At 56.0% G+C, this 67,076-nt stretch overlaps 8 protein-coding genes and 2 non-coding genes across 10 annotated transcripts; 5 read left to right on the top strand and 5 right to left on the bottom strand.

Moving 5' to 3' along the window:
- Positions 1 to 8,878: 8,878 nt before the first annotated feature.
- Positions 8,879 to 12,804, top strand: BESB_065010 (DNA polymerase epsilon subunit B protein; the record flags this gene model as incomplete). Its single annotated transcript, XM_029364896.1, has 6 exons — positions 8,879 to 9,215; positions 9,474 to 9,544; positions 9,803 to 10,024; positions 10,587 to 10,904; positions 11,264 to 11,493; positions 11,868 to 12,804. 6 exons carry the CDS (start codon positions 8,879 to 8,881, stop codon positions 12,802 to 12,804), a joined length of 2,115 nt encoding a protein of 704 aa, XP_029218479.1.
- A 1,383-nt stretch (positions 12,805 to 14,187) lies between these two features.
- BESB_065000 (rhomboid protease ROM4) lies at positions 14,188 to 18,460 on the bottom strand (the record flags this gene model as incomplete). Its single annotated transcript, XM_029364895.1, has 9 exons — positions 14,188 to 14,394; positions 14,676 to 14,848; positions 15,322 to 15,538; positions 15,773 to 15,831; positions 16,220 to 16,370; positions 16,551 to 16,965; positions 17,183 to 17,448; positions 17,697 to 18,250; positions 18,364 to 18,460. 9 exons carry the CDS (start codon positions 18,458 to 18,460, stop codon positions 14,188 to 14,190), a joined length of 2,139 nt encoding a protein of 712 aa, XP_029218478.1.
- Positions 18,461 to 22,483: 4,023 nt separating this feature from the next.
- Positions 22,484 to 26,820, bottom strand: BESB_064990 (uncharacterized protein; the record flags this gene model as incomplete). Its single annotated transcript, XM_029364894.1, has 7 exons — positions 22,484 to 22,651; positions 23,072 to 23,188; positions 23,642 to 23,764; positions 24,347 to 24,676; positions 25,302 to 25,531; positions 25,725 to 25,983; positions 26,602 to 26,820. The coding sequence occupies 7 exons, from the start codon at positions 26,818 to 26,820 to the stop codon at positions 22,484 to 22,486; spliced, it is 1,446 nt and encodes a 481-aa protein (XP_029218477.1).
- A 5,121-nt stretch (positions 26,821 to 31,941) lies between these two features.
- BESB_064980 (zinc finger (CCCH type) motif-containing protein) lies at positions 31,942 to 35,729 on the bottom strand (the record flags this gene model as incomplete). The annotated part of the gene is made up of 9 exons (XM_029364893.1): positions 31,942 to 32,001; positions 32,393 to 32,468; positions 32,685 to 32,751; positions 33,040 to 33,115; positions 33,477 to 33,916; positions 34,196 to 34,276; positions 34,400 to 34,547; positions 34,951 to 35,046; positions 35,562 to 35,729. The coding sequence occupies 9 exons, from the start codon at positions 35,727 to 35,729 to the stop codon at positions 31,942 to 31,944; spliced, it is 1,212 nt and encodes a 403-aa protein (XP_029218476.1).
- A 3,998-nt stretch (positions 35,730 to 39,727) lies between these two features.
- BESB_064970 (XPG N-terminal domain-containing protein) lies at positions 39,728 to 50,272 on the top strand (the record flags this gene model as incomplete). The annotated part of the gene is made up of 11 exons (XM_029364892.1): positions 39,728 to 39,838; positions 40,209 to 40,288; positions 40,698 to 40,778; positions 41,411 to 42,040; positions 42,718 to 42,893; positions 43,369 to 43,466; positions 44,030 to 44,948; positions 45,245 to 47,511; positions 47,881 to 47,983; positions 48,239 to 48,397; positions 48,858 to 50,272. The coding sequence occupies 11 exons, from the start codon at positions 39,728 to 39,730 to the stop codon at positions 50,270 to 50,272; spliced, it is 6,039 nt and encodes a 2,012-aa protein (XP_029218475.1).
- A 516-nt stretch (positions 50,273 to 50,788) lies between these two features.
- On the bottom strand, positions 50,789 to 50,861 carry BESB_069790. Its single transcript has one exon. It is a non-coding gene; the product is annotated as a tRNA-Glu (tRNA).
- A 2,146-nt stretch (positions 50,862 to 53,007) lies between these two features.
- Positions 53,008 to 56,543, top strand: BESB_064960 (uncharacterized protein; the record flags this gene model as incomplete). Its single annotated transcript, XM_029364891.1, has 2 exons — positions 53,008 to 55,448; positions 55,901 to 56,543. The coding sequence occupies 2 exons, from the start codon at positions 53,008 to 53,010 to the stop codon at positions 56,541 to 56,543; spliced, it is 3,084 nt and encodes a 1,027-aa protein (XP_029218474.1).
- A 1,048-nt stretch (positions 56,544 to 57,591) lies between these two features.
- BESB_069940 lies at positions 57,592 to 57,664 on the top strand. Its single transcript has one exon. It is a non-coding gene; the product is annotated as a tRNA-Val (tRNA).
- A 747-nt stretch (positions 57,665 to 58,411) lies between these two features.
- BESB_064950 (uncharacterized protein) lies at positions 58,412 to 63,901 on the bottom strand (the record flags this gene model as incomplete). The annotated part of the gene is made up of 10 exons (XM_029364890.1): positions 58,412 to 58,444; positions 58,935 to 59,069; positions 59,224 to 59,379; positions 59,773 to 59,913; positions 60,082 to 60,138; positions 60,505 to 60,577; positions 61,038 to 61,124; positions 61,640 to 61,786; positions 62,535 to 62,832; positions 63,094 to 63,901. 10 exons carry the CDS (start codon positions 63,899 to 63,901, stop codon positions 58,412 to 58,414), a joined length of 1,935 nt encoding a protein of 644 aa, XP_029218473.1.
- A 1,425-nt stretch (positions 63,902 to 65,326) lies between these two features.
- On the top strand, positions 65,327 to 66,428 carry BESB_064940 (uncharacterized protein; the record flags this gene model as incomplete). Its single annotated transcript, XM_029364889.1, has 2 exons — positions 65,327 to 65,663; positions 65,836 to 66,428. 2 exons carry the CDS (start codon positions 65,327 to 65,329, stop codon positions 66,426 to 66,428), a joined length of 930 nt encoding a protein of 309 aa, XP_029218472.1.
- Positions 66,429 to 67,076: the final 648 nt, after the last annotated feature.

Raw genomic sequence — 67,076 nt, 5'->3', positions numbered from 1 at the left:
GGCAACGTTCCGTGCGGGCGAGCCGGCGATGAGCACGCAGCACGACTCGTTCCACGGAGCAAACGGTGGCAATTTGCGCGTTTTTCTGCCTGAAGCACATACGAGATCCGTGCCATCAACTGTGCGAAAATATTCCTGTCTTGTTCAACTATGTGGCCGTGGCCGCAAAATGTCGACGCGGTACACGGAGCAAATGCCTTAATGCCAAGGCCCCCCCAATGCTTGTTGGTTTTGGCGGGTTATTGTTACACCCCTCGGGTGAAGATGTCTGCGCATAAAACTGCTCCGAAGACCTTTAACCCTGGAAGCTTCAGGAGCAAGCGTTGCCGCTCAGCCTCGCAGGTGCCGCCTCTTGTCCCCGTCGAGTCATCATCTCCGAAGTCTCCGCCACAGCCAACTCTCAGCTAACATTTTGGCTGTGTATGACCAAACAGCTGACACTGGTTGACAAGACAAGAGGGAAGGCCATCGTCGACGGCACGCCCACAGGTTTGGCAACGCGCGTGGCGTTCTTACCAAGCGCGACTGAGGAAAAGCGCATCCAAGCAAAGTAGCGTTGGTGTCAGCGCCTTCTCGTTGGCGCGTAAGCGCGCGTAAGCTATTTCCACGACTTGTCTGCAGTATTATTCGCATATAGAGGCCACTTTTTCGGGCGGGGCCCCACGTGGAGCAGCAGACTCACCGCGTGCCGCCGCCGGGGAGAATCAACGGGAGCGCGCCCAGTTCGGAGCCCCTGGCGGGTCGCGCTAGCCTGTGATGCGGTTTGCGGAAGAGCTGCTCTAGGTAAGAATTACTTCGTACCACGCAGAGCTTTCATACAACTTGTCTGTTCATTACGACTTCAAAAAGTCGTCTTTGCATGTGTTAGATAATGGCGAGGAGACATCGTACAGAGCGACGGAGAAGAGGTCTCGAGTCAAAGACTCGCAAGTTGCTCGCAGCTTGCGTTAGCAGAATTTTGCTGCTTGCGAGTTGCGATGCCTGAAGAAACAAAGCCGGAAGTTCAGCCGTCAGAGTTCCCCTCTACTGCTGCCAACTGTAAACTGACGACATCGGTTGATGCGCCGGAGCCTGGGGTTTGACAATATCTGAGGACCAACTCACCGCTACATTGTTGTGCACGGGCCAGAACAACGTCGCCGTCCCGACAAATTCCACAAAGTCTGTAAAGGGCGAAACAGAACCCGCGGGCAAATGCAAGGTTGGGAGTACAAACCTGGGTAAATCCGTATTCCTTGAAACCATATTCAGGATCGACAGGGAAATCACATGGCAAGAGATTTCCACCGCAGGCGGTACCGACTTAGAGACATGGACGTTGGACGTACAAGAATCAGACCTCGCACTGACCGATACGACCTTTAAAGGTTCGATGTAAAAAAAAAACACAAAGACGCTGACTCGAAGTGTAAACTCCCCATCCACATGCAAGCGAGGAACTCCTCTGCTGAAAACAGCGTCGTACTTGGACATACGGAGCAGTGAGCAACCAAAACAATCTCAAGGTCGGGTTGACACAAGAACACAACACACTGATTCTATCGTGCGAGACGGAAGGATCCATCAAGCCCAAGGCATACGCCACTCAATAATGCAACAACGCCAACCTGACTGGCTGTACCAAGCCACTCACTGACATCTTCCCGAACTTCGTGCAGAACTGGTGGTCGACAGCAGAGGGCACGAGGGATCCAGTGAAGCTGACGATTCCGACAACCGCGTTCCCAACTGAGGATCACTCGTTTTACCTTTAGTTTTTTCTCCTTAAAAAACCTCATGCCTTGACGTACCTAGGACCACACGAGGACAAGAACTCCATGGTTGTGGCTGGCAGTATTCCTGGCAGCCCTGCGGCCTATGTGAGCTCAGGCGTGTGACCAGCGGTGAAGGGCCACATGCGATGCCTACTGACATGGATACTTCCTCGAATGCTTCAAAAAGCACGATGGCAGCTGCACGGCAGACAGCACCTCTCGCAGGCGCTTCTGTTTGTAGTGCAGTCTCGCGGCATGCTACTCCGTCCTTATGACGTATCACTTGACCGGAAGTCTGACAGCCCAACACCGACGGAAGGGGAATTGACTGTCCTTAATGGAGGCCCGCAAAACTTATGTGGCTTTGCTAGCGTTTCTGCTGGATCCAGCGGAAGCCGAGTAGATACGTGTATCACTCGCGTGAGCGTCGTTTGGAATTTACATTGGCATCACCTCGTCGCAACAGCGGTTCTTTCTACGGTGGAGGGCGGTCCCAATGGCCGGGGTCTCCTATGTACAAAGCAGGCATTAAGAACATAAAGATCATAGCTAGGCCGTGTATCGTTATTACCACATTATAAGTAGCTATCGTCTCTGTAAAAATGATCCGTGATCCAGAACTGTATATCTCAAATTGAATAAACAAAGACATTATAGTTCCTACAATACAGAAGTTGACTGCGGTTATGAGATACACACAGTCAAGTTCTATATGATTGCAGTACATCACCACTCCCCTGGGCTGCTTAAGACAGCAAAAAATGTTGGATATCAATATCCTACTACGTTAAGATTATCCAACATCGGTTATGTTCTAGGCGTAATATATGGTTTCCTGTTCTCTTTCATCTTAACAGCGAGAGAAACTACTACAGAGATGCTAGTCTGATCAGTAGCATCTTACTTGGAGTGATCATCTCTGAGACAGGATTATTTATCAGCTTTTCTGGGGAGTATATACTGCGAGTTGAACTACTGGTTTAGATCTTGAAGATCTTTGTTTACCATATCCAAGTTCTCTCGTGCTTTTCATGACCATCATGTTGAGTGCATTAAGTATAGTGGTATCCAGGGTATATTTGAGAAACCAACATGTGTATACAAGCTTTACGAATATCATGACATTCACTTTGGTACTCGCCTTCTTGATGTTAGTCTGTACGGAGTACACATATCGGATTCTTGTTGGCCTGGCATCTGTTTAGTAACTGTCTGAACGCTTTTCACTTCCGGTGTGCATGGATAACAGTCGACTCTTCTATAGTTTAACCGCTACTGCTGGGACTGTATAATATGTACCTACGGTAGTACTATCAAGCCTCTTCCAAATAGATTTCATGGGAAACCTAAAGCTCGCATGGTTGATTGACATTTAGCCGCTAATATACAATCTTCCAAGATATATTTATCTATCGCAGGTTCGGTCTAATGTCCTGTTATACCATATAGATCACATGGCTTCTGGTACTTCGAGATCATGCTAAAGAAGATAAGGGAAGTGTGTTTCAAAGAAAAGAGATGTTTAGCCGGGAAGTTAGCGTCTAAACTATATGACTGATAGTCTCAACTTGGATGCACAAGCGGACATAATTAATCCTTCTACGGTTTGTACCTACTTGACTCCTCAGTTTAAGCAGAACTGTAGTTTTTCGGGACTAAGGTCAGCATAATCAATAAAAAGGTTTGTTCAGCCGCTGATTCACCATCAACTACCGTGTTTCGACCGACTGTGTTACTGTAGCACATATCAGTCCAGATTGGGATGTTATTCCCAAACAACCGGATCGTGTTGGCTAGGTGAACTACTCACGTTTCATAAATACAATGAGTGAAAGCTCTGTTGATTTCTCTGAACGGAGTTACACATTAGATTATCTTTTCTCCCATGGCATTTAGTAAGTAAACATTGAAACGTGTCCAGTGTAAAGTTTTAACGTAATCTAGCTTTACCTTCTGTGTTGTCATGTTAACCAAATAAATTTCATCGTTAGTGATATTTCATTGACATGCTGATAGCATAAGTACTAAGAACCACCAGTTTTGGATGGGATTACTTTTAAAACCGCATAATATGAAAGTACCATTCAGGTACGATATGAAGCGGACTTACAAACCGGTTCAGTGGTATGGAGTTATCTGGGTGCGATAATTCGACATAGCTCTGATGTTACCCGCCTTAATTGGTACTGCACTGATACAATTATCGTACAAGCACTCAGCTAGCTATTGAGAGACACTCACGAACCCAAAACCATAACTTCGTAATCTCAATGGTTCGCGATATAACCATAACACGATGATGCTAAATCTAAAGTATATCTCCTAAGACACTGCATAACGTATGAATGCTCCTTCCGCCATTCGTTGAATGTGTTTACCACCATCAACTACCTTGTTTCGACTTCGTACCGACTGTGTTATTGTAGCACATATGAGTATGCTTCTGCTTTGGAAGCGAGTTAGGGGTAGCCAGACGGCCATGGTACAGGTGGTGTGACCACTGCTGTTTAGTGAGGTTCATACGCCAATTGTTCCAAAGCGGAGAAAGTTACAAGAGACACGAGCGGAGGAACTCAGTGTAAGATAACAGCTCATCCTTCAAACACATGAGTCTTTGCAAACTCATAGCGTCATTAGGTCACACCCTCGAAACGAGGTCATCGGCCGTCTATTCTGTCCAGTGGTTCAGCATGTGTCCTGAACCGTTATCTGTTTGCCTTGGGACACAAGTTTCTTCCTCGGAAGGCGAACTACAGCCGCCGACTTCAGGTGGCATGTGAGCTTGCTGCATGGATCCCACTGAAGCGTGCAATAGATGGCAAAAATCCCTACAGCCAAGAAAAGCGCCGCACGCTTGTGGAAAGTACCAAACGAGTTCAGAAACAAATCCCGGAATGGGATGATGAGACTGCAGAGCGTGCATTAAAGCTGCACTCATGGAAGCTGTGGGGCAGCTCTGGGAGAACAGAAGCCAAACGAAGGGCTCTTAAGTCCACGTATTAGCATACAGAAGATCCACCACCACAAGCCGAGATGACACGAGTAAACTATGTCGATTTTCGCAAAGTCGTCTTGCAGCACACTAGCATTTTGACGGGCCTCCGTCCTGGAGGGGAATCTTGTTATTGTCGGCCACACAATGAAGCGGTCGGGACGATAGATACACTAAACCGTACCACTGCCGACCAGCAGTAACAAAAATAGGTTCCGGCAACTCCAAACTTCAGTGTTGGTGAGACCACTCCAGGTTACCTCATGAATACAACGGGCTCAAGCAGTCTGTGAGCCTCGATCGTAGTGGAAACCTGCAGCCTGCCTCGTCGGGCGACACACTCACGGAACAACAGTGAGCTTCCTCCTCAGCCTTCAGTGTTTACTTGCCGCTTGCGGCACATCCTGGAACCGCGCTGGGATGTCATCGTTAAAGGCAAGACATCGCCTCCAACCGCGACAGCAGTCGTGTCGCCGTGTGTGTGTGTGTGTGTGTGTGTGTGTGTGCGTGGACTTCCGTTCGTGTTATGCGCACGACCAACTTGATAGACAGAGATACGTATAGGATGCAGAAGACGCGAAATAGAAACCGTCTCTTCGCCCCGCAACCCCGCAGATGTTCCAGGAAACCACCACCGCACCACGGGGAACAAATTCTAGGTAATTGAATGCAGGAGCTCAAGTGTGAGCCCTGGGTGGCGCCTTGCATGGTGATAGTGATGTGGGCTTCTGTGGATCTACAGCTGATCCTCGGAGGAAAAAAGGGGACAGTTAAGCGCCTCACGTGGCGGTTGGACTCAAGCATGTGGTCTGGGAGATTGACAGTAATTAGTCAAAGCCATGTATCAGAAGACCTATCGCTTTTGCGAAAAGTCTCAGATAAATCAGAGTTCTACATCGCTTCGGGGATGCTCAACGAAAAAAGAGAATTGAAGAGACGCAGCATCTGCTTCGATCAAGGGGCACATTCTTCGTCTTCACCACAGTACACCCATGCGATGCCCGTGGGCCGTAACTGCAAAAACGATCAAGTTTCATTTCGATCTCATACGCAGACGATCTAAGACATTAGCGTGAGCGGAACACCAACACCGACTGCTGAGTCCCCAGTACGTCTATGAAAGCTATCCAGTCGGCATTCTGAGTGACGGAGCAAGCAAATTTGGATCCTACAACACACTGCCACGCGCCCTCTTTGGAGGAGTTCAGAACGGCGTCTCGATCGCAGTAGTCCTTGACCCCTGAAGCAATATCCTTTTCCAAGGTATGCTCCTGAAAAGCAAGGGTGATGAACTTTTGCACCCGCAGCAGAAGGTTATGCGGCATATCCGTGTGCCTGACCTTCACGGGGAGGACAGATGTCTCTTCTTCGTCGGCACTCCTGGTTGCCATTATGCGGTCGTGTGTTGCTGTCACAAACATGAAAAACAATTCTTCATCAGGCCCCTTCGCTTGAGGCGCCCGACTGTTGGCATCGGCGAGGTGCTATGGGTTCCCTGGTGAGAGGATTACCAGTCCACAGGAAGTTACAGGGCGGTAGGAGCAGCTGAAAGCAGATATGACGACGCGGTGAGGCCTTCTGGCTGCCGAGTAAGCTTCAGCTAATGCGCATATCTTGAACGCTTGCAACCTCCTCTGTGCGGCAGTGCTCAAACCGCTCGGGAGCCGAGATTAGTGCTCGGATCATGGTAGACGCCTTTGTCCGCTCTGTATACACGGTCAGATGCACAAACGCGTGCCTGAATTCGAAACCACTCCCGGAAGCTTAGCGTGGCTGCAACGTGGGACAGATGTTGGACCGTGTAGTGCATGATTTGGTAAATAACGGCAACAAAGGGTGCATGTTGGTATGCTGTGGACGCAGCTGCGGGGACCCACATTCTGGTTTTCAAGTTCCATAATGTATTCGCATGCTGCGGCACAACCTCTTGTTCAGCGCGATTCAAAGCAAGATGAAGCTGCGGAAACAACCAGAATACTGAAGTCTGCACCGATATGGACCGCAAATAGGGCTCATTCACAAAGCGGTGTTGTATGCGGAGAGGAAAAGCGAACAGCTGCCATCCCTTTCGAAAGAGATAAAGGCATGTCTCGTTCATCGCCTACGCACAGGGGTGTTGGGCACTTCTGGGAGAACAGTCCCCTCTCCAGTTGAGCGACCGCCGCCCGCGATGTTGTCGCCGGATTTCTTCCCTTTGCGGAAAAGGCGGCGGACCAAATAGCTGGCCCTGTGTATCTGCTGTATTCTGTTGCTCCGGCTGCATCATCGGGACGCAAGGGTCAGCACCCTTGTTCGGGTCAAGAAGTACGATAGAGATTCAGACAGTGATCGTGGTCTATATCACTTTCTTTCAGAGTGTGCCTCGCTGCACGTTCCACCATGGGAGGCATCGCAGATGCTCTGCGATTATGGCACAAAAAATGAGATGTCACCAGAGACGCCTCATTCCAGTCCCTGTTTAGTGCGTGTCTCATCGCGACCGGACCCTGAGGAATTGACATGGGACTTTCAGGAGCGTCACACGTCTGAGCTAGGATGCATGCACAGTCCATTTGCCTTGAAGGTTTGACGCCCACTCCAAGGGAGATGACATCCCCTTTTGCCTCGCCCTAGCGCATTAATTGCTCTCGCCGATGCCCCCGGACAGTTACCGTAGCACAGAGAAAAGTGCGATACTACACTAAAAGCAGGTAAGATTAGAATGTATACCTCTGGATGTCCGAAGAACCAGAATAGATGTTGATAAAGTACACTATCACCAGAATACATAGAATCGTAAAATTCAGTGTTTACGTGTAGATACCCGCTCGCTCGAAGTCTGGGGTGAGAGACATACTGAGCTGCTGCATGGCGTCATTTCAACTACTTCGTTCCAAGGGGCCTGCAGTCTTGGTGTGCATGGATCCCCTGCCCATGGTGAGGGAGATCAAAGCTAAAGACGAGAGCTAAAAACCACCACCTTGTACCATTCGCTTCTGACTTTAACTATCCAGGTACCACCACATTCTATAATACGATCCACGCAGCAGTACCCTCATGCTTCACCACTGCGTGTTCTGTCGGTTATCCTTGGCCTTCCAGTTCGGCTGGCAGTGTAGAGGCGCTTACGCCGGATAGCCACACATAAGCTACAGATGCGATTATGATACCGTCCTATCCATGGAACACGTAGGGTTTTCAAACTACCCTTGAACTGGAATGTGCTCGCACGTAAGAAAATGATGCGTAGAGCTTGCGAAGAAACTGCGTCGTGCAGTTGGTGACCGCGAGCCACGAGCAATTTGAACACCCGTCAGTGTATTTCTGCTGCTTCCCGCCATCCTGTTTTCATGTATTTCCAGAAGTCGCGGATTCCTGGATGCAACGGAGGATGCTGTTTGGCACTGACACACCCACATAAGTGTAAAGTACTAGCAACGCTTTCAAATACCATGAGAAAATCACTGAACCAAAAAATGTGCCCGGCTGGGTGGCATGCAAGTACCATAATCTCGAGATTTGACAGTGCTTGACGTTGTCGCTCATTATTGTTTGCGCGGGCACTTGAAATAAGAGGAGGTAGCTCACGTTGTTTTTGGGTCTCGACAACCCCCTATTTCATCCGCGCCAGCTGAAATTCAAATCGATACTAGGCCTGAGGCGAGGCGTGGAGCATGAGGCTACAAGGTGAAATCAGACCACAGATGTGCCTTTAAGAAGAAACACCGCACATTGTCGTGAACGTGCATAGGAGTTAACAACACGTTTTAGCGTTGTTTTTTCCGTAGTTGCGTTGAGTCTGCCCGATGGCGATTCCTTCCAATCATGCGTTAGGCATGTTCCATGAAGACAATGCCGTCCATGCCACCTGAAGAAAAACCGCATGCCCTCTGGAATTCTGCGAAGGGGGGTGGTCACGACTGCTAATGACGAGGCGTTTTCTGCCCTCACCACAACCTGACTATGCATACCACGCAGTGAAAGAAAATAAAATTCGAGGGACATTTCGGAGCCCGACTCGGCTTTAACTCTCCAGTGTACAGCACTTTTTGTTCTCGGCCAACTGTCTTTGCGCACACTTCGGATTTGTCCATTGGAGTCCTGTCTCCGAGCTACGTTGTTTCCACAAACCTTTTCTTACTACTTTCTCGCCATGGAGGCTGCCTCCAGGCGCGAAGGCGTCGATACAAAAGCACTTCCCGTGCTACTGCGCTCTCTGCTGGCGGCACCGGCGGCCTCCTCCCCCCTATCCCTTGGGTACAACACAGATTCCTGGACAGAGCTGCTGGCGGCGTGCGGGGGTTCACAGCTGAAAGACGAAGACTCCGCGGCAACGGTTGTTTTCGCTCAGAAGGTGGAAGAGATCCTGAAGTCGTCGGACCTCGACTCTCCGACAACTCCACCGCAATCTGCGGTTGCAGGCAAGACGAATCTAAGGAGTATCGCCAAGGCTACGCAGCCGTGGCAGCGGACGCGCGGCGAGTACAAAGGTAATCGACGCGCTTGCGGAAGATAAGCGTCTGCCATACAATATCTGGGAGACCATTGTATTGCTCACAGCTCATGAGCGGTGCAACTCCAATCTCAGGTCCATTCGCGATTAGCCAGTTGCTGAGGATCCACACGGATACCCCAGTCTTACCGTCACTCTCTTTGTGCCTCGTATGTAGCCTCCGATCCGGCTTTCTCCTACGCAGCGAATCGTGTTCCGTATTGCTTGTCTGTGTATTGCTTGTCTGTACCCGCAGAAGAAGAGACGGTCTTGTTCAACGAGGAAGTGGATAAGAAACCGGGCTATCGATGCGACAATAAAGCTGTGGTAAGCGTCTCCTAGCGACGACAAGCGAACTTGCCGTAGCTTTACGTCGCACGAGTTATTTTTCTGGGATACACTTCAGGAACAGGGGTTCACGTCTAGTGTACTGTGTTATGTGCGCTAGACGCAGAAGACGAGTTTTCGTACTTCCTGTGTGGCACAGCAGGAGCTCTGATGGAGCTTTGTCGGCACAAACGAATTTATTTGTACGGTAAACGTCCCATGCGTTTCTGATTTCGCATGCCTTGTTCTGCTCCGTAGGTCCAGATATCCTCCACTTTCGATTTCGGCGATGGCGGCCCTGGCACTTCTTTCACCCAAACACAGGGGGCAGAGTGGATGGATGCTGCTGCAGATGACCATTCGGCGTGGCAGCGGCGGAGGCTCCAGATCCTCAAACGGCGCATGATAGCAAATGTCACTCCTACAGCCCAAGGACTTCAGAGTGACGCGCCGATGTCATCCCCCATCAAGGGGCAGCAGGTACGTTCTGTGGATCTCTGCTGTCGGCGACGGCCATCATCGCGTGCCATACTGTGGAACTTATCTCATCGCAGCCGTATATGTGGTCTTGCGTAACTCGGGGATTCGAGTCTTCTTTGTTCGCCTTCCTGTGTCGTATGTGATGTCTGCTGTTTTGCCTCTTCTCAAGCCGCGAAGCTTGTTCCGTTTCATCTGTTTGGGTGTCAGTGTTGTACCTTCGGATCGGATACGAAGGGAGGGCGACCTGTCACGCTATCTGCAATCATGTATCACCACTTACTGCAACAGCTCTGGCGAGTCAGCTTGTTAGAACCCCCCTCAACAGCTGACTCGCTCAGACCTTCGGTTTCCAACAAACACCATATCCAGCATCGTTGTCGGGGGCGCATTCTCTCTGCTCCGTCTCGTCAACTGGAGGTCTACTATGTGATCCACTTTTTATGTACTATGAGGACTGTCTCTTTTCAGAACCGTGTCGCCAACTTTTCTCTGCTCCCCATTCCCTCGACGCCGAAGTCGGTCACGAATCGAGCGGCTGCACTGCACTGTCTCTGTGCTACAGATCGTCCAGATCGGCGAGCTCGCGGGTGGCGAGGGTCGACCGTTTTCATTCGTTTCTATGGTGCTCGACGATGTCACTCGCAATAAGGAGCCCATCCAGCTTCTTTATACGGAGGAAACGCTGGCGCGCCAACACCGGCAGTTGAAGGGAGACGGTCAGCGAAGATGCAGTGATCCTGCAACGAGTGGAGACGAAGAGGCGAGCCCGTGTGTCTCAGTTGGAGGAGAGAAGCAAAAACGAGGCGGGCAGGAGGGGAGGACGGAGGAGCTGTGCGCTTACCCAGGCATGCTGGTCGCCGCGTGTGGAGTCCTTAGCCAGGTGAGATGCATTTCACATGTTTCGCTGGCACAAGGCGGCAATTGAGGAGAAATTGGTTGGCAGGAGCCGTGCGCTTTTCCGCTCGCCTTCATCGGTGTCAGTAACTGCATCGTCGGAAGGGCTAAGAGGCTGGTGGTGCCAATAAGTTTTCCGTGAGCACAGAATAAGACACATGATTTCTCAAGAAGGCGTGCATATGTTTCAATAAACGGCCACTTCTAGCTGAAAGTAAGGCCGTTACAGGATGCTTGTCGTTTCGATGGAGAGGGGAATTGCTGCAAGGAACGTTTTTCGACACGTTTCGATTTTCCGGTCCACCTGCAGTGCTGGCCTGCAGCTGTGCTGTCTGCCTCCACCAGACTGAGTTTGGCGCCAAGTTGTCGGTCTCCTCTCTCCACGGCGGCCCAGCACTGCCAGCACCGACATATCGCCAGGTGCTGACCGTGCCCGCGGCTCCCGCGGGGCGTGACTCCAACAGAGGAGATGGAGAGGCTCGCACCGTCGCCAGTTGCTACCGTAGACAACCCGTACACATTATGCTCGCCTGTGCCCAGGCGCTTGTGTCTATGAAGGCAGATACGGTGTCACGGTAGGTGTCAGAGGGGAAAGAAACGATACGGGGGCCAAAGGTTGCGGCAGTAAAAATGTTTGCGCTGCCTAACAGAAAATTCATGCAGTCGCGTTGATCTGTCAAACGATCGGCGTGCTGGATCGCTTTCAGAAACGACGGTGGCGCATGTGATGGTGGCAGGACGTAGCGCAGTGTCAGCGGCACGTCTGAGTGCTCGTGTGTAGGCTGAATCCACGTGCCTTTCGTTGCGTGTTTGTCCACGCGCAGGGGCGGTGAAACTACACCCTCTTTCGTGACCAGACCCGCATTCTCTTTTGGTACAGCTTTTTTCTTGTAGCATAACGAACGTCTTTTGAATCTGTTTACTCTTTTCGCTCTTCCGCGCTGTTCAGGAATCTGGAGCTCGATCTACTCCTAGACCGGGTTCGTGAAGAGGCGCCTCACGCGCTGATTCTTTTTGGCCCCATCGTCCCCTCTTCTGCGTTGGTTAGTATGAGTGTATCCGCGCCGGCGGCCCTCGCTACCCTTCCTGACGTTGACTGGATTTACACATCTTTCTTCAGGCAAGTTGCCTCGCGGCTGGCTGGAACGCGAACCCGGGTCTTTGTCGTTCCGAGCCCCGCGGACGTTGTTCATCCTCATCCTCTCCCCCAGCCGCCATACGCACCAGACCTTATTTCTTCGGACCCGTTCACTGGCCTTTCTGCTGCAGCTCGGCAGCAGATTTCTTTTTTGCCGAATCCGTGCTTCCTGTACGTCAATGAGCTGCGCCTTCTGATCACGTCGGTAGATCCGCTGATGGAGGTCGGAGGCCAGCTTGCGTACCCACGCTGCATCAGTTCCCGTCAGGATCTTATTACCACGTGCTGCGCATCTCTCTTGAGGCAACGTACATTGTTTCCCAGTGGAGCATCGTTCACGCTTCCCATGGACCCGAAGCGGTTTCCGCCTCGCATGTTCGATGCGGGAGAAAATGGGGAGGACACCATTCCTCACATCGTTATCTTTCCATCAGATGCAAACGCCTCAGGCGACGCGGGCTCCTCCAGCAACGGGACCTACGCGTGCATGGCGGAAGGCCGCTTGTTTGTCCTCCCGTTCAGTCCGAGACTGGTTAGGGAGAATTCAGGGCGTGTCGAGTGGACTAGCATATACGTACAACCTCCGACGGAGGAGGAGCACACAGATGAAAGCAGGGGCGCGGAAATCCAAGATAATGCGTACGACGCACTCGCAGGGGAGCGTAAAGTCGAAGGCCGTGCGGAACCTCAGTTGCTCTGTTTAGAGAAGCGTGTCACCGTCCGTCATTCATCTTATGGACTCGCCTGAACGAATCATGGTGCATGCGAACGCGTCAGCGGCCGGTGAGAGAGTTCCCTTCCAGGGGGTACCGCCGCAGGAGAATTTGGGGACACATTTCGTTTTTCAGCGGTTCGCGCCGACGTCGTGACAGGGTTACATCGCTTGAAAAGCACTACCGCAATTCCTGTTCAATCCCTATCGAAGGCTGGCTGTTTCTACGCCAACTGCGTGCATTCTTGTTCAGCCACCTGTGGTGGCGTGATTGCTTGTCGCAGTCTGCGCAAAACAGTATTAAGCGAAGTTCTGTGGTCATTGCCGGACGACTCGCTCGGGCAGAGATGTGAACGTGGTCGCGCGTCCATATTCAGTGTCCCTGCTTCGACTAATGCCGCACACAACCTGGCGGATCGTAGCCCTAGCACGCATCCGGGACTCCCGCCATGAAAAACTGTAGAAAAAGATTCGGCCAGTGTTTCCGGTGACCACAGTGTCCCGCTAGGACGTCGCATGACTCTGATCTGCCTTCCAATGTCGCGCTGCAATGCCTGCTGAAACATCTGAGTGGCTCCTGTGAACTGCCTGCTTAGGTTTCTGTGGCTGTGCGCGATGTCTCGATTGCATTGCGAGGAGAGCAATGGAACGGCCGGTCGTAAAGAACAGCGAGGGAAACCTCCCTCGCGTACGGAAATAAAAGATTATCCTACGAAGTGGGCTATGGCTTAGACCTTACATAGCTTGTTTTACTTTGTATAACGGGTTCCCTCGGACAACCGTCGAGTGCCCAATGCGTTTGATGTCAGGCGTTTGCAACACTGTATAATATGGAATCAACTGGCGTTAAAGAAAAGGATTGTTTAGTTGCCCAGGAAAGACGTGACGAGACGCTTCCTAATTTGTATGTATACCCCGACAAATACATATTCAAGTGCACCTACAAGGCGGTCAGTGATTCTTACCACAGATGAACTGGCGACTGCCGCAGACATACTTTCGCGATGGCTGGCACACCACTATCAGTGAACAATTCACACATACGATCACCAAAGGCACCACACTCACCGCGACCGCGATTGCTATTAAATTCCTGCTGTACTCTGGGCATTCAGAAGAGCGTTGTTACTTCCCTCGCCAAACGTTGTCCGGTATAAACGAAAACAAGGTACACGCGTATCATATATCAAGGCGTGACAGACAAACCGGCATGACAAAAATAGATTGAGCAGAGAAGCGGAGCTCTCTACGTAAAAAGCTCTCAGCACAGACTATCACCTTTGATTGCTACTCCTAGCGGCGTCTTATCAAAAATCCTAAACTCTCCAAACCAAAGACCTTTCGAGCTGGAGACCCCCCGTGCGCGACTGAGGTTGGTTACGACAAAAACATTCAGGGCGCGTGATTGTTGACTCAGACCTATGCCTCGAGATAGAACTTCGCATCCTTCTCATTTCCAAAACACCAATAGCGGCCAAAATTGCCGAACGTCTGCGGCGCCTGATAGACGATGGTACCGCACTTACAATAGAGCCAGCCACTGAACTTCAGCTGGCCTGGAGGAGCGTACGTCTTGTATAATGTCGGGTCCAGCAAGTAAACAAACAAAATGACCCAGAAGGCGATCTGAACACGACAGTCCATGCACAGAACGCACAGCAAACCCGATGTGGGTACTAGAATCACACAGTGATGAAATGGCAGCAGACCGGACACCCGTTCTTTGTGAACTTTGACGTCTAAAAAAAGCGGCATGCCGTTCCATTGCGCCCCGCCCTCGAGCGCATGGACATTTTGTACATCCCATAAGACAGACGGCGGTTTTGTTCACGTTCCTACAAGCAGTTGGCAAGTAATGATGCTCTGGAGCCCATGTAACCGGGAAACTGCTGACAGCAATGACTTACAAGGCCAGCCGCGCACAAGCCTCGAATGACCCATTCTCGGAAGCTCATTTTGCAAGGAGGCCTGCCTTCTTCCTGCAGACGCATTTTCACAGCGTACATCGCCTTCCCGCGGGCACCTCCTGCCCTTTTCTTTTGCATCGCCTGAAGCTTTCGTCTCCGGATGGCTTCCTTCTCTGTTAACAAAAAAAACTCGCGGCACAGAATCATAACACTGCCGATCCACTGCGCCTCTTGAGCTCACATGAAGCATATGCGGTATGCCTCTGAAAAATGGAACGACGCACTCGTTGCCTCCCGTGCCGCGAAGGAGTGTTTTCATGCCCTGGCGCTTTCGCGGACTGGTCCCGCCCTCATCGGTGCCAGCGGAATCCTGCGAAGTCTCTGTCAGACGCCAACCGCGACCATTTCTTTACGCTCAACCGACGACGCAAGTACACGACGCACACTGAATAGTCTCTTTGTTGTGCCCGTAACATCTGCGTCAACGGCAAAAGCTCGAAAGCATGCCATGTCTGCATTTTATACGCCTGCTTCCAAAGCCCGCCCAGCGTCACAAAAAAACGAACCGACTTATATCTGTGTCCTGTCAGTCGTGGACTTCAGCCGCAACAATTTGTGACCTAGTGCCTGCGGCCCTGTGCCTTACTTCTCGCCTTTGCTCTCTCCAGAAGTCTCTCTTGCGTCTTTTTGGGCACACACCAACTGAAGGGGGGCGTTGTCGCCATGCGCTCTCCGAGAGTGCATTTGTCACAAGCAGAGACAGTCGTAATAGAGGCAAAACCCCACAAAATTCCACCGACAGCGCCACCCATGTGAGCGTAGTTGTCCGTGAAACCAGTCATGCCCGTCAAGATGCCGACAATCTGCCACAAGGACACACACGCTCCAAACGCAACGAGTCACGCCTGAACTCTTATCTGGGCTACCACAAGAAACTCTGATCAACCTACCGCACTGAAGTTCAAACAGAACGATGCTTGGGCAGTGGTTCCACCAAAGAAGTGCATCTCGGGAGCCCCCGCGTAGCCTAATCGGTATCCTGAGACATCTGCCTATACAGCACTCCCTATATGCTTTCGCTCTGTTGAGCGCCTTACCACAACAGCTATCATGAAAAGGAGAATACAGCCTGGTCTTGGGATAGACTTCCAGTACTCTGCAACAACGCACGCGGAATCCATACAGCGCAAGCGCGGCTCTCCATGACACAGTACATTCTTGGAGCGTACCGTCAGTGTCCAGTAGCAGGCGATGCGAGGGAGGAGTGGGGGGGACTGTGCAAGAGTGACAAAAAAGGCGGCCAGTGGCTAGAAATCTTCTGAGAGATACAGCCACTGCATGTCCAAGGTATGCCCGACGCAAGAGATGCGACACGCCAGTGCTGCACTAATTCACTTGCTTGCTTGCTTCGAAAGTATGGCTACTGACGATCTTCTTCCTCCTAGAAAGAAAACAAAAGCGAGACCTCGAATGTGGTACCCAGTGCGTGTATCTGACGAGTAAAAACGGGCAGGCGAAAACCTACTCCAAATAAAAAAACTCACCGACACAGTACGGGATAAGCGCGCCGAGCAACGCGTACATGGAACCAGAGGATCCAACTGTGATGCTGCACGGATCCGCAACAGCTGATAACAGGTTCCCTGATACGCCTCCTATGAAGAAGAGCAGCGCTGTTCTCCAAAATCCCCAATCCTGCAGGAAACATCACAAGAAGATAAATTTGCGGTTCACGGAACGGAACGGAACGGCTCATTCGCACTGCCACCTCAGCGCGAATGTATTTTCTCAAGAAATGCAACGAAGGCAAGAAGACACAACCGGTTGGCGAGTTTCACCCTTCCACACGGCGTAACGCCGCGCCGTTGCACTTACCGGCTCGATAATCCAGAGAATCTGGATTTGGCATGAGAGATTGATGAAAATATGGAGCCATCCGCCGTGCATGTACATTGCCGTGAACAGCCTGAACACCTCATCGTACTCGCGGATATAGTTCGTCTCCAAGCCACCCAAGTGACGCAGGATACGGGAGTTCGGGGAATCCCACGAGGCTGACGACGCTCCTGCACTCCCGTTCGGAACCAGGTCTTTCGGCCACCCTTTGTCACCTGCGCGTGTTCCAACCGCAGCGCGGGGATACATCAGCGAACCTAGGTTGTGTTCGCAGCCTCCGTATCCGTAGCGGATGACATATGGCTGTCGCTGCTTCTCGTTTGCCAGCTTGAAATCCGGGTAGAGAACTGGGCTCACACATCGCCCGTTATAGCTGGTGTAGTTGTACAGCATTCTGCGAAGTGTCAAGGGAAACAAGCAGCACCACACGAGAAAATACCAGAGACAGCGCGAGAGGGTGAAGGCATCAACAACACGGTCCTGTGCAGACTGCGATCCCTTGATTGGTCCATGACGATAGACAACATGCCTTCGCTTGCAGCCGCAGCATTCCCAAGCAAAGTCTCCTCCGCGCAGGGGGAGACGAACAGCACACAGAGGTGTCGACTTACTCCCACATGAATATCCAGAAGAGAAGTGCTGTAGTGCTGATGCAGACAACAACGCGACCTCGAAGAGGGTTGTTTTTCAGCTTCGGATCTCGGACTTTCGGCCTCGCCTTCTTCTTGCCTCCTCGGATCCATGCGAGCATCGGCGAGTTGAGAGGGTTCGCCGGCGCACGACGGCCAACCACACCATCTGGTAGGTTGTGGATCAAAGGGTCGTCATCACCAATTTCCTGCGGTCCAAAGTATAAGGCGCTTCTCTCGTAGATGTGCTGGAAGAATCCATGGGTCGACTGCCTGGGGAAAGGGGGCACTGTCGGGACGCGGCTGCCACGGCGGCAACTTTGATGTGCTCACAGGCGCCCAATCGAGTGTGGGTGAAAGGATGTCGAGGCAACAGCCGCCTCCAAACTCTACCGGGTGGGTGAAAGCAGCCAGAAAGACGCACCCTCTTGTTGGCAAGCAGTGTCTACGGGACGGAAAAAGCAAAATGCAGATGGAATGTTCACGTCGTCGTTACCTGGTTCAGTCCGTCTGCCGACGCGCCGTTTGCTTCTTGGGTCACGGCGCCCCCCTCAGCCTGCCCAGGTGGGGTGGGTGACTCAGCGTCAGCCATCAGCGCAGCGGTGGCAGACGCTTGGGGAACTTCTGTGCCCGGGGTTTGCAGCGTACTCGTCTCTGTCACGACGGGCGTAGCACTGCCTAAAAGTGGATTGCAAGATCCCGGGGTTATGGGCACAGGGCGAGAACCCTCTGGATGCAGAGGGGTTCCCGCCCCGCTACCGTTCTTGTCGCCACTGCCGCTGCGGTTGCCCGCATGCGCAGGCGGAGGCCGCTGGGCCTCAACTGGGCGGATGCTCGGCCTCTCCGGTCGCTTGATGCTTGGGCGACTCGCCGTAGTCGTCTCCAGAGCGTCTCCTGCACGGATATCCGGAAAGAGGCCGTACACTCGCGCGGTTTCTGGCCAGTCCCCTGAACCCCGCGACGAATTCCACTTCAGCAAGTTGCCAGGGTAGCCAGGCCCCGCAAGTGCGATGCTCTCTTGAATAAAGAATTTCGACACTGCAGCGTGCACTGCACCCCCCACACGTTCGCAGCAGGTAACGCAAAAAACAAAACTGTACTCGTGTCTGAGCCGCCGCTAAGAAACCCTGAAGTTGTTTGGATTCGCCAAGCACTGCACTCACGCATGAGGGTTTTGCTTTGGCCTAGTTCACGGTACAGAGACTCGGCATGGGCGCCGTCGGCTGCCGAGCTGGCCGGTGACGAGCTAGGCAGCGCCATTCCGACTAAAGGTTCATGCCTAGTGCGGTCGCACCTGCAGACGCGTACGCCTGACAAGCGACTGGAAATGGTTCGACTAAGAATTCGCGTCTGGACGCCGCCCTGATGGCCTGGTGGGCTGGTGCCATCCATTTGTACAGGAATATGGAACCACACGTGACACAATTATCTGCAAGGAAAGCGCGTTCCAGGTGTACACCTCTGTAGTGCCGAGCCTCAAAAGACACGCGTCCACTTCCCGCACAAGACGCCTGCCGCTGTCGCCCGCACTGCACCGCTTGATGCAGTTCTGGATACACAACACTCGACAAAACGCCCCACTCTAGTCTCTAGCAGACCGCAAGCCAAAGCCGCTCCGAGTATGCAGCAGACCGAATGTTCCTAACTCGACTCAGAAGATGGGCGCGTCAATCCTTGACATACTGCCATGTCCTCACCACGCAGCCTGCCTACATCGCAAGACGCATTAGTCATGTCGCCGGTGTTCAGGCCTCTGGTCACTTGCGCACATTCTTCTGCGGCCGCAAGTCTCCCAGGCGGCCGCGGACGCCGTGACTGCCATGAGTCCGACATCTATTGGTTGCTACGACGACGTGGATTGAGAGTAACCCATCATGACATGAACTAGACCCTGGCCGTTGACCTGCGTGTTGAGCAGCTGATCTCGCCCGGCTCGACTCGCTCCCACCCACTCTGCGGTTCTCCGCTCCGCGACCCATGCACAGTACCGGAAATCAGAAGGTCGTGGAGTCCGCACATGGAATCAGAAATTGCCTGTACCAACGAAAGTGATGTCTTACACCAGCGACGCGCCGCCGAGCCCCCGCAGACGTGACGGAGCCTGCCATTCAAGACCTACGGTTTCTTGTTCCGACTGGGAGTCGAGAACTGGACGGAATATACGCAGTCGCTCCAGCCGGTCCTATACACGCTGGGGGAAGGCACGTCACTCTCGCTCAACTCTTGGACGACCAGACCCTGCAGGAGTAAGAACAAACTCCGTAACAGATGACGCTGGATTGGATACCCAGGGAACTGTGCTCCCCCATTAATACGAATCATAGTATAAGTCACCAGGCGTGCAATACCAATCAGATCGCCGCTGACTGCACATTCTTCATTCTAACGCAAGAGCGTGACGCGCGCCACGGCATCTAATCTGTGCCGCAAAGCACGAAGGCCGTGTGTAAGTACAAAAGAACGTTCGCAGGACTCTACGCGGACGCGAAAAAACCGCAATGCAGGACCCCCGGGAGCGAGACTTCTTACACGCGAAACGATCACGACGACGAATGAGCTTGTTTATCCGGCATGAGAAGGGAAAAGTATGCGTCGAGAAAATGGGGGTTTGCACACTCAATCGCGCTGGCTGACCTCCTCTAAATTAGTAATAAAGGAGGTCGAAGGAGACGAAACTGAGCTGAGCAAGACGTGTTCGGGGAGTCACGCAACTTCTACCCCGCCTGAATCCGTGAGTTCGATGTTGCGAACTTAGCTATTGGCTCCCAAAGCTGACTTTACATACGATTAAGTCGATTGCCTTGCTTCTCGAGCTGACATCGAAACGCATGCGTCAAACCAAAGTAATTCAGTGGTGAACGAGGCTCTGAATTTTCACCCACAGGCGTGTAGAGACGGGTATCTGCGGCTCGCAGGAGGGCGCCGGTGCTATCGCGGCCAGCAGTACGGCCAGCGTCGACGTAGAATCCTGAATAACTCGCGAGATTCGGAGAAAGCTTCAGACAATTGTTACACCTTACAAACGGAGTCGAAAACGTTGCTGCTGTGAATGCGAGCTCCGCACGAGGAAGCAGTGAGAAGTCTGAACTGTCGCACGCTGCCTGGCCTGCGGGTGCGGCGGCCAAGCGTGACTCCCTGCCAAACACCCAGCCAGCTCCCGTCCTGTCGGGGAGGCGACATCGATTGTGGCACGCCCCGCCTAGAGCGTTCCCCAGTGCAACGGTTCTAGAGAAGTCCACCTAGATGCCTGTTAGGCCTTATTCGTTTGCAGGTGTGTGATGGCTGGTTTCTTTGTCACGTTCTCAAGAAAGACTCCGCACTGATGAGTTGGTATGTCTAGATTGCTTGTGCTGCACTGCTCTTCGCGATACAACCTATCGACCACCTCCCCCGCCCTGCCGACACGTCTTTGGCGTAATGCACGCCCTGCCGTCGTTTCGTGCACACATCGCCGGGAGCGCAGTGGTTTCCATCATACTACGTCATGCAATTTTCAGCAGCGAGCGCCTTAGGACTTGAAACAACGAAAAAATCAGCCAATGCCGTAAGGACAAGAGCCCGTGTCGGCTGGTGTTGGCGCTCCAGGGCACGTGAGCAAGCGACCTCTGTCTCCCCGAGCTGGCGTACTGGCGCGCAGTTCCCAGATCGACACACAGGTGTTCCCAGTTGGCGACTGAATAAAGCTAGCGCCCGGCATCGCATCTCAAGCTGCCACTATGTGCTTTTCCGCTGCCAGTTCACTGAATTTAACTTATCTCCAACGTATTCAACCGTATGCAGAGCAAAGGCTGACTGAGATACGCCGCTGCTGGGAGCAAAAAAGAAGACGGTGAACGGCCACACTAGATGAATCCTGCAGCACCTGAGCAGACACAAGCCAGGCGGTCTCACAGAAATGGAAGACAGATGCCAGTCTGAAGCTGAACGTGGCGGTGCCCTTTCGGTCCAGCGTGCGGACCGGCGCTCAGGCGCACGGTCCCGTACCTCCACAGGTGTATTCACTCGGATTGCCTGGGCGAAAGCACCACAGCTATCGAACGCAGCCAAACAGGAGGGCCGACGCATCTCCAGTTCCCATGGGGGCGCCGTGCGCGATGAGCCGGCGCCCTACTTCAATACGTTCAGGTCTCCATTCGTCGTTTCCGCTTCTCTATGTACACATGCAGGTCTCCTCTCTGGTTCCAAGCAGACGCAAGATCCGAGGCTCCGCTGGACGCATGTGCCTCGGATCTTGCTCCTCCGAGTGTCACATCACGAGGGGAAATGAGACACCGCCGTGGCTGGCAGGCTACCGGTAGAGTCGCCTGCCTGTCTGTTCGCATGAAGAACACAACGCCTTTCCTGAGAACCACAAGGATACACTGTCGTGCTGTCTACCTGCTGAAACGCTACGCCTATCGGGGAAGGGAGCATACGCTTTGCAGACAGAGCCAGCCCTTAGAACTGGCTTCCAACTCGTGGTCCTGCCCATTATGAGCGGAGCTTGAATTGATCTACTGTGACGTTGTTGCTCAGCTCTATCGATCAAACAACGACAAACTGTTTTCGGAGTTTTGGATTCTACTGGGTGTTACGGAGCTCCGGCATACTCTTGGAAGGAGATGTTTCACGTCGGGAACCATTTAAAAATTGCATTCTTGAAATTGCCTTCCACATGAAAAAGACGTGCCTGGTGATGCCGGCAAAATAGACAGCGCAGTTCACGTACGCATTGTTGTACGCATGATACCTCTTCGTTCCACGAGGCGCTCACTGGAACCGAGGACGGTGTTAGGGAGAAGCCTCCGCGAAATGCCAAGCCGTTGTTGGGCATGCCGCATCATGCCGAGTTTGCGTGAATGTTCCATTCGTCCCACGGTTCGAAGTCCTATAAAGGATCACGCTGCTGTCTTGGACTACGCGCGCAGCCGAACGAACAAGGCACCCGCGCGAAAACACGACATGCGGTGTCTGTCATTCCTGAATAGGAACCACGGATGAGGGTTGGTGTGGATCTGGTGCACAAATCCCTGCCCCCCCTTTGCTTTCCTGAACAGAGATCAAACCAGGATGCATCACGCTGCAAATATGGCTTTGTCCCCTGCATCGACCTCATGGACAGCCGCGGGCGGCAAAGAGGCAAGTAAGTCCTGAGCTTTCCTCCGACTCGGTGGGTGTACCTGTCTTCATCAAACGAAAAGCGAAGCATTCAACATCACGCCGAATGTGCAGCTCCCCCCCCTTCCCCACCTCATCCCCCCGCGCCGCGTCCATTGCATTCTTGCTGATTCGGTCTCTGAAAGTTCAATGTTCGTCAGCCTCCGTCTTGGTCTCTTTTCCGTGCCCAGAGTCATGCTTGTGTCCGTTCAAGCGCCTCCGTCCGTGGGGCCGTGCCTCTTCCTCCTCGTCTTCCAGGTCGCTGCGCTTGAACCTGCCAGTCCGCCACTGACCATACACTTTCTCTAACAACCCCTGAGGCACGCGCATGCAGCACAGACACTCTCCGATGAGCGCGCACTGCACAGCATGCAGTTTACCAGCGGTGGCTGTGTCTCTGGAATTACAGAGATTAGACCGGTCTGCCATGATTTCCTGGAAGGGTGTCGGCGCCCACAGCAAGCTCATCATAGGTCTAGGTTTCCGCGTTCGACGGGAGGGACGCAGGCACTACCGCCATGCATCTCCCGACTCTAAGGGGCTCCCGTCGTGTGCGTGAATCACGCGTATCGAACAGAGGCAAGGCAACCGCCACAGTTTGGCGCTTCGCCGATCTGAACGCTGCAGTCATGTGGTGTTACCGGGGCGGCAACCCGCGGCATCCACTTCACAAAAATATCCACGCATACGCATTCACATGCACACGCTGGTCTCTTGCGCCGCGCTGCCACCTACCATGACTGTATCGTCGTCAAGGCCGAATGTCTCTGCCGTGCGAATTTCCTCGTCTGTCTCCGGATGCTCCCGCTTCAACGCTTCTGGGTTCTCTTGTGGCAACGCGTGGATGTCTTCCTGCACCCCGCAAGAGGGGGGGACAGAGAAAACAGAAATGAGGCGCTGTTAAGCTATCTGAATGACTGCCTGCTTCCGCAGGCTCAAACCAAAGTGCGTTGCCTGCTGCTGATCCGCACCAGACGGCGAGATCTCCGAAATGGGGTGCGCTCGAAAAAGACATGGTAATTCCAAAGAACGCCATTCGCTTCACCGACGGTGCATGGGTCGTGAAGAACAACCGAGTATTTCTTTTCACAGCCCAGGACGACGAAGTGAGACATGTACGTCTCTGGTGTAAGCCGCTCTGCACATCTGGCGGCGAACACGCGTTGACGGGAACGAGAAAGCGCCCCTGAAAAGCTAAAATTCATCACCCCAAGCACTTGCCACGTAGTCATAATCTGCGAGCTTTGCACATTCAGCAGGTTGGGATCCAGCGAATGTCTGAAATGTCCAGCTGTGTAGACGCACCTGCAACCGCGCATCAACCGTCTTTGGAATCATGTCCAAGATACGGCTGAAATTTCGGTAGATGAAGCTCTCTGTGCAGCCTACGAGCTTCTCGTCGAAGTCGTCACGCCAGCGGGACGGTTGCTGTATGGAAGACGATCCAAAGGAGCGACTGCAAAAGGTGTAATGCGGCATTGGTCGCTCTTCAGCCCAACCCAAGGTGAATGTCATGATATTCGTACAACTTGTATACAAATGCTGCCTTTTCAAATATACGTTGGATACCACAACAGTCAATGCACTTACGATGGCGGTCATGAGAAGCACAAAAGAACTTGGATCCGGTAAACAAAGACCTTCATCACGGGACTGAAAGCCTGAAACGTCAGCGAGTGCCCCCCCTCTCTGCGCAAAGCGGAATCGGCTATGCAAGGATTCGCCCTCGTTGCCGCCTCCGCCGAGTGCTGTAGGAGCTTCTTGCCCATCTGCCGCATGGTGCAGCCTCGCATGCATAGAACAGCGAGAACGTGTTTTCCACTGTCTGCTGCGTCGCTCGCCGGCGGAGTCCACGAGGGGGGTTCATATGCGCGCTGGCGCTCGGCACCTCTCCCTGCTCAGTCGCACTGCTTGTTGCACTTCAAAAACGAGACGGCACAACACGAAGCAGAGACTATTCTCAATAACCTACACAAGCCCGTCGTCTCAGCGAGCCTCTACGCGACGCACCTGGCAGGGGCAGGCGCATCCGTCGTCACCGTCGCGGTGGCCGATGTGCATCTCCTCTTCTTCCTTCTTCTTCTTTCTCTTGCCCTTTTCGATTCGCGAGCCACTCTGCTGGCCAGTTCTGCCCTTGGCAGGGGCTCCTCTCGCGCCCTTCCCCCGTGGCGGCTCTTCTTTCACGTCCTCTTCGTCCTCTTCGCCGAGATTCAAGTTGTCGCAGTGCACAGGAAGCGCGAGATACTGCGGCGCAGAAAGAAGCAGCCACGTTCCCCGGGGCAACAGGTCGAAGTCGTTCAGCCAGCAATAGAAAAACCTCCACGGGCAAAGAGGGCTGACCTGCGCACAGCGAAACACACAAATCATGTCGTCGCCAGGCTGCGTGGGAGACGTCGGAAGCACTCCGGCGCTTGTGCGGTACCGTCGAGCAACTGCAGATCGTCTTCTGTCCGGTTGGTCGCTAGCTTGCACTGCGGGTCCCTTGTGGTGGCGAACGGGTATGGGGGGGGGAGGGGGGGCGACGCGGTGCCCTGCGAGAAGACCGCGGAGGTCTCTACCCCGACACAACCCACAGGGATCCACGGAGGAGCGTAACTGGAACCCGTGCCTTGCGACAGCTGACGAGGGAAAAACGCGGCTCCCTTGTCCGCCTGCAGCCGCGCGCTCATCAGCGCAGGGATTCAACACCAGGTTCGCCCTCACGACGCGAGGACGCCGCGAAAAACCGAAGCGTGCTCGGCCCGAAGAGGGCAGAGGCAGCGCAGCAAACGACTCTTTCAAAGCGTGAGACAAGGCCCCTCGACGTCTCTCTGACAGCGCGTCGTCCTCGACTCCAGAGAAGGACGTGCCAGGGCCTGCCTGCGAGCTCGCACTCGGGAGGCCGGAATGGCGGACACGTGGCTGCAGGAAAGCCTTCAGCACGCCGGCATCCCCTCTCCGAAGAGAAGACTGAGCAAAGGCTTACGCCGGGGGTGGCGAGCTCGATGGCATCCACCAGGATCCGAGGGAGAAATGCCTGCAGCACCAGGCGCGTGCTCGACGCAGAGAGGGCCGGATGAACCCACAATGCCTTCAGGCACCGCTCGTTGGTTGTGAGGAGCTCAACCAGCGCCCAACCCACAAAGCGGCTGCGGCTGAGGTTCCCGTACTCGCAGTCGACCAGGTAGGGGCTTGTGTGGAGCGAGAGGTAGACACCTAAGCAGATCCCGGCACACAGGACGCTTAAAAATGGACCCACGCAAAGGCGTACGCCTGAGAAAAGAGACATCGCCTGCCGCGACCAGCCGCGTGACGTCCCTGCATCACCGCCGTGAGGACTGACTACGCTGCAGCTCGCCCACGTGACACCGGTCGGGTGCGTGATTTATGCCGGTTGAGGAAAGCTTACCAGAGAAATCTCTGTCGTCAAAATCCGAGCTCATTTGTGCGAGGTGTGTTTTCACCTCCTCGCTCATGTCTTGCATGATCCATGGGGACGCCTTCTGGCGCTTCTCTGATTTTTTATTATACGGCGTCAAATAGCAAGACTTGTTTCGCAGCAGCTGCTCCGCCATGTGGAGCTTCTGCCTGGTGATGAAATGATACAGAGGAAGCGAAGCGGAAGTCGAGGACGCCGAGCTCTCCGCAGATTGGCCTGAGCTGTCCGCCTGGGAACACGCACAGCAGCAGAAATCACACGATACGCGGAGCCACATGAGGGACGGTCGCCTCCACACCGGCTGCGCACCTCTTCTTAGACCAAGTCAGCGGCGACGCCCCGTCCCCCTCCATTGTGCACTGGAGTAGAATTAAGCAGCGGCTCGACGGAAGAGGATACCAAGGCAGCGGAGCATGCAGAAGGTAGTCGAAGGCTGCACTCCACCGCAAGAGCGCCCGCAGGGCCCAAGGTCGGGGGGCATCCATCTGTGGAGCTTGGAGCTGTTGTTCCCCGTGGACCACGCAAAGGCGCTCAGCCTCAGCCGCGACTGTGGATGACTTCCGTGGCAGCATTCCGACGCGAGGGGTATCGCTCTTAGAAGCGGCTAGCTGAGCCGTTATTTCGTTTGACGGACTAAGAATGTATCAGTAATAACACGCCCTGGCAACCCGAAGGCAGCACCACGCTTATCCAGAGTAGCCCTTCGACCGTTGCTAGTTTGTCCCGGCGAGCAGGCACTTGCATGAAGGAGAAAACCGACGGGAATGGATGTCGCGTCGTCAAGCCAGCTCACACGGCTGATCGCAGTCCGCAAAAATAGCAAAATGGCTTTCTGCCGATGACTCACTTGTGCCGACCGGCCTCCACCATGACGACTTCGCGACGAGTTGCCTTCACCCTTTGAGCCTGAGACAGTCCCTGAAGAGCCGGGCGCTTGAACCGGTAGCTTTCTAGTCTTGATGCGAATGCCGTGACTGTCGAAAAAACGTTGCGTTGTAGCAATAATCTGTTCCCTCAACTGTGCTGCGTTCGCTGGGAGCACCGACGGATCTGAGGCCGACGCCATTTTCGAACTGCAATGTACGATGTTTCGTTCCTTGTATGCCTCAGACTCATGGAGATCCAGCCATCCAACACCCTGGTCACTGCTTTATTTGAAAACAAAGACGTATGTTTATGTGCTCACAAGAACACAAGCACACATGCACATGCACATACGATGGGCTCCCCGACACTGGGGTGCGAGACGGTGGTGAGCAGGAAGACAGAAAGCACGCGAAGCTTATTTTCCAAGCCGCAACAAGGGTGATATGTTCCGGCTACATATGCAAACGTGTCTCCGGAGCAAACGTGGCTCGGCGTGGAGCTCTTCGGAGGGCCTCAAACAAGCGCACGCAGTCTCGGATCTCTTCGAGCCGGGAAGCACCCCGAGAAACAAGAAACTCGTCAAGCCTTTTGCGGGATATCCACAGGGAGTGCCGAGGTGCTGTATTGAAGGCCAGGCAAGGAGGATTTGGCTTGCCGCAAGAACGCTGCTGCGCCGGTTTGCCAGTATCTGGTGATCAACACAAGGGCGGACTGATGCCGGGGCAGGAGAAGAAAGCAAATGTCGCACACGGATGCACCAGGCTGTTACCGTGCATCACCTCTGGCACGTCGCGCACACAAGTGCTTACTAATTTGAAGCACAGGCGAACAAGAAAAAAAAAAGACAGTCTTCTGACGTCCGGTCTCCGTACGTAGCTGCCTTCTTTAACGGGTTCAACAGCCAAACACGACGCGCCGTCAGTTCCTGTGCCACAGGGTTGCAGCCGCCAGAGCTAGCTGTGTTCTATGCTAAGAGTACAAAGCCATGGCGTAAAATTCACCATAGGGGAAAAACTACGTCCGTGTCGGGTCATAGTGTCTAGCACCAGAGAGAGCCCTTTGTTTCTTAATGTCATCGGGTTGGGGATGTCAGCAGTCCGCCGCGCACATGTGTGTTGCATGCGTCTACCAAGGCGCCGTGTGTTCCGTTGAGACATGAACACGTGGGAGAGCACAAAAGTATCTGCCACATTCACAACGTTATGTAGGGTTACTACTACCTGGCACCCCTGCGTCTGCGTGCCGTTCCTCACAAAACATGATCATATAGCCGACGGACAAAGTGTGCGTTTTATTCGACTCTTAAGAAGAGGGTGCACGCCGAAGGAGACGTAGGGTAAGACCTTACCGAGACTGGTGGAATCGAGGTAGGCGAAGGGGACTGAATCAGGTTCCATGGTCTGTTATCGTTGGCGGTATCAGAGCAGGGGTCCGAGCTCTTAGGACAACGTCCTATACGCGTCTTAGCACCACGTCATATGCAAGTCTTTGGGTGAATTGGTGGACTCGTTTCGCCCTTTACCCTAAAAGCAGCCCGCGTTGCCTCCATGTTCCATCATCGAAGGGTGACCAGTCAGGCATGAATGAAGGAATATTCTGCTAAATGCAAAGATTACGCCTCACGGCCGATTGCCACTTGCGGCATCGGACTGAATCGGCCATCCGCAGCAGACGCTACGAACGAGCGCAGTGTGTTTTGCACTAGGGCGAGTGCTGCAAGCAGAGATGCCGTATCCGGAACGTCGCCGGCGCAGGAGGATACTGGCATATCTTTCGTTTGAAAGGCTTCGGGCCGCGTAGAGATGATTCACGAACATGGTTTACAATTGCTTGGCGATTCAGCAAAGGCATTCGGAAGCAACGCCGTAGTCGGGATACTTCCCACCCGACGGTGTTGCTGCACTTCGTCAGGAGTTTGTTGGCCTGTTCTCCCTCTTTCACTCCACTTCGAGGCCTTATGCTTTTTATGGCTGTACTTTGGGTACACGGGATCCGTTAATGTCGAGGTTACGTCGCAGGATGGTAGTGATTCTGAAGTAGTAACGATATCCACTAAGCGGAAGCTGACAATCATAACGGCCCGATTTCCTACCGTTCATCGGACTATCTGCTGCACTGGCTTCGCTCCCTACTGCGCCATGTTTCTAGTAGTAGCGGCCCCGCTAACTCCGTTTTTCGTGGTGATCGGGATTCTCCGATAATCGCCGTATACGATGATGACACCAGGCCGTTGTAGTTTGTTTTGAACCATGGTGCAAACGGCGCGTGTATCACAACTTGGCTTCTCACGCTGTATCTCGATAATTGAAACTGCCCGGGGGCTGAAGAGCATGGCGACAATCATATCCGAAGACAGGCCCCGACGAGACACGCTGTCTGCCGTGAAGGACAGGTAACTGGAGCGTACCTTGGTGTGCAGCTGTCTACGCACTTTCTTGCCAACTGGCTGAGCCACAGTTGCAAGTCGGCCTGCCCTCCAGCAAATATCCTCGATACACCCCTATAGGAATCGTGCGTGTAGGACGTGCACTCGGTGGTGCAGTCAGCGACTAGTTGGCACTTTCCATGCAATGTGATCAATATTCTGAGCAGTTACAGGACATGTAACTGAAGGTTGAAGCCCTCTATGTTGCCCCTCGCGGGTCTCCACGTCACAGTCCGCTAGAGGTCCCAGCACAGTCCGCTAGAGGTCCCAGCACAGTCCGCTAGAGGTCCCAGCAAGAACGGCACTGGCCTTTCAGCTGGCGTCGCGTTTAGGACTTCTTGTCTCGTCCACTGAGCACTATTTTCCAGCGTACAAGAGTGCCTAACGGTATAGCGGGGCCTACTCAAAACCGTCGGACAGCCCCCTCCCCCACAGTTGCATTTAGTTGGAAGCACCGTGTGTTTATTTGCGAACGCATCACGCAGAAGTCTTATCGCCAGACCCCGAGCTGCTCCTGACTAGCCCAGGCACACTGCTTCACTTACCAGAGTTGCAGAACAACGGGCAGTGTCCCGGCTTCAAACGGTGTCATGCCTCAGAACGAGGATACATGAATTCCCAGCTTCGCCACGGAAGAAAAGATGCCCGGACGTGGTTGTGTGGTGAACAAGGCAGTATGAGTGTATCATCGCCATTTCGCTATGTGCCCGAAGGAAGTCGTATCGCTGGGCACCAATGTCGGACCGGTTCCTAAGCATGCATCTTAGCAAAGCGGCCTCTTTCGGATGGGACATTGAATAATACCCGTGCTTACGCTGTGTCCCCTGACACATTTGCTGCATGGTGAGCACCTTCGTGAGCCTTAGCCATAGGTGCTCCATCCCATTAAAAAGCGGTAGCATCGTTATTGCAACACGGTGGTGTTTCCGCGGCAGCACTCTCCTTGTGGAAGGGTATAGCCTACAGCGACAGATGCTGAGCTCTCCATTGCTACCAGTGTTGGTTTCGTGGCTCTTACGGTGCTCTGTCAGTCCTGTTGTCTCTCAAGCAGGAAGCGAGTGCGATGACCAGGAAGGTAGTTCCAGTCTGGAATTTAAATGCCCTTGATTCGAGCTACTGTGTGCTAATGGGAGCTGAGCGCTGACCTCGCGAAAAAAACGCCGCGTAGAGGAAGGAAACTCAAGCACACTTGCTGCTACGTTCGCGCTCCTCCCATCCCTTTCTTGTTTGGGAGGTTGGCTATAAGATACTTAGTGCTCACAGAAAATATGTGGACACCCAAGATATAACTGTTTCGCGATGACGCAACATCATCGTCCCTTCACCTGGCTCTCCTTTCCTGTACCGGGACAACATACCCTGCATTCTTCCTGTGCGCATTTCTCCTCTCCATCCTACAGAAGATGAATTATTTTTTTTCAAGCGCTTCTGTGAAAGCACATACTTGCAGTCATCTGTCCACTTCTTCTCCTCTGCGCCCCCTTTTGCTCCGAGAGGGCTTCCGCCCGTACCTCCTGCTTCTTTTAGAGTTGCGCCTGTCTGTATCCCCATGATACACACTGAAGCAGTTTCTGCTTTAATACGCCCCTCCGACACGCGCCCAGAAAAAGGAATACTCCGGTGAGTGATAAAGCAGCGACGGCCATACACACTCAGTGGCTTGGTGTCTGCCTGAGCGACAGTAAACACGCGCTCTGCAGTCTAGAAGCTTCTGCAGCTGATGATCCAGACCACTGGCAGAACGTGAAGCACCTCTTGGTTCTACTTACCACAAGGTGGTACCACACAAGTGAAAGCATGCTACAGTTTCGGTAGTTATACAGCCTTAACTTCGTCTACGCTGGTAACGACGGGCGGACGGCGAGAAAACTAGACTATGATTAAGCTCCCACTAACAAGATCGATCAGCCGGCTGGAATCCGGTGAGGCTGCGTCGAACCCGACGGGCAACTGGTTGACAGACGCTTTAGCCTAGGGTGAATACGGGTGGGCGAAAGGCCCACAATTATCTCCTCTCGATTCGTCATTCGTCGTCGTTCAGTGTCCAGTTAAGCATCCACTCTATCTTGTATTTCGCCTTTTCAGTCTCATCTCGTTCTTGTTCTAGTGAAGTCCTTGTGTCCTCCAATGAGGACACTGCGTCGTGCCGCCCTCTCGCCTTTCCAAGGTTCCATTATTTTGGTTCTCTTCTCGCATTTCCTTTTTCTTGATCACTTCTCTTTCTTCTTCATCCAGGAAATATAAAATATCCTGTTTTTGGCTTGAGCTTCCTCCTCATCTCCTAGGTCTCTTTCTTCTTTTCTATATTCTGCTTGCATTCCCCGTCTTCTCATTCCTCTCTTTTCCATTTACTGCCAGAGGCGCCTTACGCATGGTTGTAATCCACCTCACCACAGCAGCATTTCTGTCACACCGCATCTCGCTCTCAGTATAGAGCCAAATACTCTCCAGCCGACTGTTGTCTCGCGTGAGCAGAGCTCCTCTTAAAACTTCTCTGCCACTTCCGTCACTCTCCCCGTCAACCAGCTCATCTTCATTTCTTCGAGGCTCTTTGCCTCCCGTGCTCTATACTTCCGCTTTCTCGGCTAGATTTGGCTCACCCGTGGTGCACTCGACACATTTCGATGTAGACCGCAATCCGCTATCGTTGGCGGCCGGCGAAGCAGACGACGCCGCCGCCGACTGTGGGACCTCGATCAGCCTTTCCGTGCTCCACTCCCTTCTGAGGGTAGCGGGCAGTCCAGAGGGGCCCAAGCTGCGCGCAACGCGCTTCACGCCTCTCCCTCCACGCTGTGTCCATACGCGGATTCAGTTTCGTGTCCTCCCCGACGACGCTGCTGCGCCTACCGGACCGGCGCCGTTCAGAGGCTCCGGCGACCTGGAGCGCGCTCTCCCTCAGTCGGCTCGATCAGAGGGATGTCGGAAACCGCACGCGTCTCCTCTCACGCACCTGCCCTGTTGACGCACAAAAAACGCACCGCCAGCATAACCCGCCAGAAAGTGAAGCCGTGACGAGGCCTGCCCCCTTTGCGCCGCGCATCCGCGCCCCCCTCCAGAAGATGCAGAGAACGTCGCGCTCGCGAATCTACACGACATCGGAGAACCCCACATGCACCCCGCGCATGCGCCTACGCACAGACGTCGGTGCCACGCAACTCATGGCAGAAAAGCGTATGCCTGAGAGCGCAGCGCGTCCGGAGTGAAATATACGCCACATCAACGGCGGGCCTTCACACAAACCACGAAGGTTTGATTCGTACTCTCAGCCTGGGACTTGTCGCCGTCGGTACCTGGTGATGTAAGCCCGACCCGTGGCCTAGTTCGCCACCGGCGCCGAGACTCTTACCTGCAAGAAAAACCGGCACTCCCTCATCCTCGATGGCAGTCCCCCACGGTCGGGGGAGCGAGAGCGGGGCCTACCCCTGGCGAGGCAAAGCAGGAAAGGAGAAAACAGATCGCAACCGCTGCCACGAAAGCTCCGCACACTCTTATGATCCGAAAACGCAGCCGGTTATACAGGCAAAGTCGTACAGAGACGGCGCACGGCTACGTGCCCAGCCAGCTGGGGCACTGTACCACGGGCTTACTGCAGAGCAAACACACGATGCGAGCTTTGCGACGAGTGGATTCAAGCTTACCTGCCATAGCCATACTCGCGACCGTACGGAGAGTAACCAGGATAACTTCGCGAACTGCCATTCATATCTGCATCGCCACAAAAACATGAAACGCATGTGACATTATGACGAATACCACTCACACGCAGACGCGTGCGTGCCGTCTGTCCTGGCTTATACAACCAGGGAGTACTCCGCGATGCTCAGTGCCGCCTAGGGAACCGACAGAGACACAAGAGAGCCGCGACCCCGCCGTGGAGGAGGGCATGCGCGAAGAAGCGCGTAAGTGCCGGAAGAAGCAAGTAAGTGAAGCTTCTCTTTGCTTTTCCGCGGCGATCCGCTGTAACACGAGAGGCACAACAGAGATTCAGCTTACCATCTCCAGCCACAGCCGGATGCACGATCGACGCTTCGTGGACGAATGGGCACGCATCTCCTTTGCGGCAGCCGTGCTGAAAATCACACCACACCAAGACGTCTGCACTGAGTAGAGAAAGAAGGATACCCGTTCATCTTGCGCGTAAACCTTATCCTCGTGATTCTGCGCCATGCACCGCGACCAAGAGCCAGACGCTTTCTTGTGTCTGTGGAAATCTACTGGATATCGTTTGCAAGCACACACACAGCGGGCGTCGAGCACCCCCGCCTCCCCCCCCCCCCCCCCGCCATACCCGTTCACCACCACAAGGGACCCGCAGTGCAAGCTAGCGACCAGCCGGACAGAAGACGATCTGCAGTTGCTCGACGGTACCGCATAAGCGCCGGAGTGCTTCCGACATCTCCCACGCAGCCTGGCGACGCATGCGCCCTCACCGGCCAGAAATTGCAGAGCTTTCTGCTGGTTGGAAGAATCACGGCGCGGTCCGCGCCTGGGTCGGAGCTGACCGCTCCGGGGTGCTGCATGTGGTAGCTCGAGGGCGAACTGGGGGAGGCCGCAGAAGATCCCGCCGCAGGGAAATACAACTCTGTGTGCCGAGGCCCGCTCGCGGCTGGCGCCGGCTGGATGGCAGAAGCAGACGAGTACGCCGTCGTGTACGTCGGATACACGTAGGGACTCTGCTGCTCCACTGAGCGCGTCGCCACCAGAGTGCTGGGGGTGGCGGTCACGACTGGAGACGGGCTCAGCTGTCCATAGGCCGCGCCGTCGCGCACGGCGACTGCGTAGTACTGCCCGTACGGCGACACAGGCTGGGCGGCGCTGTTCGACGCCGCCGCCTGTCGAAGAGCTGCGATCTCTTCCACTGAAAACTTGCCTGAGCACGCCACCGGAAGCACGCATGCTACGTGTGGCGAGCGGCGCCGTAACGATGACGCCGCATCGTGCTCTATGGAAACGGTTTCGCGCGTCATTCGACCATGAACGGCGCTCCTCAACTTCTCCGGTGCAGCCTGTATCCGGACTCCGAACAGCGCGCGAGTTAGTCGAGGGCACTGGTCACTCCCCAAATCCTGTCAAACACAGGCGTCCGTCCCTGTTTCCTCGCTTCTGGGGTGGGAGCCAGAGACGCCACACACCGCAGCCTGCAACTTACCAGGCAACAGCTCGTCAACACTGTGTGCAAAGCCGCAGTAGACGCCTGCACTGCATTGGCCGCTGCGGTTCACGCAGAGATCTGCTCAACACACACCCAGGCACACCAAGCCCGCGCGTGGAATCGGTGCGCCACGCAGCGGACGCGACCGGCGACACATGCGGGACGACACCCTGTCGAGCAGGAAAGCAGGTTCTTGCCTACCTGTCTTGTACCCTGTAGGCGGTTGCGGGTATTGGGAGCCCGAGCCGGAGACGGAGTAGTACGGAGACAGGCCCAGATCTGATGGCAAGGCCATTCTGCTGCCGCTCGGATGCATGTAGGGACAGTTGGCGCCATGCTTACAAACCCCCTGCAGAGTGCACACAGAGCGCCACATCTGTGCGCTTCAACGGCGAGCGCTGCCCTCCCTGCGGAGGCAAGCCAGAAGGCGATGTGCAGCCTGATAGAAACAGGGCTTCTGAATAAAAGCCCAGCGACTGTCCGGTGCCCAAAGGACCCAACATGACCCGCAGTCGTTATGGTCACGAGCGCTCCAGGGAGCGACACTGCTGCTTGTGATACAAGGATAAGCCGGTTCGCTGCGGCCGCATACTCAACGACATCGACCCAGCCTCCGCCCTCAAACGCATGGGAGTCCTCGCGGAAACATAGCAGGGACCCCAGATTCCCTGATCGCATCCATCCGCCGTGCTGCCGTCTGAAGCCGCGACCCCCTCTCGCAAACTCTGTGTACCCTGTCTGTGGCGGCGCACCTTGATGAAAAACCGGCACAGAATACCTCGAGTGCCTTTTAGATCCTCGATGCCATGACTGAACGTGCAGCGATGCCCATTGCGGCAGTTCCCAGCCTACAGGGAAAGCGAACAGATCATACCACTCGATGCGCGTCAAATGGATGCTACAAAACGCAACAGCACGGCTTGGGAAGGTCACACGGCACCTTAGACACGCTTCAAGCTTACACAAGACAGCGGGTACCGTAGTCTTGCACGTTTCAGCTGGGCGAGGCCGACGGCCCCCGTCGGGATGCAGGGCCCAACCGGAGGGACAACCTGTAGAAGGCGACGAGGTCAGCAAGAGCGCGTTGCTAACCATGAAACACGCAAGTGTGATTCGCAAGTGGAGGATGACGGAGTCAGCACACATCCCTCCTTCACGTCTGCGCACGTCGCACTCGCCTGCCGGCTCTACAGTGAACTCTCACGACGACGATATGCCACCCTCAGGCTGTGTAAGGCTCAACACTGTAGTAGAAGTTTCCAGCACGACATTGAGAGTTTTCTGTGTCTCAAGAGAGGCGTTGTGAGAGGCGTGAAAAAGGCGCTGGCGGTAACGACCGTCCGCTTGCCGGATCCCGACGCACCTGCCAGTGACGACAGAGCGTCTTCTTATACGGCGCGCCCCTGAAGCTACTGTGTCCTCCATAGTGGCTGCCAGAATCATATGGGCGTCCATCTCCGCCGTCGTCTGACGCGCGGCCCGCCTCGGCGGGCTGTGGGCCGATGGGCTGGGCGGCCTCAACTTCTGACATTCTGTTAACAAATACCGAGGAGCCGGCAAAGACACAGCCTCGCTGCTTCCCACGCTCGAGTAGGGCGAATCTTGAACAGACTCCGAAGCATCCAGTCGCCCGAGCGGAACTGCCCGGCTCGCCAGCGCGTCTCGAGGTAGACAAGACTGACCCGAAGACGGCCGCGGCGGGTGGCGGGCCTTCTGCGGACGAACTCGGGGCGCCGTCAGAGACCGCCCGCGATTCAAAGCGTGACAGCAGGAATGGCAGGAAGAAGAGGGCAAGCCGACCCCAGGCGCGATGCGCTGGCTTCCTGGAAAGGCCCCCTGTGAGAAAAATTGCATGCAGGCGCGCCAGGCAGCAGAAAGGTGGCAAGGTGCTCGGGGAAACGGAGGGAACCCACGCGCACAAGGGCGTTGCAGTCCAGCTCACTAAGTCCAGGCAGAATCAATCCCACTACAAAAAAGATCAGGAAGAATGGAGCATACCCGATTGCGTTGCTCCAGCCGCGTTCGCGAAAGAGCGGTCGTCGCGTTTCTTCAGGCGCGTACGGGATCGCACGGCGTGCCAGGGGGGCAGCGATACCAGCAGAAGAGAGCAAGATGCGCTGGATTACTCTCGCGTACGAAGAAACGGAGTTTTAACGCGACTTGGGCAGGAGTGAATCAGTGGCGTACTCTCTTGTCTGAGTCAAAACGGACGAGCTGTTGGTCCGATGCCCGCATGCATGCTCCGGTGATTCCTCAACACCATCACCACCGCCACCGCCTCAACGAGCACACTAAAGCGGGAGCTACCGCGCCGCGCAGGCGAGGCGCGGCCTCGCAACGACGCGTTTCAAGACGCAAAACGAAGAAAGTCCTGGAAGAGACACTTACAGTAGACGTTTCTGTTCACTTTGAAAGGCAAATCGTAACACTGCGCCGTAGGGACGTCCTGCGGTAGTGGGAAAGTTTCCTGCGCGGCCAGGCAATGGCAAGAATTCGTGTCTGCGCCACTTGAGCCTTCTGCCGGGGTAGCACGGGCGACTGAGTATGAGGCAGCACTTCCCGCGAGGGCAACTTGACGCCCACCTCAAGCAGGTTGCCTCCATACGCTGCAGAGCTGCGAGTGCACTCATTCGTTTCTCCTCTCACGTGTCTTTTAGCCCTGTAGACCAAGCTAAGAGGTCCATTGTCCATTCGCGTGGCTAGGCATTTCCCGCGCATTCCGAGGTTGCCATCTGTGCTCAGGTGAAGCTCGCCACCCATTTCGCCGTGTGGCGCCGGAGACGTCACGCAAGGCACAACCACGTAAAGAACTTCTGGTGGTAACTGCATACCCCGCCCGCCATGATTCTGCTGCAGGGTTGAGGCACAGGTTGAACGGTTGCGCCGCGGTGGGGGTCACCCGCGTTGGCACCACCTGGTAAAGGTGAGCCGACAAGTCACCCTGGAACCTTACGCCAGCAGCTTCTCATTGTGTGGCGCCTTGGTGAGTGCTCCCTCACCAGTGCGCCTACGAAGACATATTGTTGCCGCACTGTTTGTGGAGGCCACCGCCACGATGACCCAGGATGCTCAAATCAACACCTGCGCTCCGTCGCCCCTCACGCACGCGCCACACCTGGAGTGAAGTCCTAAGTTGTGTATCGGTTACCTGTCAGTGAAAGACGACTTCACGAAACCGCACGCGGCCTGTCCTGTCTTGCCCACTTTTTCACGACTAATCCACCCTCTGGTGGGTGTACCAGCACCAGGTTTTGATTCGAAACACGACAGGGGCGGCTGAGGAATCTTCAAAAACGGTGTTTCAGAGAAAGTGGGGATACTGGTTTGTTGTGGGCTAGGTGCTTTTCAACCGGGCGGTTTGGCAACTCAGCTCGTCGGATATGGCGTGAGCTTTATTGCATGCCATGCGCTGCACACCGTCTGCTTTTTATTGCTGGCCTAGCAAGGTGCAGGGCTGGTGACGTGATTCGTGAGAGCCATACAGCTGTGATTTGACTACACAACTACGAGTAGAAAAGAAGCATAGGCCATCTACAAAATCGCACTTTGTGAGCAACTAGTGGCTCCACCTGGAGTCGGCACACGTTTTTCGATCGGCTCATGTGCCTGGGATGCTGTGTTGTCCGCATAGTGCGGAGCCTCTACCCGTTACTCTGACCGAGCGGCTGCCTGCCACGTGGTGGTCACTGATGCCGTCACTATTTTGTATGAATGCTACCATCGGCGAACACATCGAGAGGCGTGTAGGACTAGCGCTTGGCTTCACCGCATGTCAAGAGCGGACAGCCTAGCCCGAGCGGTGTCTCCGTGGACAGCCTGTCGAACAACCGATATGCCACAGCAAACCTCCCTGCTTGGCGTTAGTGAGCTTGCATCCATTTAGCCGTGAATCCCTGGCATTACCTACGCGCGTCGGGGGATTGCGCAACTGAAGTTGTCACGCGCCTCGACTCCTTCTGTCGCCTATTAAGCGAGGTACTTCGGCCTTCCCGTGACTCTGTTGACCTGGGCGTAACTCAGCTCGGTCTCGACGTGAATCACCTGCTGGGAAGCTGCGCACAAACTAATTCATCTGCTGCAAACGGCAGACACGTTTCAGAATGCTGCGTTGATACTGCCGCATATACCGAGGTCAACGTGATTTACGGAGGGGTCACGACGACTACCTCCACCCTGTTTCCACCAGCAGAGAGTGCCGCATGGCACCAGAGCCTGAGTGCCTCACACGGAAGCGACGGGAATTTTGAGGCGTCCTTGGATATCACTACCAGAAAGAAAGGAGCTAACCAAATCTGACATCCACGGAGTTGCCGTCAGCCGCGCCGGATGCCTTCCATCTGTGTGCTGTCGTCCCCGGGAACAAGCTGCATGGAGTCACCAGCGCATGAACCCAACCCACGCACGCCGCAAAACACGGGCGCTGCGCTACTGAATAATGGCCATTCTCCAGCATCTTGATTTAAAACTGAAATGAGATGAGCCGCACGTTAATCAAGTCGATCGTCGCCCGTTCCCCGTCGATGCTAGCCGTCCATCCAAAAGCCATGCAAAACGCATGCATGCGAAGCGTTTACCGTTGAGTCAGCGACAGTTTTGTTTTAGGTTGACCTGTTGCCATGAAGCCAACCTACTGCCGAGTGGTATCGCCTCCTCTGATTTGTTGCCGATGTCTGTTGCCGTTACACGACTCGCGGATTGCCGTCTTTTGCTCTGTACGTTGCGGTTCGAGCATCTGGGTAGCATGCTTTTGTCTCGTGCACGTGGACCGGTGAATACCATCGCCAATTCTCGTGTGCCTCTGTGTTTGGCAACGGCGACTTTCACGGCAACCGCCAGCACCACAAACGACGGTCACGAGCCTTCTCGCGGCGTTCCAGAGCGAACCTACAGGGACTGCGAGGACTAAGCCCGCATATTGATGGTGGCAGACCTGTCATTGCAGTAGCAATAAAAGCGGGTGTTTTTTCCTTCGAATGGCACTCTGGTGGCTGACCCGGGATAGCGTCGCCCTGTACACCGTTCTGAGAAGACACGTATTTTTTGTGCGCCTCCTGAGTTGGTTTTCGAGCTGACTTGCCTCCGCGAATCCAGTCTTCCATGACTCCGACGACTGTTTCCTCCTTTTCATCGTGTCTCCTCGGAGCTTATGAGGTACCCTCTTTTTCCGTGCGGGTTGAAGCCATTTGCGGAGTATCTGCGTGGGGTCGACGGTTGCACTAGAGCGTTTCCAGGATTTTTTCGTCGCCACTCCCGATTTGGGTGCGACTTTATCTACTGGAGGGGCATTGGTGCTGTAGGATGCTCTGCTGAGGCAGCGATTAACCCCACACGACTTGCAAAGAACGTGGAGAGGGAGCAGGAAGAATATGTTTGGTCGCCGTTCGGGTGACGGACTCGCAGCAGGGCGTCGTTCCTTAGATCTAACCTGAGGGCTGGGGGCAGCTATCCCCGCGACAGGGTCAGCGAAACCGCCTCCCTCCTGGCAGTGTCTGCACTTCAGCAGCTATGCTGACAACTTGAGAGAGCGCCATGGGAGTCAAGGGGCTGTGGGACCTTCTTGCGCCGGCAGGCCGCCGGGTTCCTGCCGGAAACTTGAAAGGAAAAGTGGCGGCCGTCGATGCAGCCATATGGCTCGTTCAGGTGAGCGCACGTCATCGATCCTGGACCTGTCTTTTTCGTGCTCTTCCGGGATGCGGCGTCTGGATCGCCAGTGTTGAAACGGATTTTTCCTCTAGACTTGATGCCTTCGCATTTAGCTGGCAGCCGTCTTCCTGAAGCAGCTCACTGCGCAGGGCCCACAGGGCGTTCAGGGTTCTGGGGCAACATCATCCTGTCGCGGTCGCCAGTCCTCCCTCGTCGCCACGTCGTTTTGGCATGAACGATGCTTCGTGCGACCTGAACGGATTCTGCAAACTCTGCGGTGTGTCTCCTTGACAGAGCGACGCGTGAATACATTGGCGTGCGAACCTGTTTCATGAGCTGGTTGTCCGTGCCTGCCTGCCTGCTACAGTTCCTGCACGCGATGAAACGCCCCGATGGGTCGCCGATGCCCGCTGCTCACTTGGTCGGCTTCTTCAATCGCCTATGCAGGTAGTGTGCACATGTGGTGCACAGATCAACGCGCCTGCCGCGAGAGTGTTTCCCTCAATTCCTGTCACATCCTCGTCACGGCGCGCGAATCTAGCAGAGTTTGTTTGGGGAGGCAGTCGGCGAGGCATCGAAGGGACACGAACGGCGAATGTTGCATCTGTAGGATCTCGATTAACGCTCAGACAACCTCGTTCGTTCCATCGCTCATCACTCGCTAGCTCCTCTCCTCAATCGCGTGAAGACTGTCTCACCGAAGAAGTAGCCGCATGAGTACGGGCTAGTTCCGAAGGGTGCAATGCTGCTCTTCAGCGCCTCTTCGCGAATTGCAGCGTGGCTGTCTAGTGTGATTCTGCTGTGATCGTCTCGTCGTGCAGCGTGTGGCTTTCCCCTGTGCGCGTCCGCTTTGCAGATTGCTTTTCTTCCAGATTCGCCCCATCATCGTCTTTGACGGCCCGCCTCCGTATCTAAAACGCCAGACTTTGCTAGCAAGGTGCGCGTCCGCTCCGCACAGGCTGGAGCTTCGAAGATGCCTACCGCATACTGAAGCTTGCTCGTGCAATACGCAAGCGTTGCATGCGGCATCTGCTATGTTGGGGAGCAGACGGGGGGGAGGGGGGGGGAGCGGGGGCTGTGGCGTGAGATGGCGAACACCTCAACGTCTACTTTCTAGGGCCGCAGCGGCCCCGCGCCGCGCCTTCAGCCCTACAGCGGAATGCGTGCATTAGCGCGTGGCGTTTTGACGTACGGATTTGCCAGGATTGATGTTTTCGTGCTTCGTGCGTGGGCGATATCTCTGGCTGCCGCGTGGTGAGGCGGGCGTCTCCTCGCCATCTGGACTGTTTGCTGGCTTCCGCGACCCCCTCGTACGCGCACTCTCTTGGCCTATGCCTATGGTTTCCACAAGATCCCCACTAGAGCTTTTTATCGGACACGGCTGTCACGCGGGATCTCGTCTACCACGGTCAGGCGGTGCCACTTCTCTGCTGCACGCTGATGCGGCTGACAGTCGGACGCTTCGGCGTTGTACATATCTCTGTGAGACTGATACATATATTTTGCCTGATTGTATATTGGCAGATGAATGCCAACCAAACCCGGTGTGTTTCTGCGACGCCGTGGCAGGAAGCGACAGAGGCAGCAGCAGGAAAAGAATCTCCGCTCGGTTGTGGCGCGGCTCCTTCTGAATCAATTGAAGGAAAAGCGACGCCAGGAGCAGGAAGGGTCGACGCCCCATGAGCCATCCGCCGCTCAGGCCCCCCTTCCGGAGGACGCCGTGACCATACCAGACTCTTCTAAGTCGCCGTCCGTATCCCTGGTGCCGTCGACGACGCCTACGCCTCCACAAGAGGCTTCGTCGTCCGCTTCCGGTGCTCCTGCAGTGGCTTCAACCGGTTCCGGCGGTTCCTCCGCTACTGCCCTCGTGTCCGTTCCTTCTTCGTCATCTGGGCGTTCTGTTGGAACGAGGGGCGACGACGCGCGCGGAGACGAAGAGGGGACTTTGGCGGGGGCGTTGTTCACGAGCAGTGATGAAGGCGATCCAGCTAGCGGAGCGGCCAGGAGGCGGGGGCATAGGCCCGCGCACTCGGCGCGAACGTGCAAGGCGATTCGCGTGCGCAGAGCGTCTTCTCACTCGGAGGCCTCCAGCGCGTCCTCTGTGGACATTGAGGTGGAGGCAGAGAGCGACGACGAGGTGTCGGTTGAGGCGGAAAGTCGAGGCAGGTCTCTTGCACGGACGGTGCCAGAGGAACTGCGGTGAGCGCTCACAACAAAAAGAAACGAGCCCGCCGATATCTGCTTATTGTGCTTCGTTGCCGTGGCTTCACGTCTTAGCTTCCGTGATGACGGCATCGGGCTCGGGCTTGCCTCTTCGTGGGAGCGTTTTGCTCGCTACCCTCAGCTTTTGTCAAGCGCCCAGCCGAGGCTCCGTTGCCTCTGTGCAGCCCGCGCTGAGCCGAGTCGAGTTCAGGGGGCGGGGCGGTGCGGCACGAGACTTCTGAGTGCTGCATCTCATTTCACTCGTGCAAAGAGAGACCAGCGCGGCAGGCCATATCGGCGAATGCGTGAGGGGCGAGAGTCACAGGGCCAACATATTCAAAGGGCAGCATGGGGCGTGAACTCGATGGAGTCGTTACCGTCTCCGCGCAGTCGTGCCGGCAATACGTCCACACTTGTGTCGCGTATAGGTTCGGTCGAGCGTGATTGTGCCTGCTGCCGAGTCCACCCTTCTCTTTGAGCCTGAAGCGCCTCTTCCCTTCCCTGTGTGGGCGCGGCGCTCGCGTTGTCTCGTCACCCTGTCGCTGCTGTCAAGGCGGCCTTTTCCCGTACACATGTGTTGCGGCAGTCTTCTGCCGGGTTCCCTGTTGCCTGCTTGACCGCTTTCTCTTCAATCTGCACGTCCCCCTTTCTGCTGTCGGGCTGTGCCTGCGTAGCGGCTTTCTAAGCTCTCGGCGGCAACTGGGGGAGCTGCCGATGCCTTCCATTCTCTCCATGCCGGCAAGCGCGGCGTCGACGAAGGCCTTCGAGTCTATGGGGCTCCCCGCGCTCGTCAAGCGGGGACGGGATGGAGAGGCGCGGAAGGTAGTGCGGCGCGCCGAAGACTTCAAGGGTGAGCTAGCGTGAGCAGCGGCGGATTTCGGCATGCAGGCGCATGCTCCCAGCCTACAGACGTGCGGGCAGAGAAGCAGTGAACGGCAGAGGCTGCCCCCATAAGGCCGCCATGGCAGACGAAGGCGGAACTGGCCATCCGTTGTGCAACGGACGCGGATGAATCGACACTGGCGTCGCAGCCGCGAAGAAGAAGAGGGAGCAGGTCCATTCACGTAAATCATGTACGAGCCTACGCAGTTTCGTGCATATCAGATATCCGATATCTTTTCTTCGCCACGCCCAGGTTTGGACGGGTGCCCGTCGGACATGAGAAAGAGAGCTGGTGTGCTGTGCTGGAAGCGCGCGCCGCTTGTCAGGCACTGGAAACTGCACTGTCGCACAGACTTTAGCGCGCACTGAGGGCGACAGCGAGTCTTCGCGGCGCTGCGGTTCACCGAATTCCGTTTCTATATTTCGTGTGTGGGCATCCGTAGCTTATCGCCTCGAAGACGATTCCTTCGTCCAGCTGCCGCTCGACGCAGAGATCGACCAGGAGGTTTTTGACCTTCTTCCACCGAAAGTGCAGTTTCAGGTAGGGCGTTGATCCGCTGTCAGCTCGTCTCTTCCTAGAGCTATAATGCCCCGGGCGTGACTCTCTTCGGCGATCCCATTGGCATCCAGCCGCCGCCGCCGCAAGGCGCGCAGAATGGGGGGTTTGTCGGCAGTACCGTAGCGCGACACAGCGCTGTAGCGTCGGTATGTGCGTGGATACTTCTTTGTCACCGTAATGTGGGCGCGTCCCGCGTTTCTGTTGAGAACTCCTGCGGCATCGCCAGCAGCTTTCACACAGTGTGCACTTTTGCATGTTTGCCCGCTTGGGCACTGTCCACTCTTTGCTTGGTTGCGAGGGGCGAGCAGCGAGCGGCGGTGTGGTGCGTTTCCTCGACAGGGTTAAGGATGTGAACGGCAGGCGGTGTCCGGGGTTGGTGACTATATCGTCGTGTTTTTAAGTGCATGCTTCCGGTCGTGGGTGAGACCCCGTTTCTGTGTCACTCGCCTCTGCATGCGTGTTCGTCACTGGCAAGTTGGGGGCCGTGGTGCATCTTGATTCGTTCGCGGGATTTGACGCCTGGCGGTCTGTATGTTTCTGCTCAGATCCTGACGCAACTGCGCGATGCGTGGCTGCACGATAGTCGCGTGAAGGCTCTCCAGGCGAAAAACAACATTTTTGTTTTCTCGAATGTCCAGCTGGAGTCCTACATGCGCAGCGTGCAGGCGAATCAACACTTGACAAAAGTCAAGAGGCGCTTAGCAGCTGCGCAGCTCGAGGACGGGGAGCCATCACGTCTTGACGACGAACCCGCCTCCGCATATTACACATCTGCATCTTCGGCGCCCGCATCAGGATTGACCCCCAGCCTGGCGCTTCCGTCGCCGTCACTGCCCGTCTTACCGGGCGGCGGGACAGGTCACGTGGAAGGTCTCAAAGAGGAGGCCTGTAGCCCTGTCATGTCGCCCGCCTCTCCCGCGAGGGGGCAGTCTGGATTCCACTCACAGGTTCTCTCTCGCCCGCTCCATCTTTTCTCCGGAGACGGAGGGCCCGGGGCGGCCTACGGCCCCAGCAGGCAGCCGATGCTGACTGAGATGACCTCTCTGTCGGGAGTGCTGTTGGGCGGTAGGCAGGCCGCGCCTCTGTCTGGCGGCCGCGGGTTCCACTCAGGCGACCGTGCGTTTTCCCTCGACGCAGATCTGCGGAAGCTGTCGCGGCAAAGGGCGTTCATGAACGACCTCACCCGGACTGCGCGGCCCCTCGAGGCGCCGAAGGAGGCCGCGCTGCTCGCGCCCTCGGAGCTGCTTGCCGCAGCGGCAGCCGCGTGCACCAGTGGCGTGGCTGAATCGAGGGGCGGCTCGCTGCAAGCCAAGGACGAAAAGGGTCTGTGGCGAAAGCTGAAGGCGGAGGAAGACGAGAGGCGACTTCAAGCGAGCGACAGGCTCACGCGTGAAGGGGGGCGGTGGAAGCCGAAAGAAGGAGACGAAGACGACGACGCGATCGTCGTCACCGCATCTGGAGAGAGTAAGTGGGGCCGCGCGCGGCGAGCGAAATCCTGCGCAGAGAAATGCCTTTTCGGCTGAGCCAAGAAGGCATGTCTCTTCCCTCCAAGCATCGATGTTCCTAGGAGAAGCAAAGGGCCATGGCAGTCGGGGAGCAAACTGAACCCAATGAACGACAGCACCAGTACGTGCGCTGCGTGTCGTAGACCGCGGAACTTATGTGGCGCCGTTGCGCTTCCTCGAGGTTTCTAATTTCTCGTCAGCTCTGTCGCGTTGCGTCACTTTCGTGTTCCACGTGCCTCCTGCCTTGTCGCTCAGGGCAGCACATCGCGCTGTTGGACGACGCGGAGATTTTCGGCGCCGACTTCTTCAGCCCCACTGCCGACTCCTCGGTCGCCGCTGCCGCTTCAACGCACCGTAAAAGCGACGCAAAGCAGGCAGTTCCTCGTCGCAGCCAGGTGGCGGAGGTCACTTCTTTGTTGGATCAAACTGAAGATATGCTAACGCGCCGAGAAGCGAGGGAAATCATCTTCGTGGACGCGGATGAGGAGGCGTCATCACAGGCGGCAGCGGAGGAGAGCAGCGAGCGGGGACCCACGGCGCCCGCGAGTGAAGAGCAGAAGAGTGAGATTCTGACGCTCTCGGATGACGACGGAGATGAGTTCGCCGACTGCGTGGTCGACACGTGCGACGGGCCGACAAGTCCGGCGCCGGCTGTGAGGCCTCCGTCGGGACCTGAGCTGCGAGAGGGCTCCTCTGTCTGTTCCCCGCTGCGGAGTAGTGTCTCGACCCCGCTGTCGCAGGAGGCGTCCGGGACGGCTGCCGCCCCAGAGTCGCGCGCAACTGCCCTGCCGCCGCCCTCAAGTCCTCCTTCGGACGAAGAGACCAGAGCTCAGGCGAAGGCAGGGAGTCTGACAGAAACGTCAGCGTCTCGAGAACTCGGGGACGCCGATCTGACGAGTGCTTCCCCGGGCGACAGAATGGAGCCGGCCTACACGGCTGCTGCGAGGAGGACACGGATGCGAAGGCGGTTTGGCTTCGGCCGCAGCCGAGAGTCGGTCAGCGCGAAGGGTGGGGAGTCTGCGGTGTCGGTGGCTAACCCTCCGTCGCTGGTCCAGGCGAAGCGGGACGTGGGCGAAGACCTTTCTGCTCCCCGGCGTTCATCGCTGTCGCCCGAGTCCCTGACCTCTTCGCTGGTGTCCTCCACAGCTTCTGCCCGTTCTGATTCTACGCGTGTGCCGATCATGCTCGAGTCACCAGCGGTCGACCGAGAACCGAGGCGCGCGTCGCGCCGGACCTCTGGCCGTGGGCGAGGTGACGCCGCGCGGGAAGCGAGCCAGTTAGAGGCCACCAAAGCTGCGCCGAGAAGGGCGCGGGCGTTGCGGGTGTATCTGAAGCAGGAGGAAAATTTATCCACCAACCTCGGTATTTATTTAGGATTCCCTTTTTACACCGGAGTTGATGCGTCAACTGCGTCCACGGAGGAGGAGCACAGAGAACAGGCTGCGCGGCCGGCGGTGACGCAGGAGGCCACGGCGTCGCACGCAACTCGCGTGTCGCCCACCGCAGTCTCCGTGGAGAGCGATACGGGGAGTGTTGACGCAGACTGCACTAACGGCTTGAGTGCGGAATCAACGCCTGCGAGAAGAGCGGAGGAGACGGACCACAAAGGAGACACAGCGCCCGAGGCCTCTGCGGCGGACGAGGTTGAGAAGCTACTGGCTGAGCTGGGCTCTGTGTCGTTCCCCCAGGCGGAGGGCGCCGCCCTGGCGTTGCTGAGGGACGCCGCGGAGGCGGGCGCCTCGGAGGACGAGCAGGACTCGGATGCGGCGGAAGGCAGCCAGAAGCGAAGGAGGCGCAAGGGCTGGAAGAACGAAGAAGAGGACGGCGAGTTCATGCAGCTGTGGCTCGCGGTCTTTCCTCAGCTCAAGGAGCACCTGCTTGCAGACGAACGCGCCAGCTCCAACACGAAGAGGGAGCGGCAGCGGAAGGCAAAACAAGTCGTCTCTCTGTCCGTCGAGGAGTCACTCGAGCGGTCGGACTTCGATGGGCCTTCTGAGGCTGAGGGAGACAAGCCGAGCGAGGCAGAGAGAAAGGCGAATGTACAGAATGACATTTGTCTTGACCAGGGCGTATTGGAGCCCCGGGACGAAGCTGCGGGGGAGGCGGAGGCGCCCCCCGAGCAGGAACGGAGGTTGGCTTTCTGCGGCGAGACGCGGCGAGATACGGAGTCGGCGGAGAGTCAAACCGTACGGCAGGCGGGGTACACAGGAGCAGGGCGAGCAGCCGAGGACAGAGCCGGAAGTAAAACAGAACGGGCTCACGCCCTCACGGGAGCTGCGCAAAGCCTCCAGCCCCGGCTGCCGTCAGGGCTGAGCTTCTCCACAATGCCCTCGCTGGCCGCGGACTCTGTGCCTCCGTCCTCACCGGCCTCGGCGTCGTCGGCTGCGTTGCTGACGATGGGCGGCAGCAGCGCCGATGAGCACCTGCGAGAGAGACTGGAGGAGGAAAAGCTCCTTCTTCTTCAGCAAGCAGGCATGCTTCAGCAACAAACCGGGAACGTGACAGAACACATGAAAGACCAGGTAAACAAGGAGGCACTCTCCCACGACCGACGCCGCGTTTGAGTCTTCAAACAAAGTAGCTCGAATGTGTGGATCGCGCATCTGGACGCTGCGGAGCCGGGGGTCCTGGTCGCGTCACGTTGACGTTCGCGTTCACGCGCTATGGGGCGCCCACGCGTGAACCGTCTCGCTGAAAGGCTCGCTGTGCATCGGCGCTATAAACCTTCCTGGTTCGTACGTTTTGCGTCGTATCTACTCGCGTCTAGTCTTGCGGCGCGTAGCACCCCCCCTGGCCGTATCGCCTAAACAGGTTGTCGTGAGTCGTCGTCAGCTGAGACCCGTCGCGCGCGCGAACGCCTGCCTCGCTCTCGCTCTCTGTTCTGCGTCCAGATCATCGCTCTTCTGCGGGCATTTGGCGTGCCCTTTGTCTCTGCGCCCGGCGAGGCAGAAGCCACTGCAGCGTCCCTGACCGAACAGGGCTTAGCCGACGCCGGTGGGTCGAGCTTCGCGGCTTGCGGTCTGGACGCGTTGTATTGGGGCAACGTAGGCGACACAGTGGCAGCGTGCGGTTCGCTGTCCGCGGAGTTGCTTGCGGAGGCGTCTGCTGCAGCTGCAAGCGATCCAGTGCGCAGCGTTCAAACAACTCTACGCGTTGGAGGGGAGGCGTCAGCGGGGGCGCGCACATCACCGCGCCCCGCGGGTTGTGCATGAAGCTGACCGGCTGTGGGGTCTGTGTGCGTGCGTGCAGTGATATCCGACGACAGCGACGCGCTTGTCTTCGGCGCTCGCGAGATCTACCGGAACTTCTTTGAGAATAAAAAGAGCGTGGAGATGTACGAGGCTAGCTTCGTGGTCCAGAAACTGGGTCTGGATCGACAGCAGCTCATTCTCCTGGCGATGCTCCTAGGTAAGAACGCCGGTGTGCGCAGGGAAACGAGCCTCTCACAGGGAGTGCAAGACTCGGGCTGCGCGTCGCAAGGCTGGTCTGCGGGTCCTCCGTATCCGCAGCGCGAAGGGCGCTACGCGCGTAGTTCACCGCTGTTAGATACTGGTGTATGCTATGAACGACAGCTTGCAGACGGAGAGGAGTTTTCAGAGTATCAGGGTTGTGGTAGCAGTGCACAAACGGAACTGGCCGTGGCGCGCATGCGTGCCGGGCTCAAGGTGTCGCGGAAGCTGAGACACCTGAGTCGTTGCAGCGCGCCGGCCTGCTGTTCCCCGAGCCTTCTTCGCTGCAGCGGTCTGCGCGACGCTGCGCACGACGCTTGCGCCCTGCGCCTCGTACGAGTCCCTTGGGCCTCGGCTGTGTGCGTCGCGTGGCTGTGCATGGATGACGTGTTTTGGTTTGTCTTCCGGGACTGATGCAGGGTGCGATTACACTCTGGGCGTCAAGGGCATAGGCATCGTGAACGCAGTCGAGGTTCTCCGCGCCTTCCCGTCTCTCGATGCGCTGCTCGCGTTTCGCGCGTGGGCGGAGGCGCCGTGGACCCTGGGCATAGGGCCGACGGACTCTGCAGAGGTGAGGAAGTACAAAGAGGAGCACAAAAATTACAGGCTGCAGTGGCTTTTCCCGCACGACTTCCCCTCGCATGAAGTGTTTGACGCCTTCTACACGCCGCTGGTGGCCAAGTCGAAGGAACCGTTTTCCTGGGCCGTGCCGGACGTCGACGCGATCGTCGCCATCATGACGCATGCCGGCGGGCTCAGGCGCGAGGAAGTGCTTGACTGCCTTTTGCCCTCGCTGAAGCGATACACAGAAGCGCATGCATTTCAGCAGCAGACGCGCCTCACTGCTTTTCTCCCTTTCGTGGACAAGAACAAGGGGCGAGCGCCATCCGAGCGCCAACAACGAGAGGAGGACGACGCGCGTGCTCACAATGCACTTCGAGCTGCTGCAGAGGCCGTGGAGGCCGCAGAAACCGCTGACGCGAAGCACAAGAAGGGCAGGAGAGGGAAGGGCAAGAAGGCGCGAGGCGATGGAGAAGCTGACGCAGGCGAGGCAAGCGAGACGGAATGCGAGCGAGAGAATCGCCTCGAAAGTGCTGCGGTGTGGCAAACGAGAGAAGAGAGACGCGCGAGGCGAGAAGAACGCGGCGACGCCAGCCGAAATGAGCTGAAGGACGAAGACGCCGTAGGCATCATTTGCAGCGAAAGGATGCTCAGAGCACTCGCTGTCCTAGAGCGGCGCCATAAAAAGGGGCGGCAGACTGGCGACGCTAGCAATCAGACAGACAAGGACGATGCCGAGGAGGAGGAACGAGGCAAGATGGGTAGTAGTCGGCGGAGAAAACGCGGGCAGCGGGGTAAGAGAGCCAGTCACGCGGCCGAGAGAGATGTGGAAAAGCCATCTGATGATGGGGGTCAGTCTCCCGTGTCTACCAGCAGAGCAGCAAAGCGGCCGCAAGCGGGGGCTGAGCGAGCCAATCCGAAGGCAGAGCCCCGCAAGGACTGGCGGCGAAGAAGCGGTCCGACCCAGAAGCATCCCGACTTCGCCGGCGATGCGGTGCTTGCTGCTGGAGAGCTAACACGCGTCGAACACGAATATGTCCCCGTCAAGGAGGCAAAAAGACTTCACGTTGAAGGTGATTTCGCTCACGCGGACGCTGCTGTCACACATGGGAGGAAGAAAGCAAGACTCGGATCACCGGGCCTAGCTGGGATACAGGATGTCCAAGAGGAGGAGGCTGCGTTACTTGCCGCCATGCGCCAGGAGCTGGACGAAGAAGAGGACCTGGAGGCTATGGCTGCTGCGGCGGAAGCTGAGTTGGAGAACGCGCCATGATAATCATCTGCGTAGAGCAGGGAGAGTGGGACAGAAAAACTAGGGAGTTTTTATATCTCGGTGCAGCTGCAGGGGCACGTCTTCGCGGCTGCGCTGCGGAGCCACAGTTGTTTCAATCGTGGAAATATGAAAAAGACTGGAATCGAGCCAGTTGTGTGTAATGGAATGACGCTCCTCGTTGCCGAGGACTATGATCAGGGAAGTCTGAAAGAACTGGGAAGCCGCATGAACCTTGTCAGAGGTACGAACTGCTTTAGGGGCATTGGAGGAAAACGCGCGATTCTGTTGGCGTGTAAAACTGCGGTGCTGGGCGTAGCTTAACCATGTCCGGTGCTGCCTACGATGATCACATCAGATGTTAATTGCATACGAATCGCAGGTGACTCGGCTGACCACTTGATGTCGCTAGCAACGCCCGCGTCAACATATTTTCTGTAGCAGCCTTGTTGAGCAACAAGAGTTCGAAGCATGTGTAGGACGCGCGTACGTCTAACCACGTATAAATGTATAAACACGTTCCCACGCCGGGACTCGAACCCGGGTCGCCCGGGTGAAAGCCGGGTATCCTAACCACCTAGACTACATGGGATACTATAGTTCAGTAGGCTATGAGGCACGCGTACCGTTGACGTACGATACAGGCAACAACCGTATATATGCCTGCAACCCAGACCCGCCACTACCGACGGATAGCCGGCAGCCCTCTTATCTTCAAAGGCAAGTCTCTGGCGGTGCTCTCTGGCTTTGTAGCTACATAATATTGAGGAGCTCTGTCTGCAGAAGCACTGCACCCTTGCTGGGACACTTGTATTATAGAGCTGTCAAGTAGTAGGCTGCACGCTCACCTAAATGCGGCGATACAGCTGCACGAGTTGTGCCACAGTATTGCATTCCCTTTGTAACAAATATGCATTCGCAGAGCGGCCATGACAGAATAGATGACACTGACGCCCTCTGTCATAATCAACAGTAGTTCATGCCCCCTTCGCGGCACAGATTCGTCTGTGCTATTGTGTCTTACAAGTGCCATAGACCGCCGCTGGGAACAGAGGCAAAAATCGCACGAGTATTACAGGCTCCTAGCGTCTCAGTTACCACGTTTCTCTGAGAGAAGGCGGAACTAGTGCCACACAACCGCATCAAAGTCTGCGATAGGTAAAGTTGTTCGTGAAGATGAACGGATAAGGCAGGTTGGAAAACGACGCACTATTTCCGATCACAGACGAAGACAACACAGAACGAGAAGTTACTTGTGAAGCGCTTCTCTCGCCGGACAGTCAAATTGCCATCTATTAGAGGACCCATTATTTTGTAGGTGCTGGCAACGGAGCTGACAATTTTCATACTTCAGCGTCCAATGAGGCCACGTGTTTAATACTGTTTCAGCTTGAACGTGCAATGTTACTTTTCGCTCTTTCGTGCGCGTTTCAAGCCACAGTAGCGAGCTGTCTAGCGGACGGTGTGAGCAGTGCAAAAAAGTGATGTGGTGAGAAATCATGTACCCGGAAGGACATCTCTTTGTCTTACGAATTAGAGGGCAGGTACGGGCTGCAAGTATTCCATCTATGCCTCGCAGTTTCCGCTATATTGGCCTGGGTTTACTCGGAGACACTCGCTGGACATCAAGACAACAGTGCGCCCTGGTCGAGGGGGGCGGATGCACCACGCAACATGCATCTCGGTAAAGATCACCGCTCGAAGCAACTCCTCAGGCCTCCTTTTAAAAACGGGAGTACCCTGCACAAAAGTGGGTTTTAGTTTTACACGGAATTGCTGCAGAAGGCTCGGCGGGGGGGTGGAGGGGGGGTCATGCTGCATTGCGCAGAGCATGGAACTGTGCTGGCTGGCACAGCCCCGCCTGTGAGCCATCTCGCATGCCTCGCGCGTTCGGTAGCAACGACAAACAACATAAGAAACGTCACCGTCTTTGCACGCTTGCCCGGTAAAAAGCGGTGTTGCAAGCGCGTGATGACTCCGGTGAAATGTGACATAGGGGATCTGCGAAATCCGCTTTCTTGTTCTGCCCCGTGGTTCGATGCCTGGGTCTGCTTTTCGTCACTGCTACCTGTGTTTTTATCGCCGGTAGTCTCCTTTCCTATGTCGAACAGGAAACTGCGGAGCACACGGACAGCGACTTTCTCTTGTCTTCGTTCTTTTTCCCTCCCTTCCTTTTCGCTGAGCCGCGGCATCCGTGGCTCCTCTCAGTCGTCCGTATCCGCATGCCCTCTCTTCCCACCGTCTGCAGTCTCTCCACGTCTATTTGTGCCCGCCGAAGACGCCGTGCCTATGGGGCGCTGAGCTTGTCAAGCCCTTGTTCGCGAGTGTTCCTTTTCCACTTTTCTTCTACTCCTTGCATATCTGACTGCCGTTTAGTATACGTCAATAACGTGCCGAGTTCGTTTCCACGGCCCCGCCGACGGCGCTGGAAACCGTTCACGATATTCCTTCCCGGCCCTGACACGACGACTGCAGCGCGTGTCTTTGTCCATTGAGACGCGCCAACGAGGCATCCTGTAGCTTGCATGACCCTTTTTCATACTACTCACAGGTGTGGGCGGAGCTGAGTGATGCGGTGTGGCTCCGCGCGCGACTGGTTGTCATCCCTCTGAGCAGTGCCTAGTCGCCGACGAGTCCTCCAGTAGCAGCCGTTGCACCCTCGAGCGGAACGTCTCCAATCCGGGCCCTGCGGCACAGACTGCGGAGTTGTGTCTTTTTTTACACATTCGGTCTCGTCCATGGCGAGTATCAAAGAGTCTGTCGCCGCAGCGTCCGGTGCTCTGCCTGTCGCGAGCGACTCCGGAGCTTTCGCGGAAGGCCCGTTCCCGACTCGTCGACTCCTACACAGAGACACACCGTGCGCTGAGGCTGCATACCGCGTCGTGCCGCAGCCTTCCTACGCGACTGCGAATCTGAAATCTCTCGCCGCAGGTCAGGGTATCTATCACCTGCCAGTCGATGAATTCACCTCGTTGAGCACGACAGCTGAGTCCTCCACACCGGCCGGGGCGACTCCTACTGCGCGCGCCTCCCTGCCCTTTGTGGTTGATGAGGCGAGCGCAGCCGACATGAAAGACATTCCGACGTCGCAGACGCCGAGGACCCACAGATGGGGCTTCCCAATCGCCTCGCAGGTAACTCGTCGCGGAACTGAGGCGGACGAAGCAGCCAGTGCGTCTCGCGAGGGTTCCGCAGGTGGCACATTTGTGTCTGCATCGTTTCGCGACGGAGACCCTCGCCTGCGCCCGGTGGAAGACGGGCCACCGCCTGGAACAGCAGGCTCGCGCCTGCCGGCTGAGTCCTCCTGTCAGTCCGCAAACTGCCCGCCCCAAAGCGCGGTGTTGTTGCCGCCGCCTCCTCCCGCGGCTCAGACTGATGAACGTTCGGATGCCGTGACGCCTACGGAACGCGTTCTTCGAGCACCCGGGGACGCGGTCCTTTCTGCACGCGTAGACGCGTGTAAAGGGGATTCCACCATGGACGCTGGTGGCGCACGCGCAGCCAGAAGCTTTGAGAACCTGCCTCGGCAAGTCGCTCATCTCAGCTATAGGGGGACATGCACGGAAGAGAAAAAGGGAGCTCAGAGTCGATCCGGCACTGGGGCTAGCACGAGCGGAGACAGTGGCGTAAACGCAGCGACCCTGGATGGTTTCAGAATGAGCAATGCGAGATCTATGGAATCGGACCTTGAAGTACAAAATTTTGTGAATTCGCTGAGCGCCGAAAGGGATTTGTACAGAGCGGCCTTTGGGGCGGCCCAGGACGAGCTAGAAGAGTTACAGGGGAGCAACCTCCAGCTCCAGAAAGCACTCGGAGACGCCGATAGACGCCTGCTGCATTCGAAATTGCAGCTGCAGCGCCAGCAGCGTCAGCTCGCCGCCGCGGAGCAGAGGATTTCGTGGGAAAGCTCCCGGAGGGAGGATGCAAGGAGCCGGAGGGCGAACAGCGTTTACGAGTGGACGCGAAATGGCAAGGGCGCGGCAAGTGGGTCTGACCCTTTGTCGGTCCCCGGTGTGCGCGCCACAAGCAAGGGTTCCGCAGCCGCATATCGCCAACAGGAATTCTGCAGCTCTAGACAGGATTGTGCCACCGGCCCCTCCGGCGCTCCTTGCGACTCTAGAAGCGAACGAGCGTCGCCGAGCTGTCGAGAAAGACACTCGCGACGACGTAGTCCTCCGGAGTATTTGCTCTCCCCCTCCGTCCTGTCAGCCTCTGACTCGAGGCTAGCTGCGCCTGCGCCAGATCCCTCCAAGACGCAGACTGCCTGCGGAAAGTCCTCTGCACCCCTGCAAAAGAGGAACGGCGCGCAGGAGGCGTCTCGCGAGTGCCAGGCGCGCGTCCTCACATCCTCGGTGCTCTGTCCTCTCAGCCGCCAAGAGACTTTAGAGAAGCGACTCGCGGAAGGGATGCAAAACAACTGCGGAGTCGATTCGAGTTCCCGAGAGAACGGTGGTCGCAGCGGCCTTCGCAGCAGCCGGGTGCAGGACAAGCATGGCAGCGGAGAGGCCTCCGGTGTTGCGGAGGGCATTTCAGGCCGCTCGGAGGCCTCTATGGGCCCTCGAGGGGAAGATTTGCAGAGCGAGGGCCCAGCTGCGATTCAGGAGGGGGCCGCGGTCGTCTCGACTTCCCCGTCTGCAGCGCCGGAGCGCTTAGCAGAGGAGGCCACGAGTCGGGGCGTCACGGGCACTTCTGGTAGGCCTGTGCCTCAAGACCCCACCGCAGAAGGGGTCTCTTCACCTGCCCTGCGGTCCTATTCCTGCGACACACTGCCAGGCCTCGAAGAGAGGTACCGCTGCCGTGCGCGGACCCCGACGACAGAGGATGTCGATCGTCAAAGTCGGTTTGTCTCTCGGCTAGTTGCACTCGACTCAGAGCTTGACGACAGAACGTCACTTCCGTCATTTGAGCACCGGGATAGTCCGAAATCGGCGGGCAATGAGGCGCATCTGAAAGAAGATCAGGACCGTTTGCACGGTGACTCAGGGACCTCGCGGAAAAGCATTGTCGATTCCTACTCTTGGCTGCAGAAACTCGCCAACAGCATTTCTGCCGGAGAGTATCCAAGCGTCGAGCTGCTAGTACGAGGCGCGGAAGAACAGCAGCAACTGGTCCGCGTCGCACAAGCAATGGAGGAGGAAAGAGAACAATATGTTGATGCCGTCGCGAACTTGCATTCAGAGTATGTTGGATCGAGGACTTTGGCGATTGCGTGCTAGTATAACTTGTGCGCTTCTGGTGTCAATTGTGTGGCTTTGCGTTGTGTCCTGGTATCACGTGAGAGTCTTGAATCTCTTTAATGTCCCAATATTTAAAGACGTTGATTTCGGAGCGGCGTATAGGAAGACTCAGTTGCGGGTAAATCGCGTATGTGTCAACATATGTGTGTGCTCTCCACTCGGAACTATCGTGGCGCATCTCAGTCGATGCTAGTCTGACTCGTGACGTCATTTTCCTACCGTGGTGAAACGGCGAATGAATGATCATAGATGAAACTGGAGGCGCCGACGTTGGGACGGCATGAGCTCCGTGAGGATGGTGGCAGGGATGTGAATCTCTGAGTCCAGCATAGTCATTTCCTTCTCAGAAACTTCAGGGAAGCCTGATCTGTTGTTCTTGTCTGACGTGTTGCAGGCTGCGTTCTGTTCGCGATGAGGCATGTATTTATCTGCTGGCGCATCAGCAACAGGCGGCGGATCTCCAGCAAGAAGCCGACGAGGCGCACGGCGCCGCGGACTTCTGGCTTGAGACCCACCTTCGGTGGATGAAAAAGTGGCAGCGCATGGGCTACGGCGCATTTCTGTACCTTCCCTCCCCTCCTGGCATGTCTGCCGAAGAGAAAAGGAGGCAGCAGCAAGAGTTGTTCCAGTCCGAAGTGCATCGATTGATGGCTGTTGGAGACTGCGGCGATAGTCCCACGGAAGCCTCGTTGGTTCCCGGTGTCGCCGCTGAGGGGCAGACATCCGCCTCTGAAAGGACGCTGCAGTCGCTGCGGGCAGTCGATGCCGTAAGCGCAGGTCATGTTCTCGTCCTGGATGATGGAGACATCGATGACAGCGACCCACGTGAATCGGAGGCGGATAAAGATTTGTCGTGGGCGATGCCAGACGATTTTGTGCGCGTGTGTGGAGGGGGTGCCGATCCCAAGGGACGAAAGAATGCACGCTGTGCTAAAACTGGATCAGAAAGGGAAGTGCAAGCAAACGACTCTTTCAGCCTTCGAACAGCGTGGTTAGAGAGACAGGGAGAAAAGAGGCTGCTATGGTTTCTTGATTGACGTGCGCGCGTATGACATAAAACTTTTCAAGGGAAACTGCGCGTCGATGTTTTTCCTTCTGGCGCGCGGCGGTACGGCCGGTTTTACGCTTCGGAGTGGATGCTGGTGTCGGTGCCCGAGGGAGCTTGTAGTACTGCATTCTTGCCACCCCGCAATCGCTTGCGTAGGGCCACGCTGCACAGTCGGGATGATGCATGCCTCACCTCTGCCTTATGCACTTGTGGACAGTGTATGAACCCGTCTCCGATCTTTGCAATTTTGAATCGACTGAGCAGCGACTTATGTCTGCCGCGGCACGTAATAAAGAGCCACTTCGTCAGAATCACTTGGGTAGTGGGCTCGTCGCATGTGCATCATTCGCTTATGCGTATCGTTGCAAGGCTGAGTTCGCGCATGAGCAGCCCGCACAGATCTATGATTTGCTCCTCGAAGATGAAGGGCGAGAGATAATTAGGAGTTAGACGTGTTTAAAGAGCAGGCGGCGCAGGGTGAGGCAAGGCGACATTCGCGTCCCAGCAGATTAGCGGAGGGTTAGATTTTCCTTTGTCGTGGAGACTGTGTAGACGCAGCAGGGAGGCTGTCCCATGAACGCAACGGGAGTTTTGAGAGGTTCCCAATGAGGTAGAAAGGTCACTCTTGCTGAAGACGCACGCTACACTGATCCACAGGGGAAATCTTGCTGCATTTATGGGCTGGAAAGCGTTGCTCAGCGACAGAACCTCATGCGGGCCGGCGTGGTAGTCGTGGTGCCCGTCCACCATGCTGTATGCGTTCCTTGGTAAAGAGAGATATGCGGAATTTAAAGAATTGTACCATTCGAGCATAAATCGGAACTCTGAGTACAGGTTTTCAGTTACTACGGGCCCGAAGTGAAGACTTCTTCGTTCCCAAGGATCACTGCCAGTATCTGACAAGCAGGACACTCATAAGGCAGAATAATGGTTCATATTTTGTGAACCCTCAACTAATTCGCGATGACTGAATTGATCATAAAAAGCAGCGTTAAAATATCACGAGGTTTTGAAGGCGGCGCTTCCACATCCACCACGCGGGCATGGTCTAGTGGCTATGACGTCTGCCTAACACGCAGAAGATCCCGAGTTCGATCCTCGGTGCCCGTACATCGTAAGTATGTCTGTTTTACCGCCTCGGCCATGATTGTAGATTAACAGCCACGAGACGTGCGTGAGTTAGTGCTGCATTCGCTGTTTTCAACTTGCTTATCGATGTTCTGCGGACACTGCATGGCCGTGAAGATACCCACGATGCACGTATCAGTGCCTTGTATGGTACTGCGACTGCTAGGTTTCTGGCAGCACCGGCTGGCAACAGAACTTGAAAGCCAGACGTACACGCCACAGAAGGTTCTTTCCCAATACCGTGTCTGCTGGTGCTGGGGAAGCACGGGAACGAAACGATCGGGGCGCGAACGCTTCATAATCAGATTCGGCTCTTCACTTGGTGATTTCGAAAAAACTCTTTCGCTCTGCGTCGCATCATTATGCTAGCTGGCAATACTTCCGCAGCACGGTTGTCCGCACGATGCCCAGCCCCGTCGGGGCGGCGTCCACATACTGCAAACGTTTGACACGCCCCCAGCGCATGCGTGTCCCACGTAGTACCTGTCTACGCACTTCAACGTAGACCGCCCTCCTTCCTCTTGACTTAAAAAACTAGCGCCGTCCGTATACTGCTTGAGGAGGAAGGTCCCAAGTAGTCATTCTTCCCTGTTTCTGCAACGGACTGAGGTGTTGTCAGAAGCCCAGCGAGGGACGGGCTGTGTGAAACTTTGCCCTCGCCATCCTCCAAACCACAGTCCCCAGACCGTCTCGGGGGGACGCGCGCGGAGATCCCTCTGTCTGGCCGTCTCATCTGTACACGTCCTTCAACTCGTCGAGCAGCTGAGACACACGTGAGTGGACAAGCGAAGACCGCGGAAAACTCTCACCATCGTACCGGCGAAGCGCCCTTTGCAGGAGGAGGGCAACGAGACTCTCGGCCCGATCTTGGCGCTGCTCGGGTACCCCGGGAAGCAGCGCGCTAATTGACCTCAATCGTAACAGAGGCCTCGCCTCATGCTCTGAGAGGTCGGGTGACTGCGAAGTTTTCAGAACAGTAGCAGACGCTCATCCCACGGCGAAGAATGTGCACCGCTCATTCTCTCGCAGCAGCCGGGGCCTCGTTTGAGCCGACATCTTGTTGCCGTGGTGCACGCTAGAGAAGCCAACTCGCTCTTCCAGCTCCCGCGGATGAGATAGCGGTCGCCGCCCACACGCAGTCAAAGGGAAACTTTTAACACCGCATAATATGCTAAAAAGTACCATTCAGGTACGATATGAAGCGGAGTTACAAACCGGTAAGACATCGGAACCTATTCACTAGGACCATCACCTCTGAAGTGGACTCAGCGTGAGTTCGCCTCACTCCCTGTGGCGTGTCCCGTACCTTTGTCCTGCCCTGGCGGACGGCATCGAGATGTTCCTCGAGGAAGTCGGCGAGCTGCCACACGTCGAAGTCGAAAGGGATCTGCGAAAACGAAGCCATTTACGCAGGAAACACCCAGCACTCGACGCAGGCGGACCGCCTTCTTTGCGAACAAAGCAGAGGGCGAAACGCACAGCTATACGAAGTAAAAATAGAGAATCTGCAGTGCCGTTGCTCGGGATGTGATGTTGCTTACGAGAGCGAGTCCTCGTTCGATTAGAGCTGCGAACTCTGTCCCGATAATGAGAGGGACTGGGGTGGGGGGCCTCCGCAGCTCCTTCAAAAGATTCTGAAGCAGCCACCGGTGAGCCTCCTTCTCCAAGTGGCCTCCGCAGAGGCGCCGGAGTGCCTCCTGAGACACACGAACATGAGCGGAGAAGCCCGTCTACACTCCCGTATCATCCGAGGCGGTCTCTTGATCTAAAACACAATCTGAAACAGTTATATGTATAGCCACAGGAGTGCTTCACTCGCGTGGAACGGGTCGCCGAGACCAGGAAATGGAGATCAACGAGACGCAGTTAGGCGCAGGCAAGAACGCAGACCCTCTACGATGTGAAGCACAAGCGAACGAGGGAGCAACGACGAGAGTACGACGAAACAGAGTAGGCCCGGCAAGCACGCGACGATAGGAAACGAGCGCTTGAGGATAAAACAAGAAACAAAGAGAAAACTGGCGTCTTGGACTCCTGCGAGGTGGCTTCCGCGCGGATGCGCCAGGCGTGAGGATCTAGCGTCGTCCTACTTCCTTTTGTGCTGGAGAGAGGGAGGGCTGAAAGAATACAAAGTCCGGATGACAGCCTGCCTCAGCAACCGCAACCCGTCCGAGGTGTTCTGCGAGCTCTGCAGGTGGCTCTGGAGGATCGGGACCGAATTTCTCACGGACCTACAGGCAAACCCAAAGCAATAAAGGGAGCCAAACATCCGCATTTCGCGGCATGATACATGGCCTCTGCAACAGTGACAAAAAACTAACGCGGCGAGCCCGATGGGAACCGACTTCCACAGGCTGGACAAACTGCCTACAAACGCGGCAGCAGACTCCCTGACTCACCTTGGACTCTGCCTTCTCGGCCACCGCTGCGAGACGCTGCTTCCTCACTCGGCGATTCTGAAAAAATAAACGCAGCCGGCTCAAATTTTGCTTGCAGGCAGCGAACGACAGCTGTGAAAAGCTTGCCTTCCGATGATGGAAACGACTCCTACGGTGCGCTTTCAGTTCGTCCCTACTCAGCAGCGGGTGTGCCACGGTTCTCACGCTGAACATACGCATACACGGTCGTATACACTTAAACATTGAACATAGAATTCATGTAATGTGAGAGAAAAGAACTTATATCGGGCCAGACTGCGCACATGCTCGCGAATCAGTCAAACCGTCAGAGCCAGCCCTGCCACGGACCAGGACCGAAATTCCGAGAGACAAAAACACTGGACCAAATTGACAGATCGGTTCACCTACATGAACGATGCTTACCTTGATGCGCATCGCCCGCCGGACAAGAGAAGCCTCCTGTCTGCGGAACTCTCGGTTCATCAGCTGAACGCGCCTGAGAGTCAGGAGAGGAAACCAGAGCGAGACGTGACCGCGCCACAGGGACCGGGCACGAAACAGTCGTTCGAAGGACAGGGAGACAACACGAAGTAGGGGATGTTCAACCCGGCGTACGCACCGAAAGCAGGCAGGCAGAAAGAGAGCACATGAGAGAGGGCGTTGCGAGACTCAGAACGCAGAAAACACAAACGCACGAGAGAAGACGCACAGCAGAGACCGAAACTGGGAGAACTCTAAACGTGACACGCGCAAACTTGGCCTGCAAGGAGAAGGCTTGTCGGCGTTGCTCTTTAAGGGCCTCTATAGACGCCGAAGTGTCTGCGAGCGATACGCCGCGACGTGCCCCGTGAAAGTCCTTCCCCGCCTTCCACAGGCGGTCCTGCCTCTTCTCATCTCTATAAGGTTTCACTACAAACAATATCGCCGACGCCTTGTCCTTCTGCCCTCGTCCCTACCGAGTGTGCTTTTCATCTGGTTGGTAGAGAGCAGCCTTGAACATAATCTCCTCCGTCTGGGCATCCCATAAGGCTTGCAGACGATCTCTGTGGGGGCAAAAATCCAGACGTCCACGTGTGTCGGTGAGGGACACAGAGAGAACTGACGACGGGCTGAGGGCTCCGAGAGCGAACCGACCGCACAGCAGGGTGCCGTTCCCCTATGCGCTTCCAACGAATGGAAACACATGGCGGAAACGCGTAACAGGAGAGCAGGAAAACATACAATGGAAACACATGGCGGAAAAGCGTAACAGGAGAGCAGGAAAACATACAATCTGGGCGGTGCGCGGAGAGACGCACTCACCTCATGAATACGGCGCGACAAAAAGACGCGACAATACTGGGGCGTAGGATTCCACGAGCTCTGGATGAGATCCTGTATTCACTTCCCAAACATTCACTTTGGACGCCTTGGTATTCCGCTGCACACGAAAGCGCAGACGACCGGGTCAAGCACAGACCGAACCCGTCCGCATCCGTACCGACCTGTCAACAGAAGAACGCGTCTGCGCCCGTATCGCAGTCTGGCTACCGTCTCCTGTTGCTGTGCTCGCCCCTACCTTCCAGCGTGTTTTGAGGTCAGAAGGCGCTCTGGATGACCGGCGTCCTCGCCATTGTTCCCCGGAGCTCCGAACAACGGATTGTTCTGAACGGCGTCGAACTGATCCACCGGCGCCTCCACGGCTTTCACGAGGGAGCAGCACAGACTGAACAGACACCGACATGGGCGAACACACATCGACGGCGTAGAGCGCCATTGCATCAAACGAAAACCACGCAGGGAACGGAGGGAAGAGCTCAAACCTCAAGGCAGAAACTACGCGTAGCGCAGAGACCGAGAGCGAGGACTCTACAGGGGGGGCGCATGACTAATGACGAGACGCCTGATGGAAGCCGCGTGTGTCAGGGCGAGGAGAATACATATTCGGAGGCCACGCTGTGAGCCAAGTTATGCGTGGCTTGGGTGCGGTACGACGCGAAATATGCTAGGCCCGGTGTTGGAGACGGACAGAGGAGGGCCTGGAGGCGTCGGAAGCAAGGGGAGGGGCGACCAGGGTTTCTCCAGGCGCACAGAACTAGATGCGGCGTAAAGCAGGGAGGGGCGACCGCACAACGAAAGGCTCCAACGGCTCTTTCAGGACTGTTGTCAAAGCAGTGGTCATGCACACCCCTTGAATTGCCCAACGCGCCACCGCCGGAGGTCTCGCTGCCTGGAGCCTGGCTAAGCTACTGGCAAGCCCGTGTAACCAGAGCTGCTGTACTCGCCTGCAGCTGTACCGAGTGTCTGGGTGTAGGAGGCGCGCAGAGGAGCGGAGCTGGCGAGCGCAAGCAGCACCATGTCTGACTCTATGCCAGGTTTGCGTCTCGGCAGCGCGCGCTTCTCTCGTTCGTTTTGAGGAGCGGGTTCGCTGTGAGCGGGCACGATTTAGTCTGCTGGTGCCGGATACCACTTACTTTTCGGCCAGGTTTTCTACTTCGCTGCGGGAAGGATGCATGCTGATGGAGTTGAGGTGGACGTACACCGGGCGGACGCGACCGTCGAGGACGCGGCCGGTCACGGTCTTGTAGGGAACAAAAAACATTAGCTTTTTCGCGAGAAAGGGATCGCTGAGAGGCGAGGAAGCAATCGGCGAGGAAGGGGAGAGAGGCAGCGTCGTCAGCAAGCACTCGATTCGGTCGATGTACGCATTCAGTTCAGACAAGGCGGTTGCGTTCGCTCTTCGCGCTTCTTCCGGAAAGTCCATAGTTCGATCTGTGACACACGCAAACAGTAAAAGACTCACGAAGGCACTAATGCGTACTCTTCCTTCACTCCGTCTCTGAGCTACCTAGTCCGCGGAAGCTGCCTTCGCTGCATCTACAATATTGCTGCGAGGCCTCGATGCGTAGTGCTGGCGAGCCAAGTGCTCATTCCATTCACCTGAGAACAAAATTGGTGACGAAGCACACCACTCAACAGTGAGGCTCGGACTGTCGCAGAGCGCTTGACAGCCAGCCGAAAGGCCGCACTTACCGGGGTGTACGCACAGAAGGAAGAATCGCAACTCGCGCCTCAAAGAGCCCCGGCGAGCCTTCGCTGCCGACCGCGACTTGGTCGTGCCCCGCCGCGACGATGAAGAAAAAAACAGACGGGAGAAGAAGCTGCCGGAGAGAGTGCGACAATCAACAGACGAAAGCGAAAAGTCGCAGGCGGCTCGGAACCACACAGGCGAGGAAGGCAAACGGCGGGACGGAACGTCGGTGGAGCCCACGAGAAACGGATTAGAAGGCGAGACGGAATACGCGCGCGGAGGAAGGTGGGGAAAGTGCGGATCAGGCTCGCTCACGAGAAAGGACCCTGCGTTTCCAAGCTCAGCAGAGAATAGGAGACACAAAGAAGCAGACGGGGGCAGCGAGCCCTGCGGAGAGGCGGAGCGAACACAGACAGGCAGCGATGAAGGTGGGGACCCCCAAGCCCGATGAGGCCCGCCTTCTGCCTCGGCAGCTCGACGCGTCGAGACCGGGGGGAAGGAGAGAGAAGTCGAGAAGGAGCTCCGTGAAGAAGACCAAGCAGTCGGCGGTGCGAAGGGCGGGAAAATCATTAACGTGCTGCGGAGAGCCACGCGCGGACATATCCTGCGAGGACTAGGTGAAGTCACGAGGCGCCTGGGGCTACGCAGCCCCGCCACGGGGTGATGCATCCCAACTGGAGGGCATCGGGGGGAAACATTTGCGGCCGGCGGGGGGTCGGTATGAGCTCGGGGTCTGTGTGAACGCCACTGAAAGACTGCTTGCTCGAACTCGGCTAACGCCTTCTCCGAGAAGACACGAGGCCGAGCCATGGTTTGGTCCCTAGGTTCGTTTCCGCATGCCGACAGCGCGTTCTGTAGACAGGTGCACGCGCGCAGCCCCGTCTGGAGAGACTGGAGGCATATTTAGGGACCTTGTCGTTTCTTCGCCCGCAGCCTCGTGAGCCCTTTTCAGCGCATCCGAAGCGACTCGTGAGCAGAGAAGTGACCCTGCGAATGGAATACTCCTTCTAGGGCGCAGCGCCATGAAGGGCAAGAACCGCCTCCCAGCGCCACACAGAAAAAGCGACTCAGAAGGAAGAGCGCTCTCGCTCACCTGGCAAGCGCAGCTGGAAAAGACGTCGGACCACGGGAAGACCAGGGCGCGAAACGAAGTCAGGCAAGTGGCTGCGGGAGGCGAGCACAGTCGTTTCTCAGCACCAGGCCTCTCTCTTCTCTTCTTCTCAATTCCTCGGCGAAAGAGCCTTAGCGCGTCGTGCCGGCGACCCGACAAGCTCCGATGGAGCAGGGCCAGGGCCGAGAAGGACGTCACGAGCAACTCGGGCACAGGACACAGAAATCACGTCGTTCCACATTCAGCTCCTGTATCGACCGCCCGTGCCAGACTTTGCGTCCCTCGTCGTGCTCGCTGCCAGGATCTTTTGCTTCACGACAGAGTTGATTGGGAAGCGGGTTTCCGCCAGCGTCTGATGGATTGCATCAAGTTGCCATTCCGCATGTCATGCAAGCGGCTGCGCATGTACTCCGATGCGCGTCCACAGCCACGTCCAGCGACTTAACTGTAAACCAAACCCGAAAATAACGCTTCGTTGGACAGGCCGTATGAAGAGCAGCATACAGAACGTATTCAAAATATGTCCGTCCATCAATCTCGCATGCCGGCTTCAATCTCGCATGCCGGTCTTTCTTTCGGTCGCATGCATGGCTAAACGTGCATGCGCGCGGGCACATGTACATCCATTTTTGTCGCTTCTTTTTCATGACAGTGAATTGACAAACGAACCCTAGCTCCGCCCCCCTGCCTGTTTTGGAAGAAGCACGAAGAGGAACAAACACCGCAGGTTCCTCGTGGTGCCTTCCGTAGGCTGGTCGCTGGCCGCTGCATAGTGTGTCTGACCAGCAGATACCTCGCGTTTTCACGCACACCGCGAGAAAAGCAGGACCGTCACTGGACCGGAAGAATTCGCTGCACTCCACGGCGTTCTTTAGGATACTGAATGTGCCCTCGACATTGTCCAGTATCCTGCGCTCGTGGTGTCTTGCCTCCTCGTCCACACTTGTGGCAGGCGAATGCTGTGGACTTTTCGCGTTAGTGCTTGGTTTGAGGGGATCTTCCAGAACGGCTTCTTCTTTTCTACGTTGGGTTCCCCCCGCATGCACACTCTTTGTTACGTTTCTTTCTCACTCCCTCGTCCTTGCATCTCCCTTCTTCCCGCTGAATACTTCTCTTTGTGTTCCATGCTGGCCTTCGTGGCGGTGTACATACACCGCACACAGCTTCTCGCACTGGTGGACACCGGCTCCGAGGCGACTCTCATTTCTCCTTTCCTCGCAGAGCTCCTCAATTTACCGATCAACTGGGCGTTCACGGGGGAGGCTTCTCACCACACATCCAGCAGGTCTGGCTGTTTGTCTACGTCGCCTGAAGCAACATTGTGGCCGCCGTCCTCCTCCATAGCAGCGCAGTCCGGGCGCCAGCAGGTGCGCGTTTCCCTTTCTCCTCAGTCGTCGCGGTCGTCCTCCCTCGTGCACGGGTCTTGCTCTCGCCACCACAAGGATGAGGAGACACCACAAAGTAAGCGTCGCAAGACGAGTGGCTTTGCGAAGTCGGTGCACAACACAGGCTACTTTGCGGCATCGAGGCGAGAGCAGCTGAGGCATTGACAGAGGAGACAGGTGCGCTCAGGAACACGTCCACCGTAACGGAGCTGAGTGTTTCATGCCTGCTTTCTCTGCCGTCTGTGCAGACTGTGGGTCGCGGATCATTGGCCGAGTGGAAAACCTCTGCGTAACGTTCCCGGTTGTCCCCGTCGAACTGGAAGCCAAGCAGACAGAGGCAGCTGACAAGGCTAGCAAGCGGCTTTTGAGGGGATCTCGATGCGACCTGGGGGCGGGGCGCCAAGACAGGAGTGCCTCCTGCGGCGCAGCACCAGGGGAATCCAAGCGACGCGCTGCAGACGAGCACGCAAATGAGGAAGACGGCCAGGAGAGGCGCGCATCTGCGAAGTCCTGCTTGCTTCCCGTTGTATGTGATGCCGTGGTGCTTGCGTCTCAATCGGCGGACCAGAGGCCGGGCCTGTCTCCTTCATCACCGTTCTCCTTTGTCTTGGGCTTAGACGCTTTGCTGGCACTTGGTGCAGTCGTCGATTTTCCGCGCCGAAGACTTCTGCTTGGAGACGGTCAGTTCGCCGCCCCTTTGTTCGTTGGCCCCCCGTCCGCCTTTGGCGCCTTTCTACGGGAGGGCCGGCGCGCGTTCGGCGGCGATCCGGTGGCGCCGGCGCGCACCTGCTCAGACGAGAAGGAGGACGGGCGAATTCCGCCCACTCGCCAGTTGGAATGAAGGTTACACTGTCCAACAAAGGAATTTGACGCATTTTGCTCCTGCTGCGGAGGGACGCGCGGAGTGGAGAAGCGGCGAATTCGAGCGCCGCAGAGCAAGAGGAGCGCCGCAGAGATAGGAAGCAGAGGCACATGAGGAGGCAGACGAGGAAAATGCAAGTAGGGGCAGTCGCAGGTAGCGAAAAGTGCACATATTCACAGCTTCTTGACTCTCTCTCCACTAGCCATGTCAGAGTTGTCTCTCTCTGTGCTCGTTCCTCCATGGCTGGTAGATTCGCCTGCGATGCGCGGCCGCTCGCGGTGCGGCTCGTCAACGAACCTCAGGCCTATCCATGCATGGGCGGAATTTAGTACGCAAGTTGAGGGCACAGCCGTTGATTCCACATTTCACACTCCGCATACATTTCGTCCATCTATAGAACTACGTATGCTGGACGTCATCGAAGCCACCGCGAGAGCGTACGTACGTGACTCGAACAGGGAGATTAGGGAGGGGGCAGGGGACGCATAAATTAGCACGCGAGGCGTCTGTCGCTAGGATGATCCTCGTGGACGGCGCGTAACGTCGGTCACAAGCCATGCAGTTGACGATACACCGAAAAGAGTAGTTGATAACGTACAAGTTAGCATTCGAAGGATTCAAACAAGG

This window comes from Besnoitia besnoiti, chromosome VI (assembly GCF_002563875.1).
Source record: "Besnoitia besnoiti strain Bb-Ger1 chromosome VI, whole genome shotgun sequence".
NCBI classification, from domain to species: domain Eukaryota; phylum Apicomplexa; class Conoidasida; order Eucoccidiorida; family Sarcocystidae; genus Besnoitia; species Besnoitia besnoiti.
The sequence above is the reverse complement of the archived record's forward strand: the minus strand, read 5'-3'. Positions and strand labels throughout refer to the sequence as shown.